The sequence below is a fragment of the Scyliorhinus canicula genome, chromosome 5 (assembly GCF_902713615.1).
Source record: "Scyliorhinus canicula chromosome 5, sScyCan1.1, whole genome shotgun sequence".
NCBI classification, from domain to species: Eukaryota; Metazoa; Chordata; class Chondrichthyes; order Carcharhiniformes; family Scyliorhinidae; genus Scyliorhinus; species Scyliorhinus canicula.
Genome location: NC_052150.1, coordinates 97929763 through 98001851, shown reverse-complemented (window position 1 = coordinate 98001851; position 72089 = coordinate 97929763).

Below are 72089 nucleotides of genomic sequence, written 5' to 3'. Positions count from 1 at the left end.
ATTGATGCTAACCACCATGCTACCATGCTGCCCAAATAAAATTGCCCAATAAAAATTGTATCCAAACCTCGACGTTCGATCTAGTTTCAAACTAGACAATCTTCCAGCTTTGCTTCCCTGACAACATTCAATTGCGATTAAGCCTCACATGCTTTCCAACCTCTTTGCTGACCCACAGTCACAACTTCCTGCTATTTAGAAAATACTCTCATTTATCTTTCTGTTATAACCCATTCGAGACCCCCGGGGTTGGAGCAATTAGTCCTCCCGTAAGCCTCATTGAGTACAAGCTCCCCGCTGAGGGGCAGGGAGCCCAAGGACAGGGTAATAGACTTTGATATAAAAGTTGGCCAGACTTGGAACCGACCCCTCAGACCAGGCTGCTATCTAAACAGTATTGTACATATTATTACTTTGCAATAAAACTAATTTCTATTTATCCACTTGCCTCGGACCCATCTGTGGTCGTTAACCTGGTGATGAGAATAAAAATGGAGCTACAGTCGACACTGCTGACCATTGGTTGAACCACCAGTTCCTCTGCACTACTAGATTAAGGTTGTATTTTTTTCCCCCCACAGGGCTATTTCAGCAAAACTGAACATGTACAAGAATCTACATTGGTCCTCATTGAGTCTTGTGACAAAGAAAGTAACCAGCAATTTATCTTGGAAGAGAAGGAAAAATAACCAAAACAAAAACCAAGGGACTGGGGCTTCCAGAGACAAGAGATGGTGAATGAAAGCTCTACTTCTGGGAATAGATGGAACTACAAAGGATCAAATTAGGACTGTGGCATACTTATGGGTTGTCCCTACAAAAGTAAATAACATTAAGATTAATATAAAAGCAAAATTCTGCAGATGCTGGAAATCTGAAACAAAAATAGAAAATGCAGGAAAAACTCATCAGGTATTGCAACAGCTTGGAGAGAAAAATAGAGTTAACTTTTCGCATCCACGTGACTCTTCTTCAGAGCTCTGGAGCAGTCATATGGGCTTGAAACTGTTAACTCCATTTTTCTATCCACAGATGTTGCCAGACCTGGCAACAATGAGGTTGATATGTCTTATGAAAAAATTCTTGGTTTAAGTAAGAAGTAAAGCTGAGTGCATAACAGATGTACAGTAATTACAAGCCGTTTTGTTAAGTTAATAGTGCATGTTATGTTTAAGTCTTTTATATACAATAAAGCTTTGTGTTTTTGTTTAAAAGCATATTCTCAAGTTGCTGGGATTCTCTTTTTCCGCTGGCAGCGTACCTCCACCTGTAGGTTTCCCGGCAGCGTAGGGTGGTTTCAGTGGGAAATCCCATTGACAAGGAGTGAAAAGAGAGAATTCTGCCTTCAGCGAATGATGCGCTGCCTAGAATCGGAGAATCCCACCCACAAAATGCTCTGCTATAAATCTGTTGGTTAAAACATGGAGTCAGGATTTATCTTTCAACGTTTACAGTCCTGAATCAGATTGTAGCACTGTACAAAGTTCTGGTTAGATCCCATCCAATCCAGCATTTACCTCCAGGCATCACACCTCAGGAAGGAAATATTGGCCTTTGGAAACCCAGACTTAAAGGGTTAAAACATTGAGACTGGTTGCATAGATTAGGTTTGAATTCCCTTGAGCACATAAGATTAAGGGATGATCTAATTGAGGTGTTTAAAATGATTACAGGTAGATAGAGATTATTTCCTCTGGTGGGTTAGTCCAGAACAACAACATTAAAATTAGCACTTGGCTATTCGGGGAGCACTTCTTCACGAAACACGTGGTGGAAATTTGGAATTCACTGCCGCAAAATTGTTCCATTTAACAGGAACAGTGATAATAGCCACAGTTCGATTGATGATACTTTAGCTAAATCATGACTTCAAACAAATTTAAAAAAAGAACAATTCTCTTTAAAAGGAAGTTGAACATCTTGTAACTCCATTTATTTTGCAACCAGAAGATAGAAAGTTTTATGCAGGAGGATACTTGTAACTGAGAGACTCACTTGCTTTAGTTGGGTAAGGTTTGTAAATTGCCAGTATCTCTCCTATATAACTGCAAAAAAGTGAATTCTTCCAATGAAAAGGGGAGCAAAATGATGATCAACTCCATCATTGTTGTATTATGTGACTACCAGGATAGTAGAGGACAAACTGAATGGAGCTTGGTATTTATTAATTTAGCAATTCCTGTAAATGTAGCAGATTTGGGCAATGGTTTCCTTTTGGAAAATGAGATGTCATTGATATTTGCACTTGGCACAAATCAGCAGCCATTTGTACATGCAATTATGGTGTGGATTAGCAAGCAGTTATAGTTTAGTTAGCAAGCAGACATGCAGCTAGTTTTTTCGATCATAGATCTTACATTGATCTGACCCAGACCTCTTGGCCATTTCTGGTGAACACCATAGTCGCTTTGAGTTGATCCTCTACCAGTAGCTATAGTGAACGTTTTTATATACCATGAACATATTTTTTGCAAAGCAGCTATCTGCCTTGAGGTTAACAATCATCTTTGTAGAGTTCTCAGTTCTTTTAGTCATCAGATATTAGAAGATAATGGCCTAAATTCTCTGGTCGATGGGATTTACTTTTCCCGCCAACAGTGCACCCCCACCAGCAGGTTTCCCAGCGGCATGGGGTGGTTTCAATGGGACATCCCATTGACAAGTGGCGGGAGTATACACTCCCACCGCCAATGAACGACACGCCACCAAGAAACACATAGCTGGGGAAGCGGAGAATCCCGCCCATCATGACTAATTTTGTAATCGGCTGCAATTTGCATCAACATGAATAAGTTGTGTTGGCCAGTTAGATAAACTCAGAATATGGTAGTCCACTATTAGCCTGATGTATTTAGCTATCATCTAACAGTACCTCATTAGAATCACATTTCCAGTGGACTAACATGGAGGGATATTCAACATGGAGAGAAAATGCATGACATTGAGCAAAACTGCTGCTATTGTTGGTGGCTCCTTAAACCAAAAACCAGCTGCAACATGATTGACTTCTTCTAACCAACCTACATTAGCTCCCAGTGAGGCAACACCCTGATTTTAGAATTCTCATCCATGTTTACAAATTCTTCAAGGCTGATCTCCCTAACCCTGTAAGTTCCTCCAGCCCTAAAACACTCTAAAATCTCAGAACTCCTCCAGTATGGCCTCCTAAGCACTCCTAATTTTTATTGCTCCACGATTGGCGACTGGGGCTTCAACTACCAAAGTCATCACTTCTGGAACTCCTCCTAAAGCTCCGTCTGCTCTTCTCTTCTCCTCTTTAATCTTGTAAAATCATCCTTAAAGCCAACGTCCTTGCACGAATATCTCCTTATGTGGCTCAGTGTCATATTCTGTTTGGTAACTCTCCTGTGAAACACCTTGGGACCATGTTTTGCTAAGTTAAAGGTTCTATATCAATAGAAATTACTGTTATTACAGCAAAGCAGTTTCTATTTTGTTGCTGAATGACACAAAACTTGAAGCAAGGTATCTCAGAGCAGATTACACTGGAGCTCCACAGCAGAAGGTCCCAAGCATGTATATGAACGCTGTCTTCCACCATTTAGGTTCAGACTACAGAATAGAGTGAATACATGTCTGGAAGTCTGCAAGCCAAGAGAAAATAGAAATGTAACAATAGGAATTTGGAGAATTAACTCCTTCCTGGGATTATTTATTTATTTATGCAGGAAATGTGAATGACCTGTGAGTTTGTCAACTTAAGGTGCAATTCAAGTGAGCTAAACTGGTCAATGTTTGTTTTCCCCTTTCTCGGCATCTGCATCACACTCCATCTGGTGGCTCAGCTGGAATTAACAAGGACGCCACCATCTCAGCAGATTTCAGGTCAGTACACAAGAACCACTTGGGCATCCACAATTTATGTTGTCAGAAGACCACGCAGCTTTTGTGCTCTATAACAAGCCAAATGACTTTGATTTACACTACAATAACCTCAGGTTCACATCAACTTACCAATAATATCCTTCAAGACATAATTAACTTTAAGATTTAGAAGTATTAATTTGTAACGGCAGCACCTTGCAAACATAAAGATTCATCAATAAAGCACAACCAAAAAAGTAACCACAATCATGTTGCTCCCATTGTGGGCACTTTGATTTTGCCTATTATTTCCATGTAAAGTTCTGTTGCATTTTATGAACAAATTAGAAGACAGCTGTAATTATGATTGCTTTAGGGCTATAACAAATGTTTCGTTCAAGAGGATCAGGGTTGTTATTAAAGGTGCCAGGGCTTTATCCTGTTGTTTAAATGTACCTGTTTTTACATGTTCAGTTTTGCTGAAAAACACCTGCACAGTCTTGTGAGGCATCCTCTCGTCAACCAGTCCCTTCCCAAAATGCTTCATTCAGATCATGCCAGTAAGACCACAACTGGCAATCCTGTGAAGTGATTAAGCTCATTCACTCATCTGTTGTGGCGCCAGCTTGCTAGGTGCACAATTCTTTATAGGAACAGAGCAGTCATGTGACAGGTCTGACCGGAGATTCCAGATGCTAATCATTATGGTTACTATAAATTATCTTTGAATTTTAGCCAAAGGCTAGTGACATTGATTTGCAACAAGAGTATTTTTTAAAAATTTGCCCTGGTTAACCTTAGCAACAGATTGCATAAGAAAAAAAGCTCTCCCTGTTTTATATTTTCTTCAAACAATATTTCTTTGAAGCTTGATTTACATGCTCCATACTGAACTTATAATGTAGTCTATGGCAGGCGGTACACACCCATTTCACATCTAATTTATCCTACCAGTTGTGGTTGTGTAACTTTTATATCTCCTGGCAGCAACAACACTGTGGGTGTTAGCATCTGCATTATGCAAATATGAATAATTGGTTTGGAAGAGCTCCTCGCCTTGAAAATTGAGGTCTGTAACTTACCCCTCAAAAGTCAAACAAATGAGCGAATTGCATTTAACACCAATAGATAAATGATACTAAAGCCACTGATGAGTTGTAACAATTACCTTTAATAGCACAGACTCAACAATTCAAGTGTTCGTTCATGTTTTTTTTCTAATCTGTTGGGGTGGGAAGTCAGCAGATCGCCCACGTCTAAATAATTTATCAGAAATAAAGAAGAAATGCTCGTATTTATATCATACATTCCACTATTTCAGGGCATCTGAAGCAGCATTGAAGCGAATTAAGCTTTTTTAAAGTTGTTTTTTAAAGTCACTGTCATAGTTGTCACTGCAGTGGAAATTGTGTCTATAATTTCAACAGATAACCAAAAGATGTATTGAACTGTTCAAAGACAATCTGTTTTCTTTAAAAAATACCAGAAAAGACATGACCAAAATGGCTGCAACAAGTAACCTGATATTTGGAATTGGTGGGTGGGATTTGAAAACAAGAATTTTCAAGTCAAGGTGCTTCCCATCCCAGGAGGCAGGGGTGAGAGGAGAATGGGATAGTGTGAAGAAGGACACAGGCGGTGGAGGTTTGGATAATCTCAAATTTACAGGAGATAGAATGGGATGATCAGCCAGGAGTGAGTTAAAATAGTCATTCCCAGAGGAAATAAAGAGATGAACACTACAGGGAAGCTTCAGACAGTTGCCTAGGAAAGGAATGGAGCCAGTGACCATTTGGAGTAAGGTCTAAAAAAATGACCTTGGTCTTCCCAGTACTTAATTGGAGGGAAACTATGCATATCCAATGCACGATGTCAGAGATGTAGTCTGATAATTTAGAGATGGTGGAGGAGTTGGAGAGGTGATTGTGAGATAAAGCGGACTGTCATCAGTGTACATGTGAAAACTGATGCTGTGTTTTTGGATGATGTCACTGAGGGGCAGCATGGAAAGGAGAAACCGGAGGGGGTCAAGGGTAAATCCTCTGGGGAATTCCAGAGGCATTAGAAAGGAAACCATTAAAAGTGATTTATGTGTTGGGTATGCTGAGTCTACGTGGACTGTGTTTGATGCAGTGTAGAGAGAGACAGGCTTCCAACACTTGAAGAAATGCAACACAATTTTATTGATCAACTAACTATAATACATGCTTTAACTGTGAGTTGACACTATGCTGACTTGATTGGAGACCTGAGGCTAACCTGACCAGACTATCTGACTACCACATAGTGTTTGTACTAGTTGCTGCTTACGAGCTCTGACTGTCTCAGAGGCTGAATCCCGAGAGAGCGGGAAAACTGGTGCCCTCTGGCTTTATAGTGATCATGTCCTGTCTGGTGATTGGCTGCTGTGTTCTGTGTGCTCACTGGTCATCCTGTGTGTCAATCACTGCCTGTCTGCACTCCATCATATAGCTGGATGTATATTATGACAGTGATTATCTGGCAACAATTTGATATAAATGAAATGAAAAATGCTTATTGTCACGAGTAGGCTTCAATGAAGTTACTGTGAAAAGCCCCTAGTCGCCACACTCCGGCGCCTGTCCGGGGAGGTTGGTACGGGAATCGAACCGTGCTGCTGGCCTGCTTGGTTTGCTTTAAAACCAGCGATTTAGCCCAGTGTGCTAAACCAGTAATAAGTAGACTAAATAGAAGTAGATGAGAGCAATGCCACTCAGCTGGACGACAGGAGGAGGAATGTGTGGTCAACCAGGCAAAAGGTTCAGACAGATCAAGAAGGGTGAGGAGGGAAAGCTCAATTTTGATTTTGATGAGATTCTGGTTCACTACTATGGCTGGGGTGGTAACCTGGTTAAAGAGATTCCAACATGGAATTCCAGAATAGATCGGAATGGATTTGTGAGGTGACAACATACTCAAGTGCTTTGAAGAGGAAAGGGAGGTTAGAAGTGAGGTGATACTTTGTAAGGAGGATGTTGTTTTGAGGGGGGAGTGTGACAGCAGAAGATTGGGACAGTACCTGGAGAGAGAAAACTGTTAATAATATCAGCTAATATGGTGCTCAGCAGTTTACTAAGAATAGCATTGAGGGAGGAGATATAGGTCTCAGGTATGAGTAGTTCAGCAAGCTGAAAAGCAGGGCTTGCAGCAGTTGCATATTAGTTCGAATGTCCATGGGGAGTGGAAGAAGTGGACAGGGTGGAGGAGTGGGACTACCTGATCCAGGTGCTAGACACATCATTGCGGTAATTGCCCATAGCAAGGTGTGAACAGCAGATTGAAGCTGCTCAAACTATTCAAAATAGTCGACGTGCATAATTGTTTTGAATTGACAGCTGCAGTGATGTCAAATGGTTAGTGCCATTTATACAATGTGTTCGGCTGCATGTTCTTACTATATAATATAAATATGGTCTCAGTTCAAGGACAATTAGGGATGAGCAACTAATGCTGGCATTGCCATCAATGGCCACATCCCATGAAAGGATAAAGATATATATAAAATATGTATTAAGCAATTTTCCTTAGTAAGCCATATGGCATGTCACGATAAACTGTCATCTTCAATTAAAAGCCAGGTTGGTCAACAGGGAAGAATTAGGACATGATATCCAGACATAATTCAGGTCTCACCTTACAAGTCATGCACTCTGTCCTTGCACTTTCCTGAAAAAAAGCTGACAATTTGAGATGATCCCTTAACTTGTGGAGTTTGGCATATGAATGCAAATATTAATGTAGAGGAACAGGTTACCACAAACTGTTGAAATATAGTTGCATTATTCAATATTGCAGCATTTAAATATTGTTTTACATATGGAAAATCAAGAGGTGCACACCTACTATTTCCCCATACGCGCTCCCAGTGGGCAGGGCTCCATGCTGGCAACAGGCATTTAGAAAATCGTCCAAGCCTAGCACATTTCATTCTAGCTCAAGTAGTGAGTGATTGCTATTTACTAAAAATGTTAACCAATTATCTACTGCTGAGTCTCAGTTTGTTTTATTTCACCTCTGCTACACAGCAACTTAAACTTGTATGAATCATCAAAGGATGTCAACTTGCTTCCTGTCAAAGGAAAACTCACTATATATTTTGGTTTGGATGCAGGAGTAAGTTGAGACCTGACCTGGAATACTATTTATGTACTTCTAACTCTACAATTCTCTCCCTTTATTGCCTGAAGGCACTGAGTCGTGCTAAGGTACAAGATCACAGGTGCTAGTTATTCTTCAGGACCTGTACAAATTCTTCAAAAAGCAAAATGTTGCACATGCTCGAAGATTGGAATAAAAACAAGAAATGCTGAAAACACTTCACGGGTCAGGCTGCACCTAAGGAGAAAAGAAAGTCAGGTTAATGTTTCAAATTTGCCAATTTTGTCAGAATGGGGAGATGTTAAGAATGAACCCCCAATAAGGAGTAAAAGAACCAGAGAAAAAGGAGCAACATGAAAAATGAAGGTGATCTCTATGATTAGATTGAGGACAGGAGATCATAATAGTGTAAGGCAAAAGAAAGTGACAATGAAACAATTAGAAAGAAAGGATATATCTGAAATCGAAAGGTAAATATTTACAGATGAGTATGAGAAGGGCAGGAAAGTATGGAAATCTAATAAAAAGGATGAGGCTGCAGTGACCCAGGAGTGTGCTGGAAAGAAAAGTCTGCGAGGTAGAAGAGATGTAGCCCACCCCACTAACTGTAGTGACAGGGTATCCCAGGCCATGGCCATGCTCTAGTCCCATAGCTGTCTCTGTTGGTATGGTCTTTCCGCACAGTGGGTGGGTGGAGGGGGGGTAGGTCCCCCTCCCCATACCGGGAGGGTCGGCCTTGGCCAGCCCCCATTTTGTCCGGACCCCTGCCCTTCATCCCTGCTGGAGGGCCCTGTCTTTATGGCCTGTCTTTATGGCCTTGCTCTTGCGTGCCCCCCCCCCCCCCCCCCACCCCCCGCTGTCTACTCTGGCTGTTCTCAACACCCTCGCTCCCTGCCACCCCTTTCCTCCATCTTCCTGTTCTCTGATGCCTTGATGGCCCCTGTGTGCACCCCCCACCCCTCTATTGGTTGTCGGCTTCAAACAGGTCCTGGGATAAGTTGGTGAACGCCATGTGGAAGCCCTCCTCTCTCCTGGAAGGTGAATTTGATTTTCTCCAGTTGGAGAAACTCCAACAGGTCGGACAGCTAACTGCAGCTTTGGGTGGTGCTGCTGATCACCAGCCGAGCAGGATTCTTCAGCAGAAGATTAGGGAAGCAAAGGCAAGAACCTCAGACCCCACCCTGTGAATAGTTCTGGCTGGTCTGATAACCCGAAGAATGCCACTTTCAGGCTTGGCTGCACCCTCACTCCCACAACCTTGGACATTGCTTCAAAGAAAACCCTGACAAGTCTGGGGCATGCCCAGAACATGTGGGTGTGGATGGCCGGGCCTCCCTCATACCGTTCACATTTGACCTTTACCTCTGAGACAAACCTGCTCATTCGGGTTCTTGTTAGGTGAGCTCTGTTGCACTTTCAATTGCATGAGACTTAGCCTCGCGTAAGTGGAGGTAGAGTTGGCATTGTTCAGTGCTTCCCTCCAGAGTCCCTACCCTATTTCTATTCTTAGTTCTTCCTCCCACTTTTCCCATGTTTCTTATAGTGGGGAATGTGTCCTTTCTACTAGTAGTCCATACAGGTCCGCACAGATCCCCCCTCCTAGATTGCCCGCGTCCAGTAGTTCCTCTAATATTGTGTGTCTCAGGGTCTGTGGATATGATGTCCCCTTACAGATGAACCTGTAGGTATCTCAGTTTATTCCCATTGGGTAGTTGTAGTTTTTCTGTCAGTCCCTCTAAGGTCGCTAGTCTGTACTCTGTATAGACGTTCCTAACAGTTAGTGCCCCCCCCCCCATCTTCTCTCCACTTCTTAAAGGTGTTGTCCAACATGGCTGGCATGAACCTGTGGTTGCAGCAGATGGGAGCCATAGTGGACATTTTGGTTAGGCCGAAGTGCGGTCTCATTTGATTCCAGGTTCAGAATGTGGCTACCACCACTGGGCTTGTTGAGTGTTTAGTTGGTGGGGATGGGAGTGCTGCCATAGCAAGGGCTTGGAGGGTCATCTCTGTACAGGAGCTCTCCTTCATCCCCCCTCTTCCTATCATCCCTAGCATGTCTAGTCCATCGAGGAACTCTTTCATCCCCGAGTCTCTGTCAGGGGGCTTGGAGGTGTACAGCCCCCGGTAGAAGGCCTCAAACGCTTTGTTGAGCTTTTTTGGTTCGGCTACTGGTCCGCCTTTGCTATCCTTCACCTCCTCTATTTCTCTCGTGGCTGCCTGTTTTCTCAGCTGGTGAACTAGCAGGTGGCTGGCTTTGTCTCCATGTTCATTGAAGGTCCCCCATGTCTGGAGGAGTTGGTGCACTGCTTTCCCAGTGGATAGCAGGTCATAGTCCATTTGTAGCTTTCCCCTCAGCCAGAAACTCTAGGTCGGGATCTCGGAGTATCTTCTGTCGACCTCCAGAATGGAGTTGATCAGTTGTTGCCTAGCCACCCTCTCTTTGTTGTCTCTGCGTGCCTTGCAGGCAATAATTTCTCCTCTAATCCCAGCCTTCAGTGTCTCCCAGAATGAGGAAGGTGAGACTTCCCCGCTCCAGTTGTTGGTAACATACTCGCCTAAAGCCTGTGATGTTTTCTGGCAGAAGACCTTGTCAGCCAGGAGGGCCGTGTCCAGCCTCCATGGGAGGCATGTACATCCATGTAGTATGGAGTGGGCATAGAAGTGCCCAAGAAGTGGGCAGCACGGTAGCATGGTGGTTAGCATAAATGCTTCACAGCTCCAGGGTCCCAGGTTCGATTCCCAGCTGGGTCACTGTCAGTGTGGAGTCTGCACGTCCTCCCCGTGTGTGCGTGGGTTTCCTCCGGGTGCTCCAGTTTCCTCCCACAGTCCAAAGATGTGCGGGTTAGGTGGATTGGCCATGCTAAATTGCCCGTAGTGTCCTAAAAAGTAAGGTTAAGGGGGGGGGGGGGGGTTGTTGGGTTACGGGTATAGGGTGGATACATGGGTTTGAGTAGGGTGATCATTGCTCAGCACAACATCGAGGGCCGAAGGGCCTGTTCTGTGCTGTACTGTTCTATGTTCTATGTTCTATGAGTGTGGTTGAAGATTACGATCACAGAGTATTCTGCTCTTACTATCCCTGGAAGCACCAATTTTCCCACTATAAAGAAGTTGATATGTGTACACACCTTGTGCACTTGTGAAAAAAATGAAAACTCCTTCTTACCCGGGTCCACAAACCTCCATGAGTCCACTGCACTCATCTGCTCCATAAATGTCCCTTGTTTTCTAACCATGTTTGCCGTTTTCCCCATTTTGGGATTTTACCTGTCTGTCAGTGGGTCCTATTCCCCCCCCCAATCCCCCCATGGTCAGTCGATGAGCATCTATGTCGGGGATTTCTGGCATGTTCTTCTTTACAAATTTTGTGTCATCCCAGTTGGATGCGTACACGTTAACTAGGACCACCAGTACCCCACTGACCATGACGTACAGTCCCTCTGGGTCCAGACCGTCTTTATTAATATAAACACCATCCACTTGCTCAGTACTATGGTAAACCCCCGAGCTCTTGTCCCGTAACATGAATTGGAGGAATATCCCACTCAGCCCTTTCTTATTCCGTCTCCCTGAGGTGTGTCTCTTGGAAGAAGACTATATCGGCTTTCATGCATTTTAGATGGGCGAAGCTACCCAGAACCTGGCTGGGCATAGCATCTCAAACTTGATATTTTTCTTGCACAAGGCCGATTTTGCCCTGTTAAATTCTGCCCGGCGCCTTGACAGGTTGATGCACAATCAATGGACACGAAACGTAGATAAAGTCCAAACGATAGGCTTTAATACGCAAGAAGTGGACCCGGCAGCAGACGTACAGAAGAATGGCTGACTGCCGGGGAACACGGGTTCTTATACGGAGGCGGAGAGGCACATGTCATACCTGGGCCAATGGGCAGTGAGTCCTCTGCACCAATGGCAGCTCACACTCCCAGGTACCATAATACCCCTAGTCATACTACCACATTCACCCCCTGTTGAGAAAGGAACCGGGGGGTGTGTGTGAGTACGGGGAACGCGGACATGGAGGGGTGGGGGGGTGGGGGGGAGGGTGGGGGGGGGGGTGCGTGTCCCGTGAGTATGTGAGAGACTGGTAGTATGACTAGAGATTGTACTAGTTAGATTGTACCATTTCATTGATGGCTGCCCACTGGCCCGCAACTATTTACAAAATACAGAACAGTAACTATGTACAGTTTGGGAAATGGGGAGAGAGAAAAAAGGAGAACAAGCAAAAACAAGAGTCCATCAGCAGTTCACATGGATTCGATCAGCCGATCGGGTGCCTTGGATGTCCTGTTCGACCTGCGTAGCTGTGCCGGCGACGTTGGAGCGGTGGTCGTCCGTGACTCCGGGAGCGATGATCCTGTTCTTGCGTCCGTACCCCTAGACGGAGCTAGCGGGGGCCAGGCCGGGGGAGGGTCGTCCTGTCCACTAGGCAGTGTGTGTGTAGGTGTCGGTAGGGCCGGGGGGGGGGGGGGGGGGGGGGGGGGCGCATCTGCCGGGGGCAGTTGGGGTTGGGGGTTGGGGGGGGGGTTGGGAGGTGCTGGCGCCGGGGGGGGTGGCCGGGATCCGGCGGGTGCCAGGTCCCGGAGGGAGACCGTGTCCTGTCGGCCGCCGGGATACTCCACATACACGTATTGCGGGTTCGCGTGGAGTAGCTGGACTCTTTCGACCAACGGGTCCGACTTGTTCACCTGCATGTGTTTCCGGAGCAGGATGGGCCCAGGGGTAGCCAGCCAGGTCGGGAGCGTGGTCCCTGAGGAAGACTTCCTGGGAAAAACAAGAAGGCGTTCGTGAAGCGTTTGGTTAGTGAATGTACAGAGAAGTGATCGGATAGAATGGAGGGCATCTGGGAGGACCTCTTGCCAGTGGGAGACTGGGAGATTTCTGGACCGCAGGGCCAGCAGGACGGTCTTCCAGACCGTACCATTCTCCCTCTCTACCTGTCCGTTACCCCGGGGGTTGTAACTGGTCATCCTGCTGGAGGCGATGCCCCTGTTGAGCAGGAATTGACGCAGCTCATCACTCATAAAGGAGGACCCCCCTATCGCTGTGAGTGTAAGCGGGGAATCCGAACAGGAAGAAAATGGTGTGTCGGGCTTTAATGATGGTGGTTGTGGTCATGTCAGGGCAGGGGATGGTGAAAGGGAAGCGGGAGTACCCGTCAACCACGTTGAGGAAATACGTGTTATGGTTGTTGGAGGGGAGGGGACCTTTGAAGTCCATGCTGAGACGTTCAAAGGGGCGGGAAGCCTTTATGAGATGCGCTTGTTCAGGGCAGTAGAAGTGCAGCTTGCACTCCGCGCAGATGTGGCATTCTCTAGTCACTGTCCTGACCTCCTCGATGGAGTAGGGCAGGTTGTGGGTCTTTATAAAGTGGAAAAGGTGGGTGACCCCCGGGTGGCAGAGGTCCGCGTGGAGGGTTCGGAGGCGGTCCACTTGTGAGTTGGCACAGGTGCTGCGGGACAGGGCATTGGAAGGCTCGTTTAGCTTCCCAGGACGATACAAGATGTTGTAGTTGTAGGTGGACAGTTCGATCCTCCACCGTAAGATCTTGTCGTTCTTTATCTTGCCCCTCTGTGCGTTGTCGAATATGAAGGCCACTGACCGTTGGTCTGTGAGGAGGGTGAACCTCCTGCCGGCCAGATAGTGCCTTCAGTATCGCACAACTTCGACTATGGCCTGTGCTTCCTTCTCGACCGAAGAGTGGCGGATTTCGGAAGCGTGGAAGGTACGGGAGAAGAAGGCCATGGGTCTGCCCGCTTGGTTCAGGGTGGCTGCCATAGCTACGTCAGACACGTCGCTCCTGACCTGGAAGGGGAGGGACTCATTGATAGCGCGCATCGTGGCCTTTGCAATGTCTGCTTTGATGCGGCAAAAGGCCTGGCGGGCCTCCATCGACAGGGGAAAAGTGGCTGATTGGATGAGGGGACGGGCTTTGTCGGCGTAATTGGGGACCCACTGGGCGTAATATGAAAAGAAGCCCAAACAGCGCTTGAGGGCTTTGAGGGAGTTGGGAGGGGAAGCTCCATCAGGGGGCGCATGCGTTCAGGGTCGGGGCCTATTGCACCGTTACGCACTACGTAGCCGAGGGTGGCTAGACGGTCGGTGCTAAGCACGCATTTGTCCTTGTTGTAGGTCAGATTCAGGAGTTTTGCAGCTTGGAGGAATTTTCGGAGGTTGGTGTCGTGGTCCTGCTGATCGTGGCCGCAGATGGTGACGTTATCGAGATACGGGAAGGTTGCCCGTAAACCGTATTGGTCGACCATTCGGTCCATCTCTCGTTGGAAGACCGAGGCCCCGTTTGTGACACCGAAGGGAACCCTTAAAAAGTGGTAGAGTCGCCCATCAGCTTCGAACGCAGTGTACTTTCGGTCACTCGCACGTGTGGGGAACTGATGGTAGGCGGATTTGAGGTCCACCGTGGAAAAGACCTTGTACTGCGCGATCCTGTTGACCAGGTCGGAGATACGTGGAAGAGGGTACGCGTCCAGCTGCGTAAACCTGTTGATGGTCTGACTGTAGTCTATGACCATCCTATTTTTCTCCCCGGTCTTTACCACCAGCACTTGTGCTTGCCAGGGGCTGTTGCTAGCCTCATTGACCCCTTCCTTCAGAAGCCGTTGGACTTTGGACCTGATGAAGGTCCGGTCCTGGCTACTGTACCGTCTGCTCCTGGTGGTGACGGGTTTGCAATCCGGGATGAGGTTTGCAAACAAGGACGGGGGATCGACCTTGAGGGACGCGAGGCTGCAGACAGTAAGGGGGGCATAGGGCCGCCGAATTTGAATGTTAAGTTCTGGAGGTTGCACTGGAAATCTAACCCCAGGAGTGCTGCCACGCAGAGGTGGGGAAGGACGAAGAGCTTGTAATTTTTAAACACCCTCCCCTGGACTGTGAGGTCTGCTATGCAGCACCCCGTGATCTGTACCGAGTGCGAACCGGAGGCCAGAGCGATTTTTTGTTTGACTGGGTAAACAGGAAAAGCGCTGCGTCTTACCGTGGCAGGGTGGACGAAACTCTCTGTGCTCCCGGAGTCCAGCAGGCAGCTTGTCTCGTGGCCGTTGAGGAGGATCTTCGTGGTTGCTGTGGATAGAGTGCGAGGCCGCGACTGAGGCAAGTCGTGGCAGAAACTCCGAGTCATCATCAGGCAGAGAGTAGTCACCTGAGGGGTCCTCGGCGCCGATCCAAGATGGCGGCACCCGTCGTCCGCACATGGTGGGGGGTGGACAAAACGGCGGTGCCCGTTCCCCGCACGTGGAGTCGGGGGCTCAAAATGGCGGCGCCCGGGGATCGCACGTGGCGGTGGGGGGTGGGGGCAGCGAGGTCCGCGGGCCGAACGGGGCCCCTGAGAAGAGGGGGAGGAGGGCCCGCGGTCGCTGTTCGGGACTGCAGCGACCGCTTTGGATTGGCAAACGGCCACAAAGTGGCCCTTCTTGCCGCAGCCCTTGCAGGTTGCGGAGCGAGCCGGGCAGCGCTGGCAGGGGTGCTTTGCCTGGCCGCAGAAATAGCAGCGGGGCCCCGTGGGTTTATTGGGGTGCCATGCGGCGCAGGCCTGGGGGGTCCGAGTCCATGGGTGTGAGGGAGGTCGCGTTCCACTCTGCCCAGGGGGCTGCCACGCGGTCGGGGGCGTACGTGCGAGCATCGAGCATTCCGATTTGCAACGTCTAGGGAGGAGGTGAGGGCCCGTGCCTCTGTGAGGCTTAAACTCTCTCTCTAACAGTCTTTGGCGGATCTGCGAGGACTGCATACCTGCAACGAAGGTGTCTCAGATCCGAAGTTCGGTATGCTTGGCAGCAGAAACCTGTGGGCAGCCGCAGTTCCTCCCCAGCATGAGGAGGGCACGGTAAAATTCGTCCTGAGACTCACCAGGTAGTTGCTGCCTCGTGGCCAGTAAGTGCCGAGCATAGACTTGGTTCACCGGCCGTATGAAATATTCTTTAAGTAAGTCCATGGCCGCGTCGTAGTCTGTCGTGTCCTCAATGAGCATGTACACGGCGATGCCGACGCACGAGTGGAGGATGTGCAATTTCTGTTCCCTCGTCGGGACATTTTTGGCTGTACTCAGGTAGCTATTGAAGCAAGTCAGCCAATGCTTAAATGCGGCTGTTGCATTCGCTGCGTGAGGGCTGAGTCGAAGGCACTCTGGCTTGAAGCAAAGCTCCATCCTTTAAAACCTTGCATTTTAAATTGATGCACAATCAATGGACACGAAAAGTAGGTAAAGTCCAACCGATAGGCTTTAATACGCAAGAAGTGGACCCGGTAGCAGACGTACAGAAGAATGGCTGACTGCCGGGGAACACGGGTTCTTATACCCTGCCTCGTAGGCGGAGCTACCTTCCCCTCAGCCAATCGGCTGAGAGGCACATGACATACCTGGGCCAATGGGCAACGAGTCCTCTGCACCAATGGCAGCTCACACTCCCAGGTACCGTAATACCCCTAGTCATACTACCGCACAGGTCTGCCCCAATGTCCTCATATACTCTGATCCTGAGTCCCTCCCAGCTGCAGGTCCTCATTTGCCTGGCCCAGCGAAGGTTGTGTCCCTGTCCTGGTATCTGTGCAACTTGGCGATAATCGCACTCAGCTGCTCCCCCGCCTTAGGTTTCGGTCTGAGCGACCTATACACCCTGTCGATCTCCAGTGGCTTAGGGAAGCTGTCTGTCCCCACTAGATTCCCTAGCATCTGGGCCATGTAGTCTGTTGGGTCCCTGCCCTCGGTCCGTTCTGATAGACTCACTATCCTGATGTTCTGTCGACTCAACCAGTTTTCCTGGTTCTCCAATTTCCCCTTCAGGTTCGCCTGAGTTTTCACCAACCTCATTATTTAATAATAATCTTTATTATTGCCACAAATAGGCTTACATTAACACTGCAATGAAGTTACTGTGACAAGCCCCTAGTCGCCACATTCCGGCGCCTGTTCGGATATACTGAGGGAGAATTCAGAATGTCCAGTTCACCTAACAGCACGTCTTTCGGGACTTGTGGGAGAAAACCGGAGTACCCGGAGGGAACCCATGCAGACATGGGGAGAACACGCAGACTCCTCACAGACAGTGACCCAAGCCGAGAATTGGACCTGGGACCCTGGTGCTGTAAAGCAACAGTGGTAACCACTGTGCTACCTTTCCGCCCCTTAGCCTCCAGGGTGATGATTCGATCACTCTGGTCTATCAAGGCTTTCTCCAGTTCCATTATCATTCTCTCCTGGACCTCCACTCTCTTTCCCATTTTGTCAAGGGCAACCTACATGGTGGCCAGGACCTCCGTCACTGCCACATTGACCACCGCCTTGATTTCTGCCTTAATGTTCTCCTTCATTTCTCTCAGTTCCCTAATGTGGAACGTCTTCCATCCATCCTCTGGTGGGAGAGAGGGGTCATGGAGCTCATTTGTCGGGTTGCTGGTCTCCCTCTCTCGGGATTGGCCGGGGACCCCTCGCTTCGTGGATCCGTTGGCCTGCTTGCTCACCGCTCCTGTCCCTTGCTGCCATTTCTATTGTCTCTGCAGCCTCTGAAATTGCTGCTTCCTGGCATCTTTGCTGTTTTTGTATTGTTAAGGATGAGGGATGCTTCCGTCTGGTTTTTGTGGGCTAAAAGTGCCGCGTCTCTTGTATTTCAGAGGAGAGCCACCTGATGTGGGACTGTTCAGCACATCCCCATCACCAGAAGTCTCATCACTGATCCATCTTAAAGATATTTTGAACAACGTCTCTGGGGGGCGCATTGAGGGGCCTATTAGGCTACAATGCGGCCTGTTAGTTGGACAAGCCTGGTATATCCTCATTCCAAGCAGCAGTCCACATCCTCCCTCCTCTCTGAAGCACTGCTGCACCCATCCAGCAATCATTGGTCATTCTTTATTCTGACTAGAGTTTGGATGGAAGGGTAGTGTGGTTAGAATTATATACTGTACTTTCATCTCTCATATCCAGCTTAATGTTTTCTCAGTTTGTTGGCTGTAATGGGTCTGAAATAAAGAGAATGTGGGTAGTGTAATCCCAATGCTTAGTGGGCATCGGTCCACATCAAAACTATTATATTGCTCAAAATTGGCAATTTGACAGGATGACTGCTGTTGGAATTCAATGGTCTTGCTCATACCACAGGTGCCAGAGGAATAGTGGGCGAAATTCTCCGCACCCGCGGAAAGTCGTAAAACCGTCGTAAAAATCGGGAGCGTTTTACGACGGTCGCGAAGGCTTCATTTCCCGACGGATTCACTTCCTGGAAATGGGCTAGTAGCGCGGCCGCGTCAATTACGTGCGTGATGACGACGGAACGCGACGACGACACGATCACGCCCACGTGACGCCTCCCGACGCCGTAAAAAGGCGCGGGCGACCACAGAATCTGTCGGGCAGGATGTCGGAGCCGAGGAGAGCTGCTCCTCGCTTTGTCGATGCTGACGTCGAGGCGCTGCTCGATGCCGTGGAGCAGAGGAGGGGCATCATCCGCCCGCGGAGAGGGCATCGCCAACCTGCCAGCGCGGTACGCCAGGCCTGGCGTGACGTGGCTGCTGCCGTCAGTGCTGTGGGGCAGACCCCTCGCTCAGCAGAGCAATGTAGGAAGAAGCTACACGACCTCACCAGGTCTGCCAGGGTAAGTGCCATGAGGGTGCCCCCTAGTCACAACCATCCCTCCCCCTTAACTTAAGCACCCCCCCCCCCCCCCCCCCCCCCGGGCACGGAAGGGGGGGGAGAGGGATTGGGGCAGAGTTATTTGAGGGTGGTTCACAAAGTTGTCACAGACCCAGCGCTCTGGCCCCGAGGAGAGATGCAATCGTCTTATGACAATTTGCCCCCCCCAAACTGTGCCAGTATCTGAACGGACTGCTGATACCTACCGTTTTGTAATGATCTACCTATGTTCCCTCCCCCAACAGGCCAAGGCCGCTCATAACCACCGTGAGCGGCACAAGACTGGAGGGGGTTCGCCCAACCTGCACCCCCTCAGCACCTTTGAACAGAGGGCCCTGGACCTTGTTGGGGGGTCTGCCACCCGCGATATCGCGCAATGCGAGGTTGGCGGAAATGCAGCAAGTGAGACAACCCTCCCTGACAAACACTCACCCCTCCCCCATCCTCTGTCCCTTCACACACCCTGCCCACTGGGATACCTCCCCCATCCTCTGTCCCTTCACACACCCTGCCCACTGGGACACCTCCCCCATCCTCTGTCCCTTCACACCCTGCCCACTGGGATACCTCCCCCATCCTCTGTCCCTTCACACACCCTGCCCACTGGGACACCTCCCCCATCCTCTGTCCCTTCACACCCTGCCCACTGGGACACCTCCCCCATCCTCTGTCCCTTCACAAACCCTGCCCACTGGGACTGTCCAGCGGCCTGCCGAGCAAATCGAAATAACCCGTCTCATTCTCTTCCCTAGGACGTGATGCCGAACGACCAGGGCCGTCTGCCTCCAGACGGAGACAGGAATCTGCCGCCACCTCACCCGGGGCCTCACAACAGAGGGTGCCCGATCAGCGGGCAGCCCTATCCGCCCCAACCCAATCTGCGGACCAGGACGCACAGAGGGTTCAAAGTCCACCACCACCACCAGAAATGGCCAGGGACAACCCTCCTGTCGCTGAGCAGCCCCACACCCTGGAGGAGGCCCTAAACATTGAGAGCGTCGGGCTTGCGGCACTGCTTTCTCCCACCACATCCATCATCCCAGAGACACACACCCCGGCGGGCCTATTTAGTGATGAGTCTCCTGGGGCACAGTCTGGTTGGCACATCACAGCTGAGCAGGTACAGCAGGTGGAGGTCGGAGCAACAGAGGGCCCGGACTCGCGGAGGCCAGACCAGGCCCAGGATGCAGCTGGCTCCCAGACGTTTTCTGAGTTCCTGGAGTTTATCAACCCACCCGCACAGCCGATGCCTCAGGAAACCCAGGGAAACAATGGCGGGAGGAGGGCAGCCTTCATGGCTCTGCAGACGCTGTTAGAGGAGTCGAACCGCGTCCAAGAGCAGGGAGTGGTGCCGCTCATGGCAGAGACCCAGTCCGACACCGCACGGGTGGCATCCGCGGTGGAGGCAATGGGTCAGGTTATGCAAGACGTTGGGGTTAATGTGCACGCGTCATCCTCGGCCCTGGACAGGGTTGCCCTCTCACAGGCAGCAATGTGCCAGAGCCAAAACGACATTGCCGGCGCCCTGCGGGCCATGGCCGAGTCTCAGCACGTCATGGCCCAGTCGCAGCAGTCGGTCGGGGAGACCATCAACCGCCTGACATATGTGCTGGATGGCGTCGTGCACACACAGGTTGAGATCGCACAGTCCCTGGCAGGAATGTCTAACTCCCTGGACTCCGTCTCTGTAAACCTTCGGATCCTGGTGGATACCGTTGCAGGCCTCCAGGACTGGCAGCGCCAGGTGTCGGTGGTGCGACGGGGCACCTCCCCGCTCGCACCTCTGTCCCAAAGTGAGGCCCGGGGGCCACCGGGCTCCCCGAGGGAGGAGGAGGTTTCGGGGCCCGTCCCATTAACTCCATCACGGGACGTCCCGGAATTCTCGGCCTCCCCCTGTCCCATCCCTGGTGCATCGGGTGGGCAGCAGGCAGAGCAGGGTGGCACAATGTCACCCGAGACGCCCGCAGAGCAGCCTGGCCCATCAAGGCCTGGTCGCCCCAGGAAACGCTTAGCCAAGGAGAAACTAGTCGAGGGGGGGGATTCGCAGCAATCCTCCTCCACTCCTGCTGTATCATCTGGGGAGTCACTTAGACGTAGTGGTAGGGCCCGTAAGGCAACTAAGATAGACACTGAGTAAGTTGGCACGGGTGAAGGGCACAGTTTAGTTGTAGGGGCTAGGGCACCTGTAAATAATTGTTAATATTAAACGCACTGTTCCACCTTACTTGTAATACCGTGTGATTGTTCCACAGCCACAGGAATCGTGATGGTGACCGAGTGTCGCTGGGGGTGACGGGTGGTGAAACCTCGGTGCCGGGTGTGCAGTCCCTGCCCCTACCCCCTCCCACAGCTAGCCCACGCGGGCACGTGATGGAGTGTCAGTGACGAACTCAGCGGCCACCAAGGTGGATGGTTCAGCTATTGCCATGGGTCAGACTCTCTCTAACGATTCTGAGCTCACAGCTCTTCGCAGAGCGGGCTGTCATCATTCCACATGGCACTGATCACACCTGCTGACACAGCCATCAATGTTGTGCCATTCCGTCTGCACCCAGTGATAAGCGTCATGTCGAAGTGGAGCAGTGTACACTGGGGGGGGGGGGGGGGGGGGGGTTTGGTGGTGGCAGTTGTGTGGTCACCCTCTGCATGACTAGCGATGCAGGTGGTGGTTTGGTGTTCATCGGGGACGTCACATGCGATGCGTGAACCGTGCTGCCACCAGGGCGTTGCGTGCCCGCCGTCCTTGCCGGGTCCGTCGTGCCGCCTCCTGGACATCACCAGCACCTGGGTCGTGTCTGCGTTCTGCGCCCGCCACTCCGCCAGCCTCCTCCTCCTCCTCCTCCTCCTCCTCCTCCTCCTCCTCCTCCTCCCTCGCCTCCTCATCCTCCTCCTCCTCCTCCTCTGTGCTGGCACCACTGCCACTAGCTTCTCCCTCCTCCTCCTGCAACAGGTCATCTCCCCTCTGCATCGCGATGTTGTGCAGCGCACAGCAGAACACTACAATGCGAGCGACCCTGTCGGCCTGGTACTGCAGGGCCCCTACGGAGCGGTCCAGGCACGTGAATCTCATCTTCAGGAGGCCAAGGCAGCGCTCCACCACACCCCTGGTTGCTGCATGGGCCTCGTTGTATCGTGTTTCCGCATTGGTCTGAGGCCTCCGTATAGGCGTCATCAGCCAAGACCTCAGCGGATAACCCCTGTCGCCTAGCAACCAGCACCTCAGCCGGGGGGGACGTCCCTCAAACATCGCAGGGATGAACGACTGCGCCAGTATGTAGGAGTCATGCACACTCCCTGGGAACCTTGCACAGATGTTCATGAACCTCATGTGGGGGTCGCATGCCACCTGGACGTTAATGGAGTATGTCCCCCTCCTGTTTGTGAACACTTCCTTGTCCACAGCAGGCGGGCGCATGGGGACGTGAACACAGTCGATTGACCCCTGAACCCTCGGTATCCCGGCTCACGGGCTCGTGAGTCTTGACTTGCTTGGTCCTCGGGAAAGGTGATGTAGCGATCGGCGATGGCATAGAGGGCGTCGGTCACATCCCGGATGCACCTGTGCACCGATGACTGGGAGATCCCGGAGACGTCCCCGCTCGGAGACTGGAAGGAGCCGGTAGCATAGAAGTTCAGAGCGACCGTCACCTTGATGGCAACCGGGATCGCGTGTCCTCCCGCCGTTCCACGTTGGGCGAGGTGCGACAGGAGTTGGCAGATATGTATCACCGTCTGCCTACTCAGCCGGAGTCTTCTCCTGCAGGTGATGTCCGGCATTGTTAGGAAAGAGACCCGGACACGGTACACCCTCGGCTTTGGTCGTCGCCTCTGGCGCCGTGGCTGCACCCTCACTCTCTCCTCTTCCTCTTCCTCCTCCTCCTCCTCCTCCTCCCCCCCCCCATGCTGCTCGACGACTGGCAACTCCTCGGCCCTTCCCTCTGCTGCTGCAGCTGGCCCTGCAGCCACTGCGGGTTGTGGGTGTGGATGCTGCTGCATCTCCAAATCCAGTAGAGCGGCCCCAACCACTGCGCAGAACATCGCCGTTCTGTTCCCATACATCGTGCTAACCTACAGAAGGGTGGTGGGAGGCAGAGAAACGGGACATGTTAGACGGAGGTTAGTCGACACCTCGGCAGCCGCCAGCCATGGGATACCAGTGTGTCCCGGTGGCCTGGTCGCGCTGCTGACACGCGGTCAGCCTAACCCCTGGTCACTTTCTGCATCCAACGGCCAGTAAACTATGGCCTCCTCACGGGTGCGTCAGTGGCCTGTGTCCGGAAGCCACAGGGGAACCAGCGGCCGTGTCCTCGTCACCGGCACACCATGGCATGCTGGCAGACATATTGTTACGGGGTTGGACGGCTCACTCTCTACCTAACCCCCCCCCCCTCCGTCGCCCCCCACTGCCTCCCCCGTCTCCCCCACTGCCTCCCCCGTCGCCCCCCACTGCCTCCCCCGTCGCCCCCCACTGCCTCCCCCGTCGCCCCACACTCCCCCCGCTCTGGACCCCCTTCCGTTCTCAGGGATGCCTTCCCCGTTGTGGCCAGACTCGAGCGGTGCGCTGAGCGGTGCGCTGAACAGTGCGCTGAGCGGTGCGCTGAGTGGTGCCCTGACCTCCTCCAAGCTGTCGTCAGCCAGGCCGACTGGTTGACGAATTTAAAAAGCAGGTGTGTTTCACGACGTGCAAACAGGGCGCCATGACGTCGGGACTTCGGCCCATCCGGGCCGGTGAATAGCGGGGGGGGACTATCAGTGGCGATTCTGGTCGTGTCAGGGGCGGGAAGGAGGCGTTTGTCGGAAATGGCGACTCCGACATTTTGCGGGGTTCGGAGAATAGCGGGAGGGCGTCGGAACAGCGTCGCCGTAAAAATTTCCGATGCCCGCTATTCTCCGACCCGTCGTGAGTCCGGAGAATCTCGCCCAGTATGTTTTGCTTTGTAATCTAACTGCCACACCTGACCTGGAAGTGCCATGCTCCAACAGACAAAGCTGTCTTTTATTTCCAGATATTTTAATTCCAATTTTCCCCCCAAATGGCACTATGCAGATTTAGGTAGATCTCTTTATCGCAATTACATCTTATACTGTAAATAAATAATGTCAAGCCTGGGCTCCACTCTCAAACTAGTGCCATGACACCGTAGTAATTATTACACTAAATGAGTCATCCACAGATTTAAGGGGAACAGTTATTTACAGAACACAGCTATGCCGATTACCTGGAGGTAGACAGCACCACCAGTGCTACCTGCAGCTCACACAGTGCTCCTCAATGATATCAATGAGGAATCCTGCACAGGCTGTGCAAGAAATGGCCGCCATGTTTTTCGCATCCAGGGAATTGGTGTAAATCTGCACAGCGCCACTGGAAACACGTTTCCCCCTTAGATGCAAAATTCAGGACATAGGAATTCGAATCCCACAATGGCTGTTCGAGATTATGAATTCATTTTTCAAATAAATGAAAATAAAAAATAATTGGTATTAGTAAAGGGACCATGAATCTGCCAGATTGTCATCAAAACCCCAAAAGATTCATTAATGTGTTCGAGGGAAAGAAACCTGGCATTCTTATCAGGTCTGTCTTATATGTGACTCCAATCCCATATCAACATGGTTGATTCTTAGCTGTCATCTAACAAGCCAATAATTAGCTCACTACAAAGGGCCCATCACTACTTTATCACCAAAACCAAAAATCGGCAACAAATGCCAATTTTGCCGGCAATGCTCGTATCCAAAGAATGAATTAAGAAAAAGCACAGAACATCAAACCGCAACTGATACTGTTCTCACCCAACATCCATAGCTGAGCAATATCCAGGGGCTGGATTTTTCGGTCGGCGATGCCGAAATCGCGTTCGGCCAACGGTCGGAGAATCCAAATTCCTGACAAAATCGGGGGCGGCATGATGCCTGAGGCCCGCCCACCGATGCTCCACCCCCGACCGGCTGAGTTCCAGACAGCGCGGGACACGTGTGGTTTAATCCGTCGGGAACTCGGCATGGCGGCTGCGGACTCAGTTCAGCGCTGTCACAGTCAGGGGAGCCGATCCGCGGTCTGGTAAAAAACATATTCGGGGTTGAGGGCACTGTGGTAGGGCGGTCTGGGGCGTACAAGCTGGCTAAAGGAGGACTATTTCGCGGGCCGGGTCCGCGAGCGGCCTCCACCATGAAGCATGGCATGGCCGCTGCAGACCGGCACCGTGCGCATGCATGGCCACGGACGTGGCAATTCTCCAGGCCGTATCGGCAGCTAGAGCCGATGCTCTTCGCTGCCGTCCTGCCAGCCCCCAGCAAAACAGGGAATCGGTGGCCGTTTTGCGCCAGTTTTCCACCGTTCCCACATGGGAACATAGCCCTAGAATTGGAGAATCCAGCCCTGGACTCCTCACTGAATTCTCTATGGAAGGACCCATTAATGCCGATTGGAGTTTTGTTTGAAATATTAGATGGTATATCCTGGGGACATGCTGACCTCTGGAATGACAGATTCTCAATATGTGAACTTGGCAAAACATCACACCAGGAATCGCAAATTCAGTAATGTATTCTTTAATCCACCTTTCATGGAACAAAACATGCCAAGAGCTACATAAAAGAAGAGAGTTAGAAGAGCAAAGGTTGTATATAACATTTGAGAAGAATGCTGAAGTAGGACAGAGTAAAGTCAAGATATAAAAACAGAAAATGCTGGATAAACTCAGCAGGCCTGGCAACACCTGTGGAGTGAGAAACAGAGTTAGCGTTTCAAGTCTAAATGGCCCTTCTACAGAGTAAAGTCAAGAATGGATTTGAAAATTATGAGAGTTTTAAAGACAAGGGGCAAAATTTTCCGACCCCCAGCAGGCTTTTAAAGCAGACCAAGGCAGGCCAGCAGCACGGTTCAATTCCCGTACCAGCCTCCCCGGACAGGCGCCGGAATGTGGCGACTAGGGGCTTTTCACAGTAACTTCATTGAAGCCTACTCGTGACAATAAGCGATTTTCATTTCATTTTCATTTTCATTTCACCTCTGGTGGCGCTGGGATCGGCGGCACGAGCGGGCCTCTGGAGTCCTGGGGGGGGGGGGGGGGGGCGATCGGACCCCGGGGGGTGCCCCCACATGGCCAGGCCTGCGATCGGGCCCCCCCGCTCAGACTCCAGGCCAGTGCCCTGGGTGCACTCCGGTTGGTGCCACTCCAGTGGTTGGCTCTACTCCCCTCCGCCGGGACCCCCCGTCACGCCGGGTAGGGGAGAATCCCTCCCAAGCATTGTGGGGCATCGGGGCCTCTCATACTACACCAAAAAAAACTAACATAATTTGACTATATGGAGACAGAGATCATGTACAAAACCATCACACAGGCTCATCATCACCAAAGGCATTGGAGCATTTTACACCAGAAGAGATTTTGGGAACCTATTATAACCATCCAAATTTGGATTGGCTTATTGGTCTAAAATTGCAGCCAAAATAACAGCGAGGCGAATAGTACTTGTTGCTACTCTTATGTAAATACCACAGAAACTTTAGTTGAGGGCAGGTGCACAATTAGATGTGGAGGTTCAGAAGTTCCTATCTATGATGCACTGCACCACCATTAGCTTTGTGAAAATAGTATCCAACTTTCTGACTCCCCATTCAAATGCATTGATTGACATAAAGCTTCTGTGCTTATACGATAGATAGAAATGAGCTTGCCACATAGATTCAAGCCATTTCAAAACAAAGTACCCTTTTTAACAACGTGCAAGAGTTAGTTCTTGCCAGTCAACCTCTCTGACGTTGAAAATTCTCCATTACAAATGTGGAATCTTGTTCTTTCAGGTTTTATTTGTTAAAAATTATTTCTTCTTTTATCTCTCACTCTCAATTCAATGTTTTCTTTCTCCACCTTTATTTCAGTTCCTGCTGCTAATTTGAAATCAAATTCAATATTCTAACTGATAATACAATAATCTTTATTGTCACAAGTAGGCTTACATTAATAATGCAATGAAGTTACTGTGAAAATCTCCTAGTCGCCACATTCCGGCGCCTGTTCGGGTACACAGAGAGAGAATTCAGAATGTCCAAATTACCTAACAGCACATCCTTCGGGGCTTGTGAGAGGAAACCGGAGCACCCGGAGGAAAGCCACACAGACACGAGGAGAACGTGAAGCCTCCACACAGATAGTGACCCTGGGACCATGGAGCTGTGAAGCAACAGTGCTAACCACTGTGCTACCGTGCTCCCCTTACTCTTCTTTGATGAAACCTGGTGCTATTAATTTCACAATGCTTCAATCGGATTGGTTAAGTAGATACACAGTTGTTTCCCCTGTTTACACAGACAGTGCAGTGAATTTTCAACTCACACTTTCAGCAACTTGCAAAGCAAATTATCGTGGGCACCTAAAAGTCTGCTCAACAGCAGAAGCTGTTTGTAAGTCTGTAACAGCAACTTTTGGACCATTTTGATGACAAACAAATGAGAGAAAAGGGCTGCACCGTCTGGTCCCACTGATGCAACTGAACCCACGGCGGGAGCCCGGCTATGCAACCAGCGAGCATCACAAAATGTTGTTGACATCGGCGGGACCGGAAGAACCTGTCGCCAGCCAATGGTGGGCTGCCTCCTCCGAGGAAAACAGGCCCCGGTGGGGGGCAGAAAATACTGCCCAATATGGAATGCACTTCCTCGGCAGGATTCTCCAGTCCGTCACCTACATTTTCCTGGGTGCCATGCCCTCACCATTAATCCTCATGGGATTCTCCGTTTCCGCCATCTGCCAATGGGATTTCCCATTGTGGCCACCCCACGTGACCGGGAAACCTGCAGGCGTGCATGCACTGCTGGCACAATGGGGAATATCCGTGTGTCGCTGATAGCTACTGTTCCTCAGGGATCTCATGAGAGGGATTAAGATTTCAGCAATACAATTGACTCAATTGTAAAAATTAGCAAATTTTACTACTCACTGCTTTTGTTTATTCTTCTGCTGGTACCACAAGCCAATATGTGCTCCAGCAAGGTACCAAAATGAATTTGCTTCTTGATGCTGGCCCTCATCCATGATATTTTAAGGTCCCAAAATGGCACAAATGGTCCAAAGTTCCAGAAATGGGCAAAACACAAGCAAAGGTTTCATTCCATTCACAATTTACTTCCGAGATAGCTCCAGAGGAATGTTTAGGTTCCACTTGACAGCCCCGAGTAAGGCACCCCTGAAACATTCTAATTTCAATGAAACGTAAAATGAGCCGAGCTGGCCTAATTTTTTCATTCAAGTTAAGAAGAGCTGAATGTCACACTAACAATGTGAGGAAGAACACTCTTAATCAGGTAGACTTCATTAGCTGTGAATTACAACATCATGAAAAGAACTAATGCACGGTGCACTCACTCACAAGGTTACTTCGACACAGGGGATTTTATTTTATCAAATCACCTTCATAGAACTCGTAGTGTGTCTGTTTCCACTAATAAAGGTCTGATAGTGGCCGGAATTCTCCAGTCGCTGCAATTTACTTTTCCTGCAGGCAGTGCACCCCTACCCACGGGTTTTCCAGTGGCATGGGATGGTTTCAATGAGAAATCCCATTGACAAGGCGGGAGTATAGAATCCCACCGCCAGCGAACGTCGCGCCACCGAGAAACGTGCGACTGGGGAACCGGAGAATCCTGCCCAGTTTCTTTTGGCTGCAGGTGTGTTGATTGCAAACCAAATTATTTAGACAAAACTACAGCTATTCAATTTGTTTGAAGTAAAGTCACTAAGATGAAGGGACAGGTTTTCGTCTGCTTTAAAAATGCAAGTCGATGTGCTTCAAAAAAAAATGGAAGAATTTAATAAATAGGTTTATTGTCAAAACAGGCATGCATTATTAATAAAGTAGTGATAGTGAAATAGCTTACAACTCAGCTAGATAGATTAGGATTTATTGGCTAGGAACCTGTGAACAGTTTTATCAAAAGCCCATTCCTATGTGACATTTGTTCCGCAATAAATCATACTGCAGAAATCTATTAGTGGACAGTATTAGTAGATAAATGGAGACGGGGGATGGGGGTCATCAGAGATGTTTCAGTGATGTCGCTTGGCAGTGGTGTAAATCCCCCTGTTAAAGTTTACAAATGATTATTTTACTCACTAACTCTGTTCACATTTCCCATTTTGGTAAATAAGACCTCCAAAATTGCAACCAATGAGAACAATTAAACAATGTTTTCTATTTTTTTTAAAAGCAGAAGAACAGGACTCAGCATCACTACAAAGCTTAAAACTGTGTATATTAAAAATTACAATAAAAAGTATGACATACAAGAAAGAAATAGCAGCTAAATATATTAATATTTTTCTAAGCAAGTGCTTGTTCAGTTGCTCACTTGATATGTGTCATGCTTAGGGGTGCACAGCCCATACTGATCATGAGCTGTGACAGGTTAGTTGCATGTGGACTGCTGATGACTTGGAATCCTGGAACATTCAGGTTGCCACTTTGAGAACGGATAGTGTCTTTATTAAAAAGACTGCAAAGTAGAAATTAGACATGTCTGGAGATTGAATTTGCTCTCACCGTTAGCACAAGATCTTGCATTGCATGTTTACTAAAATATAATAATTTTATGAGCTACAATTCATGAGTAGACAGCAAAGACTGATTCTATCTCAGGGTGGGAATGAGAGATCCGAGAGCCAAAATATAGAAACAGAGAAAATAGGAGGAGGAGAAGACCATTCGGCCGTCACTATGATCATGGCTGATCATCCAACTGAATAGCCTGTTTCCGCCTTCCCTCCCTTTCGCCCCAAGAGCTATACCTAACTGCTTCTTGAAAATATACAGGGCGGGATTCTCTGCAAATGCGGAGAATCGTAAAGGCTGCCGTGGGACAGGCCGTGACCCACGGCAGCCTTCACGCCCACTTCCGGGGCCGAATCTCCCTGCTGGGCGGGGCTAGGAGCGCGGCCCCGTGCGTCACGGTGGCACGGCCTTGACGACGGTCGTCAAGGCCGCACGTCAAGCGTCACGCCGGCTGACGCGGCCGATGATGTCGGCCGCGCATGCGCAGGTTGGACAACGCCAACCCGCACATGCGCAGTTGCCGTCTTTTCCCTCAGCCGCCCCGCAAGACGTGGCGGCTTGATCTTGCGGGGTGGCGGAGGGAAAAGAGTGCATCCGTTACGGACGCACGGCCCGCGATCGATGGGCACCAATCGCGGGCCTATGCCCCCCTTGGCACGGCCGTGGTACTGCTGTGCCAATCGGCCCACAGATGCCCCAAATGGGCATCTGGCGCCCGTTTCACGACGGCAGCGAGCAGGTGTGTTTGCTGCCGTGTTGAAACGGGCGTGAAGGCCCGGCCGCTCGGCCCATCGGCCTCGGAGAATCGCTGCTCGCCGTAAATAACGGCGAGCGCGATTCGTGGCGTGGGTGGGGGGAGAATAGCGGGAGTGCGTGACAAATGTCGGGAGGCCCTCCCGCTATTCTCCCACCCGGCGTGGGGGGCGGAGAATCGCACCCACAATGTTTTGGCCTCAACTACTTCTGTGGGAATGAATTATCACTCACTGGGTGAAGACATTTCTCGTCTCAGCCCTAAATGCTCTACCCCATATCCTCAGACTGTGACCCCTGGTCCTAGATTCCCTCACCATCGGCAGCATCCTTCTTGCACCCTCCCTGTCTCGTTCTGTTAGAATCTTATTGGTTTCTATGAGATCTCCCCCCCTCATTCTTCTGAACTCCAGCGAATACAATCCTAACCAACTCAATCTCACCTCATATGTCAGTCCCACCATCAGCCTGCTAAATCTTCACTGCACTCTCCCCATAGCATGAACATCTTCCTCAAATAAGGAGACCAAACATACCCACAATAGTCCAGGTGTGGTCGCAACAAGGTCATGTATAACTGCAGTAAGACATCCTTATTCAGATCTTCTCGCTATGAAGGCCCACATTGGGCAGCACGGTAGCATTGTGGATAGCACAATTACTTCACAGCTCCAGAGTCCCAGGTTCGATTCTGGCTTGGGTCACTGTCTGTGTCGAGTCTGCACGTCCTCCCCGCGTGTGCGTGGGTTTCCTCCGGGTGCTCCGGTTTCCTCCCACAGTCCAAAGATGTGCAGGTTAGGTGGATTGGCCATGATAAATTGCCCTTAGTGTCCAAAATTGCCCTTAGTGTTGGGTGGGGTTACTGGGTTATGGGGATAAGGTGGAGGTGTTGACCTTGGGTAGGGTGCTCTTTCCAAGAGCCAGTGCAGACTCGATGGGCCGAATGGCCTCCTTCTGCACTGTAAATTCTATGATAAATTCTATGATACCATTTGCCTTATTTACTGTCTGCCTGGTGTACTAGGGCACCGAGGTCTCTTTGCACATTCCTCTCTTTCAATTTATAGCCATTCAGATAATAATCTGGCTTCCTGTTTTTGGTACACTGAAGCATCTCCGCATCCTCCTCACAGCTCACCCAAATGCCCAGCTTTGTGTCATCTGAAAATTTGGATATTACATTTAGTTTCCTCATCTGAATCATTAATATATATTGTGAAGAAAGGGATCCACAAATGGAACCTCACCAGCCTGACGGAGGAAGTTAAAAAGGACCTGCAAAGATGGAACACACTCCCGCTCTCCCTCGCGGGGAGAGTTCAGACGATCAAAATGAACGTACTGCCCAGGTTCCTCTTCCTGTTTAGATCCATTCCGATCTACATCCCCAAGGCCTTTTTCAAAGCGCTGGACAAACTCATCATGGCGTTCGTATGGGGGGGTAAAAATGCTAGGATCCCAAAGAAGGTCTTACAAAAAACAAAAACCAGGGGAGGGTTAGCCCTCCCGAATCTACAATTCTACCACTGGGCAGCAACAGCCGAGCGAGTAAGGGGATGGATCCAGGAGCCAGAAGCTGAGTGGGTGCGTGCGGAGGAGGCCTCCTGCATGGGAACCTCCCTCCGGGCCCTCGCCACGGCAGCACTCCCATCCCCACCCAAAAAACACTCCAGCAGCCCAGTGGTGACAGCCACCCTCCAATCCTGGAACCAACTGCGGCAGCAACTTGGCCTGACCAAAATGTCGAACAGGGCTCCCATCTGCAACAACCATAGGTTCAAACCAGCACTGACCGACGCCACCTTCAAAAGGTGGTGGCAGGACGGGGGGACACTGACAGTCAGGGACCTATACACGGACGACAGGATCGCAACACTGGACGAACTGACAGAGAAATTTCAGCTAGCTGGGGGGAACGAGCTACGGTACCTGCAGCTCAAAAACTTCCTACGAAAGGAGACAAGGACGTACCCACAACCGCCACGACAGACACTACTGGAAGACCTACTGGACGCAAGTATCCTAGAGAAAGGGAACTGTAGTGACATGTATGACCGACTGGTAGATAGGGACGACACCGTACTGGACGCAACAAGGAGGAAATGGGAGGACGACCTGGGGATGGAGATCGGGTGGGGACTCTGGAGCGAAGCACTGCATAGGGTCAACTCCACCTCCACGTGCGCAAGGCTCAGCCTGACGCAACTAAAAGTGGTACATAGAGCCCACTTAACAAGAACCCGTATGAGTAGGTTCTTCCCGGAGGTGGAAGACAGATGTGAACGGTGCCAAAGAGGCCCGGCCAACCACGCCCACATGTTCTGGTCTTGCCCCAGACTCGTGGAGTACTGGACAGCCTTCTTCGAGGTAATGTCCAAAGTGGTGGGAGTGAGGGTGGAGCCATGCCCGATAGTGGCGGTCTTCGGGGTTTCAGAACAGCCAGATCTATTCCTGGGGAGGAGGGCGGATGCCCTTGCCTTTGCCTCCCTGATCGCCCGCCGTAGAATCCTGTTTGGCTGGCGGTCAGCAGCACCGCCCAGAGCTGCGGACTGGCTGTCCGACCTCTCGGAATCTCTCCAAATGGAGAAAATCAAATTTGCCATCCGAGGGTCGGACGACGGCTTCCACAGAACGTGGGAGCCATTCATGCAACTGTTCCGGGACCTATTTGTGGCCAATGTACAAGAGGAAGAATAGTCGGGGGAAGGTAGCGGGAGGGGGGGGGGGGCTACAGGTTCGTTACGGGGGTTCGATGGCTAGCTAAGGCCCAAAACCAAGCTAAATAAACATGTTGAGGGGGGGGGGGGGGGGGGGGGGGGGGGGGGGGGCGCAGTTACTACTACGAAGATGCTTACCTGTAAATATGTATGTTAATTTTTGCGTGTTTGTTTTTGTTTGTTTTTTTTTTTGTTTCTCTCTCCTAACAATTTGTAATTTGTTCAATATAAAATACGAAAACTGAATAAAAACATTTATAAAAAAAAAATATATATTGTGAATAGCTAAGGTCCCAGCACTGATCCCTGGGGTACCCCACTGGTCACTGTCTGACATGCAGAAAAATACTTTTTATTCCTTGCTTCCTGGTCTGTCAACTAGTATTCTATCCATCTCAATACAAAACTCCCAACTCCTTGGGCTTTAATTTTACATGCTAACCTCTTACGTGGGACTTTGTCAGAAATCCAAATAAACCACATCCACTGGCACCCCTATCAACTCTATTAGTTGCATCTTTGCAGATTTCCAGTAGATTTGTCAAGCATGATTTCCATTTTGTAAATCCATGTTGACTATTTGTTTCTGCCACTGTTTTCCAAGTGCTCTGCTATTAAATCTTTTACATAGAATTTACAGTGCAGAAGGAGGCCATCGGGCCCATCGAGCCCGCACCGGCTCCTGGAAAGAGCACCCTACCCAAGGTCAACACCTCCACCCTACCCCCATAACACAGTAACCCCACCCAACACTAAGGGCAATTTTGGACACTAAGGGGAATTTATCATGGCCAATCCACTAACCCGCACATCTTTGGACTGTGGGAGGAAACCGGAGCACCCGGAGGAAACCCATGCATACACGGGGAGGATGTGCAGACTCTGCCCAGACAGTGACCCAAGCCGGAATCGAACCTGGGACCCTGGCGCTGTGAAGCGATTGTGCTATCCACAATGCTATCACCACTATCACATCCAGCTGACTGGTCCATAATTCCCTGTTTTCTCTCTACCTCTCTTTTTAAATAGTGGGGTTACATTAGCTTCCCCCCAATTTATAGGAATTGTTCCAGAGTCTATAGAATCTTGAAAGATGACCACAAATCCATCCATTATTTCTAGGGCCACTTTCTTAAGTACTCTGGGATGTAGAATGTCAAGCCCCGGGAGTTTATCTGCCTTCAACCCCATTAATTTCCCCAACACCATATCCCTACAAATACTGATTTATTTCAGTCCTTCCCTCTCACTAAACTTTGTGTTCCCCAATATTTCACATACCTATAGAAACTTTTACAGTCAGTTTTTATATTTCCCACAAGCTTACGCTCGTGGTCTATTTTCCCCTTCTTAATCAATCCCTTGGTCCTTCTTTGCTGAATTCTAAACTGCTCGCAATCCTTAGACCTGTTGTTTTCTCTGGCCAACATGAAGTGAACTGTTTGGTCCCATGGAGCTTGGATCCCAGGAAATATTAAGCCCCAAACCTCAGTTGTATACCTGACACAAGCTGCCACCCAAAGCTTACAAGAGTCAAAATTGGCTGGAAGTGGGCAAGCTATCGGTGGAGATATATGGGGCAGTATTTAATGGAGGCAATGGGATCTCACCTGCCAGTTGGACAACCAGTCAGTGACTCATCTCTTTTTGGAAAGGCCCCCGAATTAAGTGCCAACGGGTCTTTCCCAGGATCAAGGACCCTGGGATTTTTGATGGGCCAAATGGCCTAATTCTGCTCCTACGTCTTATGGGCTGAAATCCCAGTCGCTGAGGGCTGTCAATCAATCCGATTCTGACAACTCTTCATTGTCCTGCAACACCAACGAGGAGACCCCACCATTAAAATACTGGGATATTGACCATCCATTATCCATTGACCAGAAACCTAGCATGAATACTGTGGGTAGAAGAGCAAGTCAAAGACAGGAAATTTTGTGGTGAGTAATTCATCTCCTGATTCCCCATTGCTTGTCCACCAGCTGCAAATCTACAAATCGTGAATGTGATAGAATATTTCCCACTTGCAGATGCAACAACACTCAATACTATCCAGTCCTCGTGGTCACCGCCTTAAACATTCACTCCAGCACACAATAACTGTAATGTGTGCTATATATGAGATGCACTGCAGCTCTCACCAAGGCTCCTTTAACCAAGGTCATGGGCAGCAAATGCATGAGACCAATATTTGACAGTTCCCCTCCACATCACATTCATTCCTGACTTAAATATATATTGCTATACTTTTACTGTTGCTGGGACAATATCCTGGAACTCCCTCTCTAACAGCACATTGGGTATACCTACACCACATGGACTGTAGCGGTTAAAGAAGGTGGCTCACCACTGCTTCTTCAAAGGCACTTAGGGATGACCAATATATGCCCATTTTACCAATGATGCCTATATGGCACAAATGATTTTGAAAAAGAAATCAGCCATACTTTCCAAGATCCCCAGTTAGACCAGATTACTGATCAAAATGCTGATTGAAGTGAGGCTGACAACTGCTCTTCTCAGCACCAGTGAGTTAATGGAATGTCCATAAACTGATGTTAGAGTCCCTTAATAATATATTTATTGAGACATAATAGTACACTATTTAGCCCCTTGCACCTGATCACAATTTACTAATATCATGGCTGCAACCCAACTCCTTCGAGCTGCCTTTGCCTCGTGATCCTTTAGTACCTTTGATTAACAAAAATCTATTAATCTCAGATTTAAAATTCTAAATTGGTCCAGAATGTCCTGTCATTTACTAAAAAAGTTCCAAACTTTTCTATCTACCCTTCTAAAATTTAGAAAATACAGCCCTAGTTTAGAAATCGCCTTAGATTTCATTCTGATAAACCTACGCTGAATTTCCTCTAAGGCCAATATATCTTGGCTAAGGTGTGGTGCTCAAAAACAAACACAATGCTCAGGATATGGCCTAAATAGGTTTCTAATTAGCTGTAACTTGATCTCCAACCCTTTTATACTAGTTTTTTAATCTAGAGGGCCCAGTAATTCCATCAGCCTTTTTGATTGTTTTTATACCTGACCATGATATTTTAATTATCTCTGTACATTGACTGCATATCTCTTTTGCTCTCTATTACTTCTCAGCTTTAACTATTTAGAACATACTCTGATCTATAGGTCCATAGTGTTTACCTTACACTTGCCTACATTGAAACCCATTTTCATCCTCCAGGTACCATGTGTGAAGCGACCATGGACTTTCATTGGATTTGGCCGTGTTTATGATTGGCAAAGTACTGCAGTGGTTTGTTGTTACTTTATGCAATTTGGCTGACCAGGAAACTCTCCTGCTCTTACTACTTGTCTTCTGATTTATTGTATCAAAATGATTTACAAGCTGATTGTCAACCAGACTGACGGGCAAACTATCCCAGTCTTACTGCCTGCTATCAGGTGTATTGGAAAGCTTTACCGGCAACAGCGCACTGCCCCACCCGGCCCCCACCATAAACTCAATGCGTTCTATGCTTGTTTTGAGCAGGAAAGCAACAAACCGTTGTCAACTTCCCAGCAGCCTCAGACACACCCATACCTACCGTCACAGACTTCAAAGTCATATCGGCCTTCTTGAAAGTGAACTCTCAGAAAGCGATGGTGCCTGATGGAGTCCCTGGCCATGCACTCAGATCCTGCACAGACCAACTGGCCGATGTATTCGCGGACATCTTCAACCTCTCCCTTCTCTGTTCCAAAGTTCCCACCTGCTTCAAGAAGACCACCATCATACCGGTGCCAAAGAAGTACCAGACAATGTGCCTCAACAACTACCGTCCGGTGGCCCTGACATCTATCATTATGAAATGCTTTGAGAGATTGGCCATGAGACCCATCAACTTCATACTCCCAGAATGCCTTGATCCACTGCAATTCGCATACCGTCACAACAGGTCCACAGCAGACACTATCTCCCTGACCCTACACTCATCTCTGGAGCATCTCGCCCACAAGGACTCCTATGTCAGATTCATTGACAACAACTCCACCATACACTCATAGCAAAACTCCAAAACCTAGGACTTGGCTCCTCGCTCTGCAACTGGATCGCCGACCTCCTGACCCATAGACCACAATCAGGAAGTATAAGCAACAACATCTTCTCCACATCTGTAAAACTAAGGAGCTGGTCACTGACCTCAGGAGGTGAAATATCATGGGCAGAATTCTCTGCTCCCCACGCGGCGTGGGAGAATCGTGGGAGGGCCTCCGACATTTTTTACGCCCCCCCCCCCCCCCCGGTTCCTGCGCATGCGCGGATGACATCCGCGAAGCGCCATTCGGGCGTCATTTCTGACTGCCGAGGTCACGGCCGGGAACGACGGGGGACCGCTCCTAGCCCCCCCGGGTGGGGGTGAATTAGGTGTGGGGAGCTGGCCCCGAGGCCGTCGTGAACCTCGGCCGAGTTCACGACGGCCTCCGCGATTTTTGGAGCCGGCGGAGAATACCGCCCCTTTTACACCCCTGTCTGCATCAATGGTGCCGAGGTGGAGGCGGTTGACAGCTTCAAATTCCTAAGAGTGCACATCACCAAAAATCTGTCCTGGTCTACCCACGTCGACGCTATGACCAAGAAAGCACAACAGAGCCTATACTTCCTCAGAAAACTAAAGAAATTTGGCATATCCGCATTGACTGTTCACAACTTTTACAGATGCACCTTAGAAAGCATCTTTTCTGGCTGCATCGCAGCCTGGTACAGCAACTGCTCGGCTCAAGACCGTAAGAAACTACAGAAAGTCGTGAACACAGCGGAGTCCATCACGCAAACCCACCTCCCAGCCATTGACTCTGTCTACACCTCCTGCTGCCTTGGGAAAGTGGGCAGCATAATCAAAGACCCCTCCCACCCAGGTTATTCTTTCTTCCAACGACTTCCATCGGGCAGGAGGTACAAAAGTCTGAGAACATGCACTGAAAGATTCAAAAACAGCTTCTTCCCCACTGTTACCAGACTCCTGAATGACCCTCTTGTAGACTGAACTCATCTCTCCATGCATCTTCTCTACAAAGTAGTACAACACTCCGTATGCTTCAGCCAATGTCTATGTCTATGTATTTACACTGTGTATCTATCGTACGTCCTATGTTTTTCATGTATGGAACAACCTGGCTATACGCAGAACAATACTTTTGAATGGACCTCGTTACACGTGACAATAAATCCAAATCTAAATCCCTGTTCCCTGTTGCATGTCACTCATCCAATTTCGGAACCAGGTTAATAATTTGCACTCAAGTCCATGAGCTTCACCTTTAGGTGACAGTCCTTTATGTGAAACTTTATCATGTACCATCTGGAAGCCAAAAAGAAACATACATAGTCATTCACATGTCCATTCCTACAAGATGCACTACATCTCCCAAACCCTCAGACACTACCATCTAGAAGGACAAGAGCAACAGATACCTGGGAAACCCACCACCTGGAGGTTCCCCTCCGAGTTACTCACCACCCTGATTTAGAATATATCGCCGTTCCTCCACTGTCGCTGGGGCAAAATCTTTATACTCGCTCTCTAACAGCACTGTGGGTGTACCTGAAACTCAAGGACTGCAGCGGTTCAAGAAGATAGTTCGCCACCACTTTCTGAAGCGCAACTAGCAATGAGAAATAAATGCTGGCCTGACCTGTGATGCCCACATCACGTAAATTATTTATTTTTTAAAAATCCTATAGTCAATTATTCAAAAGTTCAATCAGATATGACTGCTGGGATTTTCCATTCCCCACCGCTGTGATCGGGAATTCCAATCGAATGGAAAATGGAGCGTCACCTGAAAAAGGAATTGCGCTATCCCCGTTGCCATTACCCGCTCCCTTACCGACAGCTGTACAGCAGGAAGCACTTAGGTTCTGTGATATGGTGATGAGCTGTAAATCATAGCAAGTGTGTTTATAAAAATTATGTCACTAACTGTGTGGGGTTTGCACATTCTTGTCATGTCTGCGTTAGTTTTCTCTGGGTGCTTCGGTTTCCTCCCAAAGTCCAAGGGTGTTCAGAATAGATGGATTGGCCATGCTAAATTACCCCTTAGGGTCCAAAGATCTGTAGGTTAGGTGGAGATAGGGTGGGGGAGTGGGCCTAGATAGGGTACTCTTTCAAATGGTTTGTACAGTCTCGATGGGCCAAACTCCTCCTTCTGCACTATCGTGATTCTATGATTAATCTAGCCCTGCCAATTATCATCCCACCAACTTTCTCCCAATTATTAAAGCAGGAATGGAACGAATCATGAAAAGTGTAATTGAGTAACATCTACACGTCAATAACCTGCTCATTGATGCTCAGTTCTGGTTCTGCAAGAACCAATCGTCTCCTGAAATGGACACAAAAGCTCAATGCGAGAGGAGAAGTAAGAGCCACTTGACGCAATTCATTGAGTCAAGCATCAAGGAGCCCTTACAAAACCAAATTCCCAGGAGGCTAAATGAAAACCCTCCTATAGCTAGACTTACATCTAATACAAAAGAAGTTGAATCTGGCGATCAGAAGCCAGTCACCACAGCTGGACATCATAACAGAGGTTCCTCAGAGAAGTGTCCTCAATTTAATTATCTTCCATTTTTATTAGTGGCCTTCACTCTTTCGTAAGTTCAAACCTGAGGTTATTTTCTGATGATTCCAGTGTTCAACTCTGAAACTCTTCCGACAATGAAACAGCCCATATTGGTTGTCAACGTGACCTGGAAAACATCCAGGCTTTGAGTCGCAGATGGTATTCATACCACACAAGTGGCATGCACTAATCATCGCAAACAAGAGAAAGCCTAGCTAACTATGTTTTTATCAATGACACCACACAATGCCAAATCGACATCTGTTAACAATGACCAGAAGTTGAACTTGCCTATCCAATTTCCCTTTCAACACCACTTTTCCATCTGCCCTGAAAAGGATTCTTCCCCAAGTTATTCCCAATTGTGTTTCAAACCAAGCCCATGCCCTATGGCCATCAATTTGTTACCCATTCATCTCAACCTTGTTCCAAGTAAAAACCTATCCTCTATCCTAATGTACTTGTCCTATCATATGATTTCCATTTCTCGGAAACCCAAAGTGCACAGATTTGAGAGTATCTGGCCCACAATTGGTTTATTCATCCACCACTTTATATAACTGGACTACATAAAGCACTTTTGGACCTCATTGTTCTCAGCCATAAACATCCGTTGTTCTCCAGGAATATCCTAGCCAAAAAATATAACCAGCATCATTTATCTCCACTACCAATATTCTAATTAAAATCCTCTCATCTACCTCTTCCAGCCTCACCACAACAAGAGCTCAGGAATATCAGTAGGATTGAATCAGTGAAGCTGCCTCTATTGCTTCCTTCCCCTTTGGTCACAATGTGAAGCCTTCATCAGCCTCATCCCGATCCCATTGCCTTTCCTCAGTTTCTATCCTAGCTTTCTTATGTCTTCACTGAGTTCACCTTAACCATGAAATCCGTATCTCCTTCTCCCAGATTATATTCCATCCAAACTGTTGATCATCTACTTCCCCTTCTTGGCATTATAAGAGGTTCTCTCTATTTTGGTTCTGTTTCCCAGAAAAGGTATCATTACCCATGCCCAAAACCTTAGCCTTCAACCCTTCAAGCTACCAGCTTATCTTCAACCATCCTTTTATCACAAAGTCCTGAAACATTTTGTTGCTTTCCAAATATACAATTGTTTTTCCTACAACTCAATATTTCAATTTTCCCAATTAGGTTTCCATCTCTTCCACAACACCAAAGCTACGCAAATCAAAGTCACAAATGACATCCTCTGTGCTATTGGTAATCTCTCTGCCACCTCTCTTGGTGCCTTCACTGCCTCCCACAGTCAGTCTGCCACCTAATTTTGGAGAAGTTGCAATTTCCATCAATTCAACATTGGAATGATCAAAGCCATTGTCTTTGATCCTGAAAAACTCCATATTATTACTATTGATTCTATTCTATTCTGGCCAATGTATCAGATTGGACAACTTCAGTGTCCTATTCAGCCCTCAGCTGATCTTCCAACCTCATATATTTTTCATCACAAGGATCACTTACTTTCACCTTTATAACATTGCCCAGCTTCATGTCTCCTTCAGCCCATCTGCTGCTGAAAGTTTCATCCACACTTTGTTACCTTCAGTATCCTCTGGACACCTTTAAACTTCAATTTTGCGAATGCTTGAACTGTTCGAAAGCTTCCCTGCACAACTCCAAATTTGCATCAAGTCCCATTCATCCTGCACCCTTATTCTCACCAGTTACACAATTTAAAAATTATAATCCTTATGTTCGCATCTCTCATAAATCCCCATTTCTGTAGCCACCTCCAGCCCTACAAGCCTCCAAGGCCTCTTGGCTACTTTGCATCACTCTTTACTTTAATTTCACCAATGGCAGCCATTCTTTTAACTGTCTCAGCCACATGCTCAGGAAGGTCCATCTCTCCACTTCTCACTCCTCTTTTAAGAGGCTCTTGGGTCAACCCTACTAATATCTTCTTCTGTGGTGTGATGTTCATGTTTTATGTCTATTAATGTCTTTGTGAAGTGCCCTGGAATATATTTCTACATCAAAGATGATTAAATTCTTTATTATTATTATTGATGTCCAATACTGTATATTGATTTTTTTTTGTTATGTAGTACTAGTTAAGTATTAACCCAGATCTTGTGGTCAATGGGAAAGGGGTGAACGCCGCTACATGCCCTCCTCTTCCGTTGGCTGCAGCAAGGACTTGCTTTGAAAGCCTCAGTGTGGATCCATCAACGAGGTGAGTAGGGAGGGTCTAGTGGCAAGGCCCAATTCCCTTTGATGCTGCCGACTGAAGCTATGTCCCTTGAGATCGTCCTTTAGCTCACTGACATGTAAGTGTTGTTCATGATTTCAATGTTTTTCTTTTATCTACTTTAAATTCTGCCTAGCGTCTCTGGTTGCATTCCCCGTCGCTGGAAGACCTGGCACCACTCCCCCACTGTCACCCTTTACCCCAGGCATGCCTATTTCCTCTCCCTTTCCGACATGATTGACTCTTTTCCAATGTCGGCAGGACCAAGGAATGGTTGTCGCTGGGTGGAGATTAGAGCCCGGTGTGTTGAGAATGGTGGCAGAAGCGGAGCTAGAGGTCCTGTTGAGGTGGGAACAGAGCCGGGGTGCCACAGGGCAGAGAGTAAGTGGAGCTGAGTGTGCCTGGGGGAGGGGTCCAAAGCTGGGCTGCTAGGGGTGGGGATTGTGACAGGGGTGCTGAGGTGAGGGTGTGGGATGTGGTGTGTATTAACATTCCTGCTGATTTAAAGCATGCTCTGTGCCTGCCAGGAGCAGCCCTAAATAAATCAGTGTAAATACAAGTCTGAGTACAGGGCAATCATGACAAGCTGACCGATCCCACGAGGGCAATCAATGTAAACTTCCCTATTAAGGCACACTGCAACTTAAGGATTCGAGTGTACTTGGGTTCCCTAGAGGTTGCAATACTCTTGAAAATGCTTCAGCATTCACCCTTGTTGGAATATTGGGACTGCAAGACCCAGGACATTCATCATAGAAAATTTGATCAAAACTTTCTGGGTGATTTTCAGCCCGCGTTAGCTGTCAGCAAGAACAGCAAAGTGGGTGGAATATCCTGCAAGAACTGGAAAACTCAATTCTCGCCGTCAAAATTGTGTTTTCTGATTTTCCACTCCCCCCGTCAGTGGCGCCTTGGGAACCTTATTTAAATGTATTTTAGTATACTTACCGAGAACACCACACTGCCCCCATCGCCCCCACCCCGGCCACATGATCTCCCCTCACTGAATATTCATACATCGCCAACATGCTAACATGGCAGTGCCAGGGATGGGCCTTCTGGGGAGCCCCATTGAGGCAGGGTGCATCTGATGATTGCTTGGGGGGGGGGGGGGGGGCAGGACCCCCCGATACTTGTCAGGGGGCAGGGGGGAGGGGGGTGTTGTGCCCAAACCACAGTGTGTGTCTTAACCTGTAAACAGTGGACAAATTATTACAAATCTGTTTCATACAATGATTCAATGTGTATTCACTGTCACACAATTGTTACTGTTAATCGATCCCACACACACACTACAAAGCTAATACGCACAAGATCTTAACTTAACTTAACTTCAGAGTGACTAGCAAGTACCAGACAGATATTGGCCCTTATATGTATCCCGAATCTTGTAGTCCTCAAGGTTCAGTCCTTGGTCTGGTCTTCCTTCAGTTGGTTGGTTGAAGGTCTTTCTCTTCGGCCAGTGAATGGTCACCATTGTTGGTTGCTGCTGCAGAGTGTGATTCAAAGGTGGTGCAGCACCTTTCAACCTGCTTGGATTTCGTGCCCTTTGGTGGGTGGTCTCTGGGTCATTGTTAATCAATTGATCAGGGCTTGATCATCCCAATCAATCAAGTCCAAATGGGGCTGACACATCGATTTTCGGGTGAGCACTCAGTGGCCATGCCTGGAAGAGTTGGGGGAAGGTAGGCCCTTCCAAATAAGGAGTGTAGGTGCCGCTGTGTCTGGTAAGCACTTTGCCGGATGCCATTTTGGGTGGCCGGGAAGGGGGGGGGGGGGCGCGGAGTCAGTGCCCCGGCGCTGATGACGGTGGTGAGGGTAGGGAGGTGAGAGCCCGATGCTGATGATGGTGATGGGGCCTGGAGGAGTTGAGAGCCCTGACGTTAATGACAGTGGTGGTGGGGAGGAGTAGGTGGGAGTGTTGATGCTGACGCTTGTGGTGGTGGGGGGGAGGGGGGGGGGGGGCAATGCTTATGTGGAAGGGGCTCCCTTGTGTTGTGGGAGGGGAGCTAACAGGGGGTTTCTTTCTGTGCTGACCGGAAATCCCTTTGGAGCTGGCCTTGCCAACTCAATCAGGCCCCACCACAGTGTGGGGCTGAGAGGCTCAAGAACTGGACTAAAAACTTGGCTCTGCAGTTGGAGAATTACACACTGGGTTTCAGTCAAAGCCTGGTATTCCGAAAATATAAGGGAAAATTCCACCCTTTGTCCGTACACATTTTTGTCTGTGCTAATACGTTAATGAATAATTGCCCCAATTTGCCCAACACACCCTTTCCTATCTTTCACAACACTAGATACCCAATTAGTTTGCAGCAAAGCAATTCTGCAAATCTTTAGGTGCTGCCATTAACCTTCTCATTGTTTATATACCAATTAGAAATATAATTTTGTGAGAACAGAAACTGCATTCATGTCAGCCCACACCTAGCATGTAAACAGACACCACCATCTCTGAATTTAATAGCCATTTGATTCCCATAACTCCATTCCTTTCCAAATCCTAGTCATTTCCTGAACCTGGGAGTTGGAGTGAAGCTAGTAAATTTGCAGAGAAACTGTACAATTTTGATCTCAGCTCTATCTGAAGAGACAGAGAAGTCTATCAAGATATTAATATATTCACAATACAATTATATTATCTTCTGGATAAGTTATTTGGCATTGCTGCAGTAAGAAATAAGGGGCGGGATTCTCCGATAATGGGGCTAAGTGTTGACGCCATCCTAAATGCCGAGTGTTTTACAACGGCATCATCTGGCCCCTAGAAGCTGTGATCCTGTGCTGCACAGGGGGTCAGCACAGCACTGGAGCGCTTTACACAGCTCCAGCTGCCGATACAGCCGCCAGCATGGGCAGCGCGAGTCCGCACATGCCCGCCATGGCCGGCATGGGTCCGCGCATGCGCGTGGGTTGCTTTCTCCGTGCCGACCCTCAGGCAACATGTGGAGCCCTACGGGGCCAGACGCGGAGGAACATAGGTTTCCCCCCTGGGATTAGCCCGTCCGCCGATCGGTAGGCCCCAATCGCGGGCCTGGCCACTGTGGAGGCCCCACTGTAGCCACCTGGGTTGGCCACTTCCCGAGTTAAAATGGAGATTCGCAAAGAATGCAGGGAAAAACGGACAGTATCAGAAAACAAGCAGTTTGCAGAGTTCTTCTGTGTATTCAGTCTGCAGAAAGCAGACAGCACTGAAACCAGCAGCCATACATATTAAATGAGCAATTCCCGGGCACAATAGATACAATTAAGGATGACCAAGGTAAAGCCAGACTCCTCGACGCCAGCAGGAGTCCAAGACAAAAGAAGTTAAAGAGCACCCAAGGACCGCCCAGCGATCAGGAAACAGCCCCAGTATTGGGGAATTCAAACCGATCGATTGGTACGTGATCCAATCGATTGGAGTCAGGTACGGGGTCCGCCCAAAAGGGCGCAAAGCCCCTGAGGCCTATAAATTAGAGGCCCCAAGTTCAATTCGGTCTCTTGGCAGATCTCTCTTAGCAGACCTCTTAGCAACTCTCAAAGAACTCGACCGTGACTCTCAACTCGGAGAGACTGCCTTGCAGCTGCACCAACAAGTAAGTGTCCAGTCAACGCACGCTACGAGATAGGCGCTCCTGACCCTTAGTCCATACCACCTGGAAGCCTGCAGTCTCAGGATTAAACAAGAGGCCATTGTTCCCTGACCCAGTGGGTTCCTTTTCCGACGAGATGCCGCCAAGCACCAGCCAAGTAAGTCTAAGGTCAACGCATGCTACGAGATAGGCGCTCCTAGCTACTATCCTATCCCAGTTCGAAGCCAGCAGTATCAGAACCGGACAATGGTCATTGTTCCTCTGACTGAGTGAGCCACTCGAAGCTAAGTATAGGCTTTAGTAGTAGTTGTAGTTTAGCGAGTAGAGTTTATGCATGAGTAATAATTGACTGTGTGTGTAAATAAATGTATATTGATTTCAAACTTACTAACTGGTGTATTGAGTTATTGACCAGTATTCGGCTTTGAACCCTGTGGTGGTATCAGAAAGATACCTGGCGACTCTTGAGCAAAGGTAATTAAAACTGAGCAAATTAAGGGAAAGCATAACGAGGAACACAGCCAACAGCTGTATTGTAGGAAATGCAGAAGCCAATGGGTGGAATTTTGTGTCTTCTCCCACCTGCAGGATTTTCCAGTTCCCTTGAAGTCGATCTTTTGAATGGCTGGCTGCATTTTCCAGCCCCCCGCAGCAAGACCATAACATTTTGTCCAATATATGGCGCAGAAAACTCCCATAAACATCAATGGAATAATGAGCAGATATGCTGTTGTTGTGATATTGAATAAGAGATTAATATAGGACATCGAGGATAATACCCTGCTCTTCTTCAAAATAGTACAAAGAAATCTCTTACATTCCCCAAGCAAAAAAATGGGATCATGACTTAATGTTGTACTGACATAACAGCACCTCGAACAGTGCAGCCCTCCCTCAGTATTGTACTTGATTGTCAGCCTGCATTTTATGCTCAAACCTGGAGTGGACTTCAACCCAGAATCCCTATGGTCCAGGGGCAAGAGTGCAATCAACTGAGCCACAGCAAGGGTACTTAGGTCAGAGGTGCATAAATAATTAGCCCTCCTATTGTGCAATACTGTGGCACAGTGGTTAGCACTTCTGCCTCACAGCACCAGGGACCCCAGTTCAATACCGACCTTGGGTGATTGTCTGGGTGGAGTTTGCACTTTCTCCCTGTGTCTGTGTGGGTTTCCTCCGGGCTCTCCTGTTTCCTCCCACAGTCCAAAGATGTGGAGATTAGGCAGATTGGCCACGATAAATAGCCCCTTCATGACCAAAAATTACGGTGGTATTCTGGGGATAAGGCAGGAGATTGGGCCTAGGACGGGTGCTCTTTCAGAGGGTCAGGTGAAGACCCAATGGACCAAATGGCCGCTTTCTGCACTGTAGGGATTCAATGATTTTTGTCTCAAATTGATTTTTTTCTGTTAAACTTTTTTTTCCAGTTGTTCTTTGCCACTCTTTTCAACACTATTATTCTTTCTTCAGTGGCTGGAAACACAATGTTTATGATAACCAACACCCCAATGTGAACACCATGTGTTCGTGAGCTGATAAATTGTGACATGAAGGGTCGAACCTAGGTTTGATTCCTCGATTCACAATTTATTAACAATTTATTAACTCCCAGATTTGTAGTCCTACATTATTTGGCAATTGGTTCATAGCATTCTCCTGTATCTCCCATTGGTTACCTCACAGACTAATGGCTCCATATACTATATTATTGGAATTATTGGGAAGTAGAACCAAAGAGATTTTTTAAAGTAGGTAAAAGAAAAGGGAGTACCAACAACTCCTCTAATGAAGACATTGCAAGATGCAACACTCTCTTTCAAACCTAGAATAGTCCCCAACAATCTGCAGCTTTGGGGATGTTGATTATCTTAAATATTGTTTCCCATGGTCACTTCCCTATCTGACCTGAGACAGCAGGTTGATGTTACAGTTGGGCACTAGTCCTGAACTATGAAAAGATGAATAGTAACATGGACACAATTAGGCCATTTTCCTCCTTAAATTTGTTTGGCCATTCAGTGAAATTATGGCCGATTTGTGATCCTGCACCACATGCTCATCCCTTCTCTATAATCCCATAAAACCTTTGACTAACAGAAATCTATGAATCTCAGCTTTAATATTTACAATTGATCCAGCATCAACCGCTATTTGCAGAAAATAATTCCAAATGTCTACCTTTTACCCTTTGTATCCTTTGCTTATAGAAATGTTGGTTAGCATAGTTGCTTCACAGCTCCAAGGTCCCAGGTTCGATTCCCGGCTTGGGTCACTGTCTGTGCGGACTCTGCACATTCTCCTCGTGTCTGCGTGGGTTTCCTCCGGGTGCTCCAGTTTCCTCCCACAGTCCAAAGGTGTGCAGGTTCGGTGGATTGGCGATGATAAATTATCCTTAGTGTCCAAAAATGTTAGGTTACTGGGTTATGGGGATAGAGTGGAGGCGTGGGCTTAAATGGGGTACTCTTTTCAAGGGCCGGGCAGACTCGATGGGCCGAATGGCCTCCTTCTACACTGTAAATTCTATGATTCAATGATACATTAATGATTTGGATGAGGGAACAAAAAGTAACATCTGAAAGTTTGCAGATGATACCAAGTTAGGTGGGAGGGTGAACTGTGACGAGCATGTAGGGATCCTACAGCATGATCGGTCCAGGTTAGGCAAGTGGGCAAATCAATGGCAGATGCAGTACAATTTGGATAAGTGTGAGGTTATTCACTTTGGAAGCAAAAACAGGAAAGCAGATTACTATCTGAATGGTTGTAAATTTGGAGAGGTGAGTGTGCAGCGGGACCTGGGTGTCCTTGTGCACCAGTCGCTGAAGGTAAGCAGGCAGGTGCAGCAGGCGGTAAAGAAGGCTAATGGTATGTTGGCCTTCATTGAGAGGTTTTGAGTACAGAAGCAGGGATGTGTTGCTGCAATTATACTGGGCCTTTGTGAGGCCACACCTGGAGTATTATGTTCAGTTTTGGTCTCCTTCTCTAAGGAAGGATGTTCTTGCTCACGAGGAATGCAGCGAAGGTTTACCAGATTGATTCCAGGGATGGCAGGGCTTGCATATGAGGAGAGATTGACTAGGTTGGGATTGTTCTCGCTGGAGTTCAGAAGAATGAGGGGGGAATCTCATAGAGACTTATAACATTCTAACTGGACTTGACAGGGTAGATGCAGGGAAGATGTTACGAATGATGGGTGTGTCCAGAACCAGGGGTCACAGACTGAGTATTCAGGGTAAACCATTTCAGCCAGAGATGAGGAGACATTTCTTCACCCAAGTAGTGGTGAGCCTGTGGAATTCATTACCACAGGAAGTAGATATTAAATCATTGAATATATTCAAGATGCGGCTAAATATAGCACTTGGGGAGAATTAGGCTATTGAATTGGATGATCAGCCATGATCGTGATAAATGGCGGAGCAGGCCCAAAGGGCCAAAAGGCCTCCTCCCGCTCCTATCTTCTATGTTGGATTTTTCCTGTTTCTTGTCTACAGGACATACCTGGGCAATTTTCCATATTGCCAGGTAGATGCCAGTGTTGTAGCTGTACTGGAACATTTTGGCTAGGGGCAGAGGAAATTCTGGAGTGCACATCTCCAGTACTATTCCTGGAATCTTGTCAGGACCCCATAGCCTTTGCAGTATCCAGTGCCTTCAGCCATTTCATCACACAGAAGTGAATGAAATTGGCTGAAGACTGACATCTGGGAACCTCAGTAGGAAGCCAGGATGGATCATCCACTCGGCATTTCTGGCTGAAAATTATTGCAAATGCTGCAGCCTTAAACTTTGCTCCTCTATCATTAAGTGTGGGGGTATTTGTGGAGCCTCTTCTTACAGTGAGTTGTTCAATTGTCCGCCACGATTCACGGCTGGATGTGGCAGAACTGCAGAGCTGAAATCTGATCTGTTGGTTGTGGAATCGCTTAGATCTGTCCATTACTTGTTGCTTATGCTGTTTGGCACACAAGTAGTCCTGTGTTTGTAGCTCTACCAGGTTGACACCTCGGGCGAAATTCTCCGACCCCACGCAGGGTCGGAGAATCGGCCGGCAGCGGCGTTAATCCCGCTCCCGCAGGGTTTTTAATTCTCTGACCGGCCAAAAACCGGCGCTGTGCAAATCCCGCCGGCAGCCTCTGAAAACAGCTGGCGCCGGCGGGATTTCATTATATTTTTGTTTCCACAAATCTCCGGCCCGGATGGGCCGAAGTCCCGCCGACGTGGCCACGGGTCACGTCGGCGAAAATCACAGTAGCTTTAAAACGGCGTCAACCATTGATGATGGTTGACGCCGTTCAGTGTCGGGGGGGGGGGGTTGCGGCATCGGGGGGGTTGCGGCACCGGGGGGGGGTTGCGGCATCGGGGGTTGCGGCATCGGGGGGGGTTGCGGCATGGGGGGGGTTGCGGCATCGGGGGGGGGGGGTTGCTGCATCGGGGGGGGTTGCAGCATTGGGGGGGTGGCGGCATCGGGGGGGTTGCGGCATCGGGGGGTGGTTGCTGCATCGGGGGGGTTGCAGCATCGGGGGGGGTGGCGGCATCGGGGGGGGTTGCGGCATCGGGGGGGGTTGCGGCATGGGGGGGGTTTGGGGGCAGCGGCGTGCAGAGAGGGGGGGCGACGGATGCCCGGGGCCAACGCACCGTCACCCCCCCTCTGTACGCCGCTGCCCCCTACCCCAACCACCCCCCTCACCACCCCTACCTCCCTCCAACGCCCCTACCCCCCTCCCCACCACCCCTACCCCCCTCCCCACCACCCCTACCCCCCTCCCCACCACCCCTACCCCCCTCCAACGCCGCCCCCCCATCTCTCGCAACGCCGCAACCCCCCACCCTCAACGCCGCAACCCCCCCTCATCGCCGCAACCCCCCCTCTCAACGCCGGGTCCCCCCCCTCTCAACGCCGGGTCCCCCCCCCCCTCAACGCCGGAACCCACACCCGTCCCCCTCCCTCTGAAGGCCGGTACCCACGCCCCCCCCCCACTGAAGGCCGGTACCCACACCCCCCCCTCTCTCCTCCTCCCCCCCTTCCTTCCTCCTCCCCCCCGTCCTTCCTCCTCCCCCCCTTCCTTCCTCCTCCCCCCTTCCTTCCTCCCCCCCTCCTTCCTCCTCCCCCCTTCCTTCCTCCTCCCCCCCTTCCTTCCTCCGTTAGTGGGGGGGGGAGGGGTGCGGCGTTAGTGGGGGGGGTGCGGCGTTAGTGGGGAGGGGTGCGGCGTTGGAGGGGGGTGGGGTGGTGAAGGGGGTAGGGGTGGTGAGGGGAGGGCGTTGGGGTAGGGGCATCTACGTGCAGAGGGGGGGCGACGGTGCGTTGGCCCCGGGCATCCGTCGCCCCCCTTCTCTGCACGCCGCTACCCCTACCCCAACCCCCCCCTCACCACCCCTACCCCTTCACCACCCCTACCCCCTCCAACACTGCTACCCCCCTCCAACGCCGCCCCCCCTCTCTCAACTCAACACCGCAACCCCCCCCCTCGTCTCAACTCAACGCCGCAAACCCCCCCCCTCAAATCAATGCCGCAAACCCCCCCCTCTCCTCTCAACTCAACGCCGCAAACCCCCCAATGCCGGGTCTGTCTCTCTCCTCCTCCCCCCCCCCCCAAAATGCCGGTCTGTCTCTCTCCTCCTCCTCCCCCCCCCCCCCCCCCCCACTGCCGGGTCTGTCTCTCTCCTCCCCCCCCCAAATGCCGGGTCTGTCTCTCTCCTCCTCCCCCCCCAAAATGCCGGTCTGTCTCTCTCCTCCTCCCCCCCTCCCCCCCAAATGCCGGTCTGCCTCTCTCTCCCCCCCCCCCCCCCCCCCCAAAATGCCGGTCTGTCTCTCTCCTCCTCCCCCCCCCCCAAAATGCCGGTCTGTCTCTCCCCTCCTCCCCCCCCCCCAAAATGCTGGTCTGTCTCTCTCCTCCTCCCCCCCCCCCCAAACGCCGGGTCAGTCTCTCTCCTCCTCCTCCCCCCCCCCCCCCCCCAAAAACGCCGGGTCTCACCACTTCCGCAGCTGGTGAAACTGACGCGTATCGCGTCAGTCCGCTGCTGGCCCCTCCGGGAACGGAGAATAGCCGCCTAAAAGAAGGCCCCCATGCCGGAGTCATCTACACCAATTTTGCTTGCCGGAAATCGGCGTTACGACGGTCTGCAGAGAATTTCGCCCCTCATTTGTAGGTATAGTTGCTGTTGCTCCTGACATGCTGTCCTGCACTCTTCATTGAACCAGGGTTGATTCCTTGGCTTGGTGGTAATGATAAAGTGAAATGAAATGAAAATCGCTTATTGTCACAAGTAGGGTTCAAATGAAGTTACTGTGAAAAGCCCCTAGTCGCCACATTCCGGCGCCTGTTCGGGGAGGCTGTTACGGGAATTGAACCTGCCTTGGTCTGCTTTCAAAGCCAGCGATTTAGCCCTGTGCTAAACAGTGGGGGATTATGCTGAGCCATGAGATTACAAATTATGTACAATTCTGCAGTTGCTGATGGCCCACAGCGACTCATGGATACCCAGTCTTGAGTTGCTAGATCTATTTGAAGTTTACCCAATTTAGCGTGGTGATAGTGCCACACAATATAATGGAGGATCTCCTTAATGTGCAGTTGGGACATTGTCTCCTCAATGACTGTGAGGTTGTCACTCTTCCTAATATGTCATGGACAGATACATCTACGGTAGGCAGGTTGGTGAGGATGATGTTTTTCCCTCTTGTTGGTTCCCTCACCACCTGCTGCAGTACCAGTCTAACAGCCACACCCTTTAGGAACCAGCCAGTTCAATCTGTACTACCGAGCCACTATTGGTGATGGGCATTGAAGTCCCCCATCCAGAGTACATTTTGTACCCTTGTCACCCTCAGTGCTTCGTCTAAGCACAATTCAAAATGGAGGAGTGCTGATTCATCAGATGAGTGAGGACAGTACATGGCAATCAGCAGGAAACTTCCTTTCCCATGATTGACCTGGTGCCAATGAGACTTTTTGGGGTCCAGAGGTGAGGGTGGTGCCTGAGACAACCCTCATCTATATTTAGATATATGCAAGCTCGAGACTTTGCCAGAATGGAGATACAGAGCTTCCCGATAGTGCCTGCCTCCACATTGTTGGAGCAGGTGCTGATGACAGCGGGTCTGGAGAAGGGGGTAGTGTCGGCTGTTTACGGGGCTACTTTGAAAGAGGAGAAGTCACCGCTTCTCCTCCTGGGATCAAAGAAAAGTGGGAGGAATAGTTGGGAGAGGGTATGGAGGAGGGTTCTGGTGTGAGGTGCTCCAGAGGGTGAATGCCTCCACCTCCGTGTGCGAGGTTTGGGCTGATACAGCTGAAGGTGGTGTATAGTGCACACCTTACAAGGGCAAGGATGAGTCAGCTCTTTGAGGGGGTTGAAGATATGTGGGAACGTTGCCGGGGGGGTGGTTCATATGTTTTGGTCCTGTCCAAAGCTGGAGGATTACTGGAAGGAGGTTTTTAGGGTAATCTCTAAAGTGGAGCACGTGAAACTGGACCCGGGCCCTCGGAAGGCCATGGGCGGAATTCTCTGATAGTGGGGCTATGTTCCCACGCTGGCGAGTCAGCAGGCGCAAATCACTCTGAACTTTCCTGGAGAAATTCCAGAATGATTCCCCGTTTTAAAGGGAGATACCTGGGCCCCGCAGTAGTCCTCGCAGCTCCGGCTGCCGATATGGGGCCCTGCACTTCTGGCCACGGGTCCACGCAACATGGCGGACCCACATCGCGGGCCGGCCATAACAATATAGGCCCTCCCCAGATCACGCGCGCCCGCCGATCGATGGCCCCCGATCGTGAGCCTGGTCATTCTGGAGCACCCCCCCCCCCCCAAGTGACAGATCCCCCCATCCCCCCCCCCCCAACCCCCCCCCCCCCCCCCCCCCCCCCCCCCCCACCAGGGCGGTTGCAGACTGAGTCCGCAGCTGCCACTCCGAGCTCCCGCTGGGTGGAACCATGAGTGAACCACGCCGGCGGGAACTCGGCCAGTTGTCGGCGGAGAATCACCATGGGAGCCTCTTTCAATGGCCCCCAACCGGCAGCACGTTGGCCGCGCGCAATTGGCGGTGATTCTCCGGCCCCAGAGAATCACGGCAAGGCGTCGGACCCGATCACGGGTATGGCGCCCCTTTCTCCCGCCCCCGCACTGAGCGCGATTGCGGAGCGGAGGCTCGGAGAATCCTGGCGCATCATCGGGGTGTCGGCCCAGCCGTGGTTGAAAACAGGGGGGGAGGCAGATGTTGTAGCCTTCGCCTCGTTGGTCGCCCAAAGGCAGATCCTATTGGGATGGAGATCACCCTGTGCCCTGTGCCCTGGCGTGGCGAGGGGACCTGCTGGAATTCTTGACTCTTGAGAAGGTTAAGTTTGAACTGAGGGGAAGGATGGAGGGTTCTACAATTCATGGGCTTTATTCATTATGCACTTTCGATAATTGGGTTTACATCGAATTTTGAGGGGGGGGGGGTTGGGAGAGTTGAGGGGAGGGGTCTGACTGTATGTGTTTCTGGTGACTTTGGGTGATTCCTGATTCCTTTTTGTTATTTGTTTATGTTAACATGCGGGCTACTGTTTGGGGGTCTGATGGGAGAATGGGATTGTTGTTATTGATATGGGGATTGACATTGCATCCGTTATTGATTATTGTTTATTGTTGGTGGGTGCAAATTTGGGAGAAAATGTGAAAAAGGAGGAGTAAAAATATATTTTTTAAGAAATCCTTCAATATCTCAGGGCAGTTACTTGGAGCATTATCAGCCCCATACATCTCCAGCACAATTCCTTCTATTGGTGGTTGCCTAAATGATCTTATCTGAAAAGAGGATGTAGCAATAAATGCAAAATGCACACAATAATCTGTATTTTACAAAGTGAGACTGGCTCTCTCTGATCAGCTGAGAGTGTTCAAGGTGCTCAGTCACCCTAACATTATTTCCTGCAATTTCCTGACAACTAGCCTAACTTGTCTATAATTCCATAATTTCTCTCTCTCGCTCACCTTTCTTAGATAGTGGGTGATCTGTGCAACTTTCCAATGTAAAGGAAGGGTTTGCATATTGACGGAACTTTCATCTTCCCCTTTTAAACTCTGCAATGAAGTCCATTTGATTCTGTCGATTTATCACACCTTAGTAGCATTATATTCTTTATTACTGTTATTTTGTTGACATTATTTTTGGTGATTCCCCATTTCTGATTATTAGTTGCCATGTCCAACATGTTATCTTCTTCTTCAACTCAAATGCAGTTGAAAAGTCATTACTTTCTGCCAGTTTGATATTTCCATTGACAACATATTCACTGTCTGTTTTCATAGGCTCACATTTCTCCTGGCCACCCACTTTTTCCCAATATAACTGTAAGAAAAGAAATATGCTCATTTTTATACCCTGTGCATGATCCTTTTCATACCCACTTTTTGTAGTCCTTACTGTATGCTTTGTCATCCTTTGCCGTTCTTTGGATGCTTCACATTCATCAGAATCAGTGCAATTTTTTTTTCATTTTTCTTCCGTTTTTGTTTTAGCTTGATGTTGTATCTTACTTCTTTAGTCATTCTTTTTTTTGGCATGCAGAACTCTTGCCCCTTAGGAGAATAAACTGGTTCTATAACCATTAAATACTTTTTTGAACAACTCCCACTGATCTGCTGTCGTTTTACCCATTAGCAGATTTGTCCAGTTTACTTTGACAGCCTCTGTCATGTCCCATTGAAATCAGACTTACCTAATCTCAGTAACTGCTTCATGTTTCTCCCTTTCAAACACAACATTGAACTTGATAATAGGCTGGATTCTCCATTTGGGAGATTGTTCCCGCTGGAACTGAATAGCGTGTGGTTCGCATTTCTGTCGGGGGCTCTATTAGTGCCACGATTCTGGACATGCAAATATGCCAGCATTTTGTTGGTGTGAATTCAAAGCTAATCCCAGCCCAGCGATCAGTGTAACCTTTGGGGCTGGAATTTGCGCTAAACAGCCTGACTAGCTGCAGCTCCTTATAAGCACTCCACTTACCAAACACTGATTGCAGACACTAAGGTGGATCAGAGAAGATATGCACTCCCAATTTCGGGAGCCCAAAGTGGCCTCACTGCTTGATGCCAATGAGGAGAGGAGGGACACTCTCTTCCCCAGGGTAGGCCGCAGACTCAAGCCCGCCCTCCTGAACAGCCCTGGGGCAAGGTGGCAGAGGCAGTCAGTGCTGCCAGCCTCACCCGGAGGAGACCGCTCATAATTTTTAAGGGTACGGTTCACTGGTGAGTCCTCTGCCCTGAGAGGACAGTGTGTCAGGGACGGTTCCAAAGGCCATGGTGCAGGTGTCCTTTGGCTGTGCTGAGTTCACGTAATCCCATTCTTCCTCTGAAGTGGAGCGCTGCTTCTGAGGAGTGCCAACACCTGGTGGCCACTGATTGAGCATGGCCACGGCCATCCTCCTGGTGTTACGGCTGGGTATGAGGTTTTCCAGAGAGACAACCTGGGTGGGCTCCCAGATGACCAGAGGCTCTCTGAACATTTACAGGACACAGTGAGTGGTAATTAGTGTGAACAACCAAGAGCCTGTAAGGAGCAAGTGTGTGTTTAGATCACATACTACAGCAAAGGCAGTTTGTAATAAACCTGATCCCGAGAGGGTCACCCCGAGTCCACAAAATTGACAACAAGTCATTCCCCTCTACTCCCCCCAAGCCACACAGCCACTCCAGAGTTTTTGAGAGCTTTTTTAATCTCTCGCTCTCCATCAACAACTATGGCTCCCAATCCCCGCTTGTAAATACTTGCACCAATTCGCGCCCATGTGATTACCACTTGAGAAAGGTGGAATATCAAAAGCGGGATTTTCCCCAATTCCCGCGATGGCCCGAAGCTGGCGTAAAAAGCGAGGCGAACCACTTTGGCGTTGGGCCGACCGGAAGTTGCGGAATCCTCCGCACGTCCGGGGGGCTGGCGCCATGCCAACCGGCGCAAAAGGCCAGAGCGAGGTAGCGCATGCACAGAACCACCGGCATGATTCCGCGCATGCGCAGACCGGCCGGCGTATTCCAGCACATGCGCAGTGGGATGTGTTCACTGCGCCGGCCATGGCGGAGCCCTACAGGGGCCGGCGCGGAAGGAAGGAGTGCCCAAACGGCACAGGCCCACCCGCAGATCGGTGGGCCCCGATCGCGGGCCAGGCCACCGTTGATGGACCCCCCCGGGGCCGGATTTCCCCGCGCCCCCCCGAGGACCGCACCAGCCGGCCTACCATCCAGGTCCCGCCGTGTGGGACCATGTCCAATTCACGCTGGCAGTACTGGCCAATAACCGACGGCCGCAATGCCCATCGGGGCCTGGAGAATTGCCAGGGAGGCCACTGCCCAACGGCCCCTGACCGGCGCGGCATTATCCCTGTCCCTGCCTGAAAACCGGCGCTGGAGAATACGGCAGCTGGCGCCTGAGTGGTGGGGCGAGATTCACGCCCTCCAGGGATTCTCCGACCAGGCGGGGGTCGGAGAATCCTGCCCCAAGTGTCCAACCCACTAATGAGATTTAAATCCATGCAAGCAACAATTTTGCATGGGCCTGGCCGTGCAGGGCGCAAACGTTGCTAAAGCCGCCAATAGGGGAAAGAAGCACGGTGTCAGAATCGGCGCCTGGTGCAAATCGTGATTTTTCACTTGTGCACTGTTCTACACCCAATCACAATTCCCGCTGTCAAAGGTGGGAAATGGAGAATTCAGCCCGATAAACTTACACAAATCCTTTAGATGTTAAGTAAATCTGGCTCATTACTGTAAAGTCGTGCAATTCATGGGGGTTATGTTACCATAAAACCGTGTTGAAATTGTGAAAGCCTAACATACTTTACAGTGAGAGGTAATTAGATATGTTCTACCCATCCTAAAATTTGCCATATTGTAAGGGCCAAAGACAATAAAAAATGACGGGGGCTATTCTCCGGCTGTGCTGCCCCAGCGCAATTCCCGCTGTGTCTGAAAAATTGTGGAGAAGCCCCAAAACGGAATTTGCACTGGGCACAAATCAATTTCCCATTCCCCCATCCCACTCCAGCTAGCGTGATCAAGATCTCACCCAGAAAGGGGGAGAATGTGATCACAAGTCAGTTGCATTCATTTTAATCTCATTAGCAAGATTATAGTTGAATGCAGTAGCCTTTTACTATTCACATGCCCACCTCCCACCTCACCCCCCCCCCCCCCCCTCACCACCCATCCTGCAGGAAGTCACCTGAGTGTAGCCACCTAAGATGGACACTGGGCTACAAAATGGAGAACTGCTAAGGCTGCAGGGAGAAAACAGTCTTAGCCAGGACAAGCAGTTTGCAGAAGGCTAATTAGGATTCTGCACGTACAGAAACCAGTTTATGGCCAGGTGCAGAATCTCAGCTAAAGGTGTAAATGGCAACAACGATTTACATAGTAATGAGGTGATCCAGATCCAGGCCCACACAATAGAAACATTTAGGTATGAATGGATACTTTGAGTAGACGCCCAGACGAAACGGCACCATAAGTATCCATCACAAAGCACCATAGAGACCGCCCCACCCATCGAGAAGCGACCCTCAGATTGGGGGGTTTGGAAAATATCGATTGGGAGAAGGCCCAATCGATATACAGCAGGTAGAGACCGCCCCAAAGAGGCACGGACTTTGGGGGGACCTATAAAAGTAAACCCCGCACATGGTCCGGTCTGTTGTTTTGGCTCCGGCTCTCTGCTGTCTTCATCGCTTGCTGATACATCGCATCCTGACTCCAGTTCCATCACCAGCCGTTGAGCCACCAGCCATCGAACTGTAAGTTTCACCACAACGATCGCTACGTGATCCAGACTTGCTAGACCCTGACAACCTTTAACACTCTGAGAGTTGCAGACCAAGAACGGGACGAAGGCCTCGCTCCCTGACCTTGCCTGTTCCTGTTTAGATAAGTATCTTAGTCGTTTAGTTTAGAAGTAACTTAGTCTCTTTAGCGTATGCATGTGTATTTATTATATTTGTTATAATAAATATCAATCGTTTGAACTTACTAATCGGTGTACAGATTTATTACTTTGAACCTGACCTTGATGTACTTGTAAGGTGTCTAAATACGGCACCTGGCGACTCCTGAGCAGAATTACATACACAGAGCTGTAGTAGTGTTAAGCACACGGCCTTTAAACGGAGGCGTGTTAATACACTCCAATAAAACACGTAACACTCAAGTAAAACGTGCAACAGAATCACAACTGGTTCCTAAAAGTGGGGGGAGGCACCAGGGATACCGAGGGGGAGCAATGGGGTCAGTACCCTTGCTACACTTAACTCCAATTTGCAGAGGGGGGTCCTTCAGGGGAGGTGTGGGTCGAAGAGGCTTGGGCTGGGCTGGAGTGGCTCAGGTCAGTGGTCTTTCCAGGGATGGGGTCATGTGGCAAGTCTTTCCTCTGAATTGAAAATCTTCAAACTCTCTCCCAACATATCAAGTTCAAAGCTCTGTCAGATGAAGATAAACATCTTCCCTCTGTCGTCTAGAAAACCTTTAAACCCTCTTTCAACATGTCAATTTCGATGATATGTCAGATGAAAGTAAAAGTCTTCCCTTTGCAGAAAAACCTTGGAAGTCTCTTTCAGCATGTCAATATCAATGGTCTGTCAGCTGAAGGTACAAAGCTTCCCTTTGACATATTGGAAACATTTAAAGTGTTTTTTTCACACTCAGTATCATTCCCCTTTAACTTTGTCAAGCCTCTGGGCTTGTTGAGAAACCTAAAAGCTTTGAACTGGATTGTTTACATTCAACTTCATTGTCCATTACCTTTAACAAGCCTCCTGCTTGACAGGTCCAGGCTATGTCAAAGGAGGGTTTACTTTGTTTTTATAGCTTCTCGCGGTCGATTAACTCTGAAATGTGTCCTTTTTTGAGCAGGTGTTCTTTCCATAGAGGATTTTACTTTGTTCTGAAGTGCTGCCTAGAAAGAGTAGGTGTTATTTCTAATCACAGTTGTTTTCTGCTGGGGTTTCCTTTGTTCTGAAGTCCTTCCCAGATGCTTTCTCTGACTGCTTTCACTTCCAGTTTTTCACAACAGAATGCACTTAGCTGCTTTTGAAGTGGTGTGGAACTGTCAATCATAGTAAGATTGTTCATAAACATTGTGATTATTATCAAAGCAGAGAAATGGAAATGCATTCAGGCGTGAAGGGAAAGATAGGTTAACAATCCACAAATCAGCTGTCTCTGGAGTAATAAATCAATCAATGTATACTGTGTGAAATTGAATGGAAGATTTGCATTTCAAAGGATGTCAAGGGATTTGAAGCCCTTTGAAGTGCACTTGACTTTTGAGGAAACCTCTGATATTTGTAACAGCTGCTGCTTTAAAAACTTTAATGTCTGAGGCAGGGGCAGCACAGTGGCGCAGTGAGTAGCACTGCTGCATCACAGCGCCGAAGTCCCAGGTTCGATCCCGGCTCTGAGTCACCGTGTTTGCATGGGTTTCGCCCCCACAACCCAAAGATGTGCAGGGTAGTGGATTGTCCACGTTAAATCGCCCCTTAATTGTAACAAATTAATTGGGTTGCTAAATTTATTTAAAAAACAAACAAACAAAAATGTCTGATGCAGCAGATGTTAGAGAAGGCTAAATGAAAATGCAATGACTTTTCACTCGACTGCCTGGACTGCTCTTCAGTTCGCATTCAGGGGTGGCTGATGGGGGCCTCTGATGGGGGCCCCTGTTTGGGATTTTTTTAATGGAGGGTCTGATGGGAGTCTCTGAAGGTGGTCCCTGATTGGGGTCTCTGATGGGGGGTCTGTTGGGCGTGTCTGATGAGGGTCACTGATGGGGGTCTCTGCCAGCGGCTTCCGATGTGACTCTCTGTTGGGGGGGGGGGTCTGATGGAAGTCTCTGAAGGCGGTTCCTAATAGGGGTCTCTAATGGGAGGTCTGGGGGTCTGATGGAAGTCTCTGATGGTGTCTCTGATGTTGGGGGGTCTGATGTTGGACTCTATTTGGGAGTCTGATTGAGGTAGATCATAGATCATAGAATTTATAGTGCAGAAGGAGGCCATTCGGCCCATCGAGTCTGCACCGGCTCCTGGAAAGAGCACCCTACCCAAGGTTAACACCTCCACCCTATCCCCATAACCCAGTAACCCCACCCAACACTAAGGGCAATTTTGGACACTAAGGGCAATTTATCATGTCCAATCCACCTAACTTCCACCTAACAAAGACAGGAAACATCTTTGGACTGTGGGAGGAAACCGGAGCACCCGGAGGAAACCCACGCACACACGGGGAGGATGTGCAGACTCCGCAGTGACCCAAGCCGGAATCGAACCTGGGACCCTGGAGCTGTGAAGCGATTGTGCTATCCACAATGCTGCCGTGCTGCCCCAGGTCTCTGGGGTTTCTGAAGGGGGGACTGGGGGGGGGGGGGGGGTCATGGGGGAGGGTCGGGTCATCCTCATGCGTACCTGGATGGGCAACCTGTTATTCCTGTGGGGTGGGGGAAGATGCCCCTACTTGTCAGCAGAATGGGGGGCAGGATTTGCATTGTGGGGAGATGGGGGAGAGGGAGGTCCCACCACTGGACCTCGGTATCGGGCCGTCTGCTCAAAATGGTGCCCTTATACTGGGAGTTTGATGGAATCTGATGAGGTCTCCTACAGGCCTAAAGTAGCATGAGAAAGGAGAGGGAATCGCCTCTGGATGTCACTCCTCGCACCAGCGGAAACCAGTCATGAATCTCCACTGGCCGGAGCTCATATTCTCCAGAATGGAGAATCCAGCCCTTAGTCATTTTTTGGGAAATGAAAAAATGAAAATTGCTTATTGTCACGAGTAGGCTTCAATGAAGTTACTGTGAAAAGCCCCTAGTCGCCACATTCCGGCGCCTGTCCGGGGAAGCTGGTACGGGAATCGAACCGCGCTGCTGGCCTGCTTTAAAAGCCAGCGATTTAGCTGAGTGAGCTAGAATCAGCCCCCAGGTACTCTGTCTGATTGGTGCCCCCTGCCTCCCTGGCAGTGCCATCTGGTAGTGCTGACCTGGCAGTGCCAACCTTGCAGTGCCATGGTGCCAGGGGCATGGGGAGAGGCATGAAAGGGAAGTGTCTTTGGTGACCCGATAGCAGGGTGAAGGGGGTGCTGCTGGTACCACAATCGGGAGGGGACTGATGTCATTGAGAAGTGTGGGGGTCTTTGCTGGCGAGAAGGGAGGTCTTTGCCGGTGAGCAGGAGCGGGGTCTGCAGCATTTTTATAAGACCTGGGCACCAAGATCTCTGAGAATCAGGCATTGCCGGCGGCCTCTTTGGGTCCCACACATCTCATTCACGGCGCAAATCACCCCAAGTTCCAATAAAATGACTAAGTGTGGGAAGATTGTGAATCGAATCGCATCCTAACAGCTGACACGATTCGTTCAGATTTCCGCCCCAAAATGATATTTTTGGGAAAACTCTGCCCAATGTTCTTAATAGACTCCGAGAAATTGGATGGAGAAATGTTTAATAAAAGAATACAACACGAATAATGTAAAATTTGTCACACTTGCAGTACTTTACTTCAGAGTGGCGGTGGGCTGTGACCAGGAATTAAATTGCAGCAGCGGGGAAATATCAATGTTCAAACAATGGTAGGCGGCGCACGCACAGTGAGCACATTCTACTGCAGGAGATACGACATGGACACCTTCCTTTTTTAAAACTTCATTTAGATTGTTTTCCATTCTTGGGGCTTTTTCTACTGTTGCTTTTTTCTGTTTAAAATCAAAGATAAGCAAACACATGGGGCCACAATGGATGATCTGGTGCACAAAGACCTTTCTGCAAATAAGCACATTTACAAAAGAGGAAACTGCGAATGGGGGAACTTTACTGTCCCATTATTCTTTATTAACTATTATTAAATCTAAGATGGCCTACTTGCTTGTTATTTCTGGGGCATATTGATGCAGAAACTGACCCTATTTTAGTAAAGATGTGAGGGTTTTAGAGCTGGTGGAGAAAATATTTACGAGAGTGGTTTGAGGTATGAGGAAATTCAGTAACGTGGATAGATTGGAGACACTGGGGTTGTCCTCCTTTCAGAAGAGAAGGTTGCTAGGAAATCTGATTGAGGTGTTCAAAGTCATGAGGGGTATGGACAAAGTGACTGTTCCCAATGGCAACAGGGTCGAGTACCTGAAGACACAGATTTAAGGTGATTGGCAAGAACCAAAAGTGATATGAGGAAAAACGTTTTATACAGGGAATGTTTAGGGTCTGGAATGTGCTGCCTCACAGGCCGATGGAGGCCGATTCAATCTCCATCATTCTATACATAAAGTCCCCACAGCTTACGTCTCATTATATCCTCTTTTATCATTGAAGCAACTTCATCCTTAATCACTGGGGTCACTTCAGCACCTCTATTATTTTTCCTGTATAGAACATAGAACATAGAACATAGAACAGTACAGCACAGAACAGGCCCTTCGGCCCTCAATGTTGTGCCGAGCCAATTTCAGTATATTTCAGTATATTTCAGTATCGAGTATATTTCAGACATGGCATATTTCATTCCTAGTTCTGACCATATAGCAACCAAGTTGAATTTGCACCTAAAATTGATTGAATTTGTTTCTCCTGCTCCATGCTTTTGCACAAAGAATATCTAGTAGGCCACACACTCAACCTGTCTTTCTGCTCGAATGCTTTGCTCACAGATTTCTTATTCATCATTCTTGGATTAACTACTTTGTATGTTTTAATTTTCCCTTGATGTGTTGTGTTTAAAACACAATCTCTGAATGCTGCTCTACCCTCTTTCCTTTCGTTTGTTTCAATCTATTATTTGTGGTATTATTCCACCTGAGCCCTCCCTCCACTTATTAGTTTAAAATTCTTGTGACCATCCTATTTTAAGTTTCCACAAGGATCTTGGTCATTCCTAACCCAGTGTCTCTTTCCCACACCACTCCTTCAGTCATTTGTTCGCCTCCCTAATCTGCTTACTGCTGTGTCAATTTACACATGACTTGGGCAATAATTCTGGTTCTCTGCAAACAGGTCCTCTTGATACTCCTCCTCCTTATGCATTGGAGTGTCTTCAGTTCACACTTCAGCACAATGAATTGGAGAGATTCACGCTGGGAACTTTTAGCGCAGATGTGTTTGCTCAAGCCAGTCTCACGTGCTGGAGTCCAGTCACACAACCTGCTTTGCTAAATCTTAGCCAAGATTATTTATATCCACTTTTTAGGTTTTTGTTATTCTTTCATGGGATGCGAATGTCATTTGGTGCTCATCCCAAACTACCCTTGAACTGAGTGGCTTGCTGGGCCATTTCAGAGGGCAATTAAGAGTCAGTCACATTACTGTGAGTCTGGAGTCACATGTAGGTTGGACTGGGTAAGAACGGGAGATTTCCTTCTCGAAAGTGAACTAGATAGGTTTTTAACAACAATGATAGTTGTCATTATCACCATGACTGAGGCTAGCTTTTTATTCCAAATATATCACTGAATTTGAATTCTATCAGTTGCCGTTGTGGAATATGAAGCAATGTCCCCAGAGCATTGTCATCATATTGTAATGATATGATACCTTGGGCTTATTTCCTGTAAAAAACAAAAAGCACCAATCACTCGTAAGGGGTTGGGTAAACACATTGTCAGTTCATTTATTCAGATCAGGCACATCAGAACAATTGTATATAAAGATTGACGGCACCAGGGCTGTATGTGTGTGCTCCGCTCAAAGCAAATGTGAAATTAAAACTGGATCACATGACACATTTCCCTTCGAGTGATGTCATGCTATTATCCCTGTGAAATTGCCACCACACCACCATTTCCCTCACCCCCAATCTACTGTAAATTGTTTTATTTTTGTTTTCTTCATACTTACTTACCCTAAATGCTAAAACACTGGATAAGAATACTTACTTAAAACTTACACAAGAGTGGGATATTACACTAGGGGTTGGTTCATTGCACCCTGCACAATAGTCAGGGATACACCCATCACCCACCCCACCTTGACAGCCTCACCCTGCAGCCATTCAGTGATCACCAAGCCATTAATTGGCTGACCCTGGCGTCCTGCGATGCTCACAGTCAGACCAATCCCAAATGAAGCAGTCCATGTCCAAATGCAGCAAGACCTGGACAATATCCAGGCTGGGGCTGACAAGTCGCAAGTTACATTCTTGCCAAACAAGTGCCTGGCAATCGTCATCTCCTACAAGAGAGGATCTAACCACCGAGCCTTGACATTCAATGGCATTACCATCGCTGAATCTCCCACAATCAACCTCCTGGGGGTTACCATTGATCAGAAACTGAACTGGACTAGCCATATTAATACTGTGGCTACCAGGGCAGATCAATGGCTAGAACTCCTACATCAAGTAACTCACCTCCTGACCCCCCAAAGCCTGTCCACCATCTACAAGGCACAAATCAGGAGTGTAATGGAATACTCTCCATGTGCCTGATTGAGTACAGTTCCAACACCACTCAAGAAGATCGACACCATCCAGGACAAAGCAGCCCACTTGATTGCTCCTCCTTCCACAAACATTCAAACCATTCACCACCAACGAACAGTGGCAGCCATGTGCATCATCCACAAGATGCACTGCAGTAACTCACCAAGGTTCCCGAGACAGTATATTCCAAACACACGACCACTACCGTCTAGAAGGACAAGGGCAGTAGATGCCTGGGAACCCCACCACTTGGAGGTTCCCCTACAAGTCAACCACCACCCTGACGTGGAAACATATTGCCGTTCCTTCACTGTCTCTGAGGCAACATCCTGGCTCACCTTCCCACCAGCACAGTGGGTGTACCTACATCTCATGGACTGCAACGGTCCAAGAAGGCAACTCACCACCACCTTCTAAAGGGCAACTAGGGATGGGCAATAAATGCTGGCCGAACCAGCGATGCCCACGTCTCGTGAATGAATTTTTAAAAATTGATCCGGATTATGAAGGAAAGTGAACAGGGCTTCACCGGGGCTGTGCTGACTGGGCAGAAGGAGAGGGGAAAATTAGGGGTGGGAAGAGCTTGGAGGAGGGCCTCCAATTTTAATGGGGTCCACAAAGGAGTTACCAGCCCCACCTTGTACACCACCAGCCTGAGCAGTGTCAACCCCCTCCTACAGCTGGTAAAATCCCAGTAGTGGAAGAAGAAGGCCCTAAAGCAGCCCTTAATTGAGCTCAATTGGTCTCTGCGTAGGCAGGCCCCTTTCAATGCCTCCGACACACGCAAACTTGCAGCAGGGGCAGGAGCAGTTAAGTCGGCTCCCTGAATGGCACCCACAACATAATGGCCCACTTTACGAGCCCCACCCTCCACCCTCCACATTCCACCTGCCAACCTACTCCCAGAGCAATATAAAATCCTGGTTCCAATGTTGGAGGCAAAAGCAGCATCGCATACCCATTTTTCAGTGAATTCCCACACTCACCAAATTCTCAACTTCTACACTTTGCTTACGATGCCTGTGCCTGTCCAGGGTTCCAGCTCTAATCGCTAATCAGTCACCATAATGGAGGGCCTGCACAGTAAATTGAGTGATATTGTGATCGGTGTCTGCTGTGATGCCCTTCACAGTTGAATGGATGGTCCACACTCATTAAGGAAGAATTTTGCAGTCAGAGGAACATGGGAACATAGGAATCAGAAGCAGAAGTAGGCAATTCAACTCTTTGAGCCTGCCCGGCCATTTAATCAGATCATCGCTGATCTCTTCCTGGTCTCAAAGATACTTCCCTACCTGTTCCCCATATCCTTTTAACCCGCTTTTTAAATCAGAAATATATCTATCTCCCTCTTCAAACCATTTAATGATTCAGACTACACTGCTCTATGGGGCAGCGAGTTTCACAAATTCACCACCCTCTGTGAGAAGTAGTGCCTCCTCATCTCAGTTTTAAATCTACCGCCTCTCGGCCTATATCTGTGACCTCTTGTTCCAGATTGCCCCACAATGGGGAACATTTGGTCTACATTTACTTTATCAATCCCTTTTATTATTTTATATACCTTGATCAGATTCCCTCTCATCCTTCTAAACTCCAGCGAGTATAAGCCCAAATCTCCCCTCATTTGTGAACCCCTTCAGCCCCAGAATCAGTTTGGTGAATCTCCTCTAAACTGCCTTCAATACCACCACATTCTTCCTCAAATAAGGAGACCAAATCTGGACACATTACTCCAGGTGTGGTCTCACCAACACCCTAAACACTTGCAACAACACTTCTCTACTTTTATCCTCCAGTTCTTTTGTTAGCTGCAAATGGGCATGACAACAGTGATGCACTTGCAACCCTTACCCAACCAGGTGTGAGAGGTCCCCAATCACTTTCAGCTCTGGGCTTCATTAACATTTTCGCAGTGCGTTGCAATCACTGAGCAATTCCCCCACATTGGTCCACTCACTTCCTCAGGGGTAAATCAACTGCTGGCTGCAATGCAGACAGCAACAGCTAAGGTAGTGGTGGAAGTGAATGCCAAACTGGATGGGGCCACGAACAAGCTGACAGATGTCCCTAAGATGTTTGTGAAGGCCAAGGGAATGCTCCTATTCCTGGTCCCACAAAAACCTCTTCCACTGTAACTCCTGACCGAACAGGAACACCAACTCTGTCAAATCATGCACAGTTCCTTCCACTGATGATGTCATTGGTGCCAACCACATTCCTGACCTGTCTCTCACTCCCAACCCCTTGCTGCCCCACTGTGCACATCTGCAGGAAGTGCTCACTCTCATGTTGCAGTGTCAACAAGTGCAGCCAACCTTTCAAGCAAACCAAAATTCTCAGCATTGTGGAAAGGCCATCTGTGGTAACTTTAATGATTGCTGGTTGAGCATCTCAACACCTGGAGAAATGGGATTGGCATGCTCCATGTATATGTTAGCAGTTGGATTCCGAGAACAGGTATGGGACATTGTGCTGCCTATTTAAATCGCGTCAATACCTGTTTTAGGCAGAAGTGCTCTGTACCCATTTAAGTTAATTCAGACAGGGAAATGGTGCCAAGGAGGAGATGGTTGACTGCTTCAAATTCCTAGGTGTGCAATATTACCAACAATCTGTCCTGATCCACCCACGTCAACGCCACGACCAAGAAAGCACAACAGTGCCTATACTTTCTCAGGAAATTAAGGAAGTTCAGCATGTCCACATTGAATCTTACCAATTTTTACAGATGCACCTTAGAAAGCATCCTATCTTGCTGCATCACAGCCTGGTATGGCAACTGCTCGGCCCAAGACCGTAAGAAACTACAGAGAGTTGTGAACACAGCCCAGTCCATCACACAAAACCGCCTCTCATCCATTGACTCTGTCTACACTTCCCGCTGCCTGGGGAAAGTGGGCAGCATAATCAAAGACCTCCCCCACCTGGGTTATTCTCTCTTCCAACCTCTTCCATCGGGCAGGAGTTACAAAAGGCTGAGAACATGCATCAACAGGTTCAAAAGTCCTTCTTACCCGCTGTCACCAGACTCCTGAATGATCCTCTTATGTACTGAGCTGGTCTCTTCACACATCTTCTCTACTGAGCAGTACTACACTCTGTATGCTCACCTGATGCCTGTGTTTATGTATTTACATTGTGTTTTTATGTATGTCCTATGTTTTTATGTATGGAACGATCTGTCTGGACTGTACGCCGAACAATACTTTTCACTGTAGCTCAGTACACATAACAATAAATTAAATCAAATCAAATCAAATCACATTTAGCATGAGTTTTTGTTAAAACTACAGTCGCTACAGAAAATAGGTGTGGCGGGACGGAGAATATTTTGTTTTCCAATAAATCTTTCACTCAAATTAAATTCAACCAAAAGTATTTCTTTCTCCCTATTTGACGGATTAAAAAAGGTCAATGTGCACATGGGATAAGTTTGAATCGGTGAAACTGAAACGAAGTTGAAATCGGAAACATACACTGCTGTCTTTGCAGGATATTTGGATGATCCAGGGAGACATTTCTACATCTTCCATATTCAAGAGCTGCTATTCTGCTGTAGATGTAGGACAAGGTTTCACATGTTTTTTTTCGACACTCAACCAGTTTTAATGATCTGTCAATTTTACTTTCAATGTGAAAAATTAAACAGTCAGAGTAGTCCAGTAACATTTAAATTTTTTTTTAAGATAGCTACTGGGAGAAAAAGGAGCTGGGGGGGGGGGGGGGGGGGGAGAAGAAATGTTAAAAATGCCTTCTGCCGTGGCCTCAGCTGATTTACAACCTCTTCGCGTTTGATGTTGACTGAGATAATTTCATCAGTCTCCAACCCTTGTGATCATGGCCAAAATGGCTAGTCAGGTGAAGACGTAGAAGTAGATTACTTGTCACCTGTAGGAAGTAGTTGTCTTGATCTAAGAAGTGGGTTTACTCATGAATGCAATCATCTATTAGTTACTCACAAAACCGCATTAGAAGCCTAGAAGCCTGCACTAAGGATGTAATCACCATATTGAAAGGTTGTTTCAAAACAACAGATGTGCTCAGAACCCATGATCTTTCCATTTTGGGATTTTGGGAAAAGAGTATTTTGTTCTGCTTCTCAGGCTTGTTAACTTTGGATCTGTAAAAATACATCAGTGAGTAATTGTCAGTGCAGATATATGTATGCGTTTAAGTGTATGTGCCTACATTATAACAAAAGACTAAACAGAAATAGCACTCCTGTAAATGAATTATATACAATGTAGAGATAGCCTTTGGCTAGTTCACAAGGTATTTGCAGCTTTGGAGCCTCTTGCCGCTAATAAACAGAGACAGAAACAGTAGTGACTGGCGTCAGGAACATTCTGCTTTCACCCCTCGAAGGCATTGCTTAATACATGCCAAATCTTGCAGTTGGCTCAGCAAAGTCTTTCAGTGATGTTTATGATGTACAGATCCTCATTTTAAACCCCTGTAAATTTTATTTATCTGTGCTCAATGAAAGTGGATTTCAGGACACTTTGACCTTTCAGCTTGAAACATCTACATTAATGGATAACACATATAGTTTTATTTGTGTGTCACGGTACAACTTGCAAAAAGAAAATTACAAAGGGTTTTACACCGTCAGATTCACTATGAGATATTATCATTAACGAAAAAAAATTATCTTAATAATTTCAGGGTGAATTATTAATTAATTATTTGTTCATGAGGCATGTTTTAATTATGATAAAATTAGAAACGGATAAAATATGCTGACATAGCAAACACTCTTAAGTTTAATGTACAGCTAATAAACTACAAGGTACCTTTATTTATATGTAAGATAATCTGTGTTATAACCGTAGCATTTGAGTAGAAATTATCGAATTTCTACAGTGCAGAAGGGGGCCATTCAGCCCATCGAGTCTACACGGATCCTCTGAAAGGACACCCTATCTAGGCCCACTCTCCTGTCCTAACCCTATAACCCCAAAATTCCACCTAACCTTTGGACACTAAGGGACAATTTAGAATGGCCGATCCACCTAACATGCACATCATTGGACAGTGGGAGGAAACCAGAGGAAACCCACACAGACACTGGGATTATGTGCAAACTCCACACAGACAGTCACCCGAGGGGGAAATTGAACCTGGGTCTCTGGAGCTGTGCGACAGCAATGTTAAGCAATGTGCCACCGACACAGTTAGATGCTGACTGTCACAAAATGAGGGAAAGAGGCAGCAGCTAAGAATGTATTTGGAAACAAGGTAGCGTATAAGACTCCTTTAGAAGTGTCCTAATGTTACAGGTTCAGTTATAATTTAAGAAAGCATAATGTATGATTCCTCTTTTTCAAATGTCAATTCTTATCTTCTAAATTTTACAACCATTTTCTGTAAAAGACAGGACAAACCAATCCAAAACAGCACATTTCTGAACAGCAACTTACAAAACTCAGAGTAAGCAAAAAATGCACACAAGTTTGTTCTTGCTTTTCTTTAGCAGTTCAGGTATAAACACAAATGTTTTCAAGCATACAGCATGTTGAAGCTTAAAACATAGTCCTTGTCCCCGCAATACGTTTTGATAGCAATTGTTTTTCTTCTTTGAAGAGGTAACATGTGCTTACGAAGCATATCAGCAACATTTTAAAAGCTGTTCAAAGTTAAGTTTGAAGTTTGTACTTCAACATATGCAAAGCTCTGGCACCAAAACAGACTGTGGTGAAAAGCAAAGTCATATTTCGGGGAGTGAGTTGTCAATCTATTGAACAGACACACAAGGGGTACAATGGGAGCAGTTAGTATGAATTGATTTATGTACAAATAAGAATTTATTTCACAAAATATCCTTTTGCAGGATCCGTCTGCAGGATCGGCAGCGTGGGCAGAAAATCTCGCGAGAATCGGGAAACGTAGGGCGGGATTCTCTGATCCTGAGGCTAAGTGTTGAGGCCGTCGTAGAGGCCGTCGTAAACGCCGTCGTGTTTTACGACAGCGTCAACAGGCCCCCAGGAGCAACGATCCTGCGCCCTACAGGATGGCAGATGGCACTGGAACATCTCATGTAGCTCCAGCTGCCGATACTGGGATCAAATGAGTGCCGCGGGTCTGTGCATGCGTGCTGCGGCCAGCACGAACTAGCACATGCCGCTAGTTGCCTTCTCCACGCCGGCCCTGATGCAACTTGGCGTAGAGATACAGGGGCCCGGCGCGGAGTAAAAGAGGCCCCCACCAGGAAAAGCCGGCCCGCCGATTGGTAGGCCCCGATTGCGGGCCAGGCAACGGTGGAAGACCCCACCTCCCCCGGGGTCAGACCCACCTCCCCCCCACCAGTGGCGCCTATTCTCCAGTGACCGGAGAATCGGCGGACCAGCATCAGGGTGGCGTCGCGTGAATCGCGCCCCGCACCACCCCCGGCCCGGCCCGGGGTCAGAGAATCCTACCTATAATTTTTGCCAGAGAGATCAAGTGCTGGATTCTCCGCTGTTGGGATTCTCCGTTGCGCTGCCCAAGCCCAGGGATTTCTCGACGGTGTGGGGCTGCCCACAATGGAAAATCCCATTGGCTGGCTGGCGGGACGGAGAATCCCGCCACTGACGAGGGCTCACCGCTCCAGAAAACTGGGATTCTCAGTCCTGCCGCACCAATTTTCTGGTTATTTTAGTTTGTTAATTTAAAATGTGGAATATTTGTATTGTGTACGACCCTTTGATAACGTTTATTCATGACCCCACATCAAATTTTGATGCAATCATAACTACTCTTTTAATGCAAAATGGTAGTTAGAGGAACTAGTTTGTCGGCAGACACCAATTGATGCAGTCATAACTACTCTTCTGATTCAACGGCAATCATAAGAGGCAGTATCCATGAGAAACACAAATTCTTTCCGATCTTGTCAGCTCACTCAGGCAGTGGAGTAACGGCACTGATCCCCGCCCTGCCTGAGGACCCCCATCTGGTCAGCTATGTTGGGTAGTGCATCTACGGCATGGTCACCGTCCTACCTGGGGATTCCACCCATTCTTGTCCCACCGCGGCCCATACGCACCCCATTCGGAGCTTTTGGCTCGAAACTCCTTTACTGTTCTTTTAGTCTGTGGTTTAAAGAATGCTCTTTAACACAAGTTTTGTTTGTTTTCTGGCAACCCTTAGGTCGCTATCCCACATGCTATTTACATCCTCAAACACTTGTATGAAACACTTTGTTGCTGGACGGAGAAATTGTCCGTCCACTCACCGCATCGATCACACAGGCTGCGAGACTGCTCGCGCTGTGACAATATTTTCTTTTTGGATGTCTTGGGCGAAATTCTCCGAACCCCCGCAGGGCTGGAGAATCGCCCGGGGGCGCCGAAAATCCCGCCCCCGCCAATTCCCGGGTGGCGGAGAAACACCACCCGCCGATCGGCGAGCCCCCTGGGGTGATTCTCCGGCCCGCAATGGGCCAAGGACTCACTGCTGGGAGGCCTCTCCCGCCGGCATGGTTTGAACTAACTCTGGTGGCGGCGGGATTGGCGGCGCGAGCGGGCCCCCAGGGTCCTGGGGGGGCACGGGGCGATCGGACCATGGGGGGGTGCCCCCATGGTCGCCAGACCCGCGATCGGGGCCCATCGATCGGCGGGCGGGCCAGTGCTGTGGGGGCACTCTTTTTCTTCTGCCGCCGCCACGGCCTCCACCATGGCGGAGGCGGAAGAGA